Source organism: Camellia sinensis, chromosome 4 (assembly GCF_055761805.1).
Source record: "Camellia sinensis isolate YWXY chromosome 4, ASM5576180v1, whole genome shotgun sequence".
NCBI lineage: Eukaryota > Viridiplantae > Streptophyta > Magnoliopsida > Ericales > Theaceae > Camellia > Camellia sinensis.
This window is the reverse complement of record NC_138964.1, coordinates 139390153-139462241: the sequence shown is the minus strand read 5'-3', so window position 1 is coordinate 139462241 and position 72089 is coordinate 139390153. Positions and strand designations below refer to the sequence as shown.

Here is a 72089-nt window from a genome sequence, read left to right as displayed (position 1 = left end):
CTCTTTTGGGAAGTGGGTTATAATCCACTTCCCAGATTATAACCCACTTCCTCTCTCACAAAAAAGCTGTTTATAAGCAGCTTTTATAGCGATCCCGGTTGTCCCTTTACTGTTCTGTTGAATTCCGGACTCGGTTCCGTGGAGTTGGTAGTTGTATCTATCTTGTTGTCGTCCTTTAATTCCATTTGTTTGAGTTTTAGGATGTGTTGGGCATGTTTCGAACAGGTGGGTTGAACCTTGGTCTAAAATCTTGTTGCCAGGTTTTTGGTCGTTCCGCTCGAGCGGGACTTGTTGCGCTCGAGCGGAGATTGCACGCTCCTAGTATTTTGGTGCTCTGCAGAACTTCTGCAAGCATGTTTTTCACGCTCGAGCGGGTTTCTTTACGCTCGAACGGTGGCGCTCGAACGGGTAGTACTTTTTGGTGTAAGTTCTGGGAGGGGAAAATCTATGCTCGAGCGGACTGGTTTTCATGCTCGTGCGGATGTACTTTATTCTTGTGTCTTGGCGCTCAAGCGGGCCTTCTTGCGCTCGAGCGTACCTAGTTTTTTGTTCTTGACACTCGAGCGTTGTGTTCTCCACTCGAGCGGGAATGTCGTATATCAGTTGGCAGCTGGGCATTTTAAAATCACTTTTTACATTCTCTCTCTCTCTCTTACTTTCTAAAAAGATATTTTGAGAGCTCCTCTCTCTAGAAACTCCCTTCTCTCTAGGGTTTGATCTAGTTAGAGTGCTTCCCTTCCCTTCGGCCTTTGTAAGAGTTGGGTTGATCGTCGAGGGCTACGTTTTGATCCGAGAATATTGAGTTTTGGAGCACGTTGAGTTTCTTCATCTTCTTTCCTTGAGCTCCGAATTTGAGGTAGGGATTCCTACTCACTCTTATGGTCTTTGACATGGATTTTTGGCTGTTTTGATAAAATGTTGAAGTTGGGTAATTTTGGGACTTAGGGTTTCAAAATGTTAAAAGAGGATTTTGTTGTTTTGAGTCTAAAATGTGTATTGTGGGTTCAAAATAATGATATTGTTGTTGGTTGTTGATATTTAGACCATTTGGTCAATATTGGAAAATCGGGTGAAAAATCCTAATTTTGGGAAAATTGTGATTTTATGGAATTGAGTTGAAAATAATGAAATTTGCTCATTAGATAGTAGAATTGTGGAGTTGGATTTGTGTCACGACCCAAACCCGGCCCTATGGGTTTAGCACCGTAACTGGCCAGTAATCCGAGATTACCGAAGGCCTGCTGAACAGTAATACAGTAAAACAGAGTACAGGGCCTGGCGGAAGCCAAAACAGTAATTAAACAATGTCCAATGAGCTGCGACGGTCTGCATGCCAAAAAGATTTTTCATGCATTCATACATACACAAACAGTACAGTCTATACAGAATTTACAGTCACACAGTACCGGGACCTAATCCCTTGATAACAGTACGGTAAACATTCAGTCTATACAGAACAGTTAGACAGTATGAAAACAGGCGGGGGAAAACAAACAAAACACCCCCAAGCCATAGCATGGCAACTCGGAACCTCGCAGTGAGGCACAAAGGCTGGCTTGACAAAACTGGAGTTACCCTGACGCTCCTAGCTCCGATCTGGTGCCTGTACACCTACATATATATATGAGCAGTGAGCTAAAGCCCAGTGAATAACGTAAAGCGTAAAGGGGTTTAGAATGAATGTCCTTACAGTAATAAAAACAGTTCAATTCAATCAGTATTTCAGTTGTTCAGTACAGTAAACAGTCATATGTGGTACATCCATTAGTATAACAGTAACAGTAGGTCTTAAAAGACCGAACAGTAATGATGGCCATCAGTCAGTAAACAGTAGTGGTTCCACGAGGGAACCGACAGAGATCTCTGTAACAGTAACAGTAACAGTAAACAGTAGGTACTAAGGATGCCACAGTACAGTTCAGAAATAAAGGACATACATTCATTCAGTAATACCAGTTCAGTAAACAGTTCAGTTCAGTATTCAAAAGATATCAGTTGAACATATCTTTACACAATTGTTACTCACAGAGTTCTGGGCTACAGTATGCTAGAGCGTGTCTCCCCAGTTGCCAACCCTACACAGTTCACAGGTTGAACACACACTAAGCTACACAGTTGGGAAATATCATAACTTAATCCCTAATTTGCCTTGGTGTGTTCTACAACGATATCCTCATCTAAATGTCTTAAACTAGGCCTAAGAATGCCTAGGATGGGATGAGGATGCAAAAATACACTTAGAAAACATTTCGCAAAGTTTACTGAAACTAGGAGCCTCGCTCGAGCGGGACTTTCTCCGCTCGAGCGTAAGTCCAAAATCAAAGGCTTCGCTCGAGCGAGGAATCCTTCGCTCGAGCGGTCTGAAAAACAGTAAAAATACTAGATGCTGAGATTTTGCGCGCGATGGTCGCTCGATGGTCGCTCGAGCGGAGCCCTGGACAAAGGTGCTCGCTTGAGCGGGTAATCCTTCGCTCGAGCGAAGAAGCCAAATCTGGAATTTCCAGATCTGCCTCCCAAGCTCAAACCAAGCATTCTACCACTCCAAACTCGACCTCTTGGGCCCAAATTCTGGAAAACATAACTAAATTCAATGTATAACAAGTTTCAAAGCTCAATTTATGAATTCAAGCCCCAAAGGTGAGTCAATTAAAACCATATTCAAACCCATTTCCAAGAATATGAAGAACATGCAAACATGCATGGATTCAAACCAAGTTCAACCTTCAAAGTTTGTTTAGCTGGACTCATTTTTTTCAAGAACATGATGAATTCGTGGACTCAGGCCTAATTATGAACATGCATGTACAATTTCACCATGAATTCAACTCAAAACTCATCAATTCAAACATGCATGCATGAATTATGTTCTATCCTTCATGTATGAACTAAAACAAGACTTAACTCTACAATTGAAACATGAATCATGCAAGAATTAATTCTAAGACAACAACAAGAAGATGGATGTCCTACCTTAGTCTTGTAGAATTAGGAGTGAGGGAGCTCAAATATGCAAATACACTTCAATTTTCAAGCAATTTACAAGGTAGAACTCAATTTCTCTCCCTCTCCCTCTCTTGGTCGGTTAAGCACAAGAAATGAGCTGATGCAATGTTTGATCTAGGTGTATATTGAGGCTCAAGTATATTGTATTGAGTGGACCACTCATGTGACAAAATGGTAAATAAATCAAACTATGCAATTGACCAATATTAATCTAATTTAATCATACCTAATCAATTTTCAGATAATTATACCATAAAATTACATTAATTCTGAGGATCATGGAACATCAATCGGTTACTAATTCGGCCGCCGATATGGCCTTCAATTAGCAGTTTAAACATATAAGCATGAACAGATAATCATACAGTCAAACAGATAGAATGCAATTTAACTAACATATACTCAATCAATTCGGTTTCCAATTTCAGTCAATCAGTTCAGTAGTTTAATCAGTTCAATTATCAGTCATAATCAATTCAGTTTAACGGTAATCGATGGTTATCGGTAATCAATCAGTCATAAGTCGGTAAACAGTATGAGGGTTGTTACAATTTGTTAATCGCTCACTTTTGAAAACATTGATATTTTATCTGTTGGAGCTTTTATTATCTATTTAGAGATAATTGCTTGGGCTACCGGTGGAGTGTAGTTTTGATTGTTGTAGACAATGCATGATGATTAGGCAAACTAAAACTAATCAATTGGATATGTCATAGAGTATGACGGTTGATAGAATACATTAACGTTATGTATTGATTGATTGTGTATATGACCTTTGTGTATATATGTTGTGTGTGTGGGAGGAGATAGAGGATGTACTCCACGGTTTAGGGAAAGATAGGGGATGAACCTCTAAACCGGATGTTGTTTGGGAGGAGATAGGGGATGGACTCCACTGATACAACTCATATGCTTGTCAGATAATGTGTTGATATAGCTCATATGCTTATCTTTGAAAGTGGTGATATAGCTAATATGCATATCTATTGAAATGTGGATACAGCTTGTATGCTTATCTGTTGAGATGTTGATACAACTAGTATGTTTATCTAGTGTAAAAATGGGAAATGTCTAATATGAGTCACTGTCTCATATAAGTGATTGGCCAGGTTCTGAGCCGTTGATGTAAATTGTGAAGTTGATAAGAAATGGAAACTAAAATGAAACATGAATATAGTGGTCATGAAATGGAAATGTGTTATGAATTGATTTATGGAAATTGAATATTTATCAATTGCTAATGTCTTAGTTATTGCTCATACTGTGTTTAGCATATTTCTACTGGGCGTTGGCTCACCCTATATGGGACATTATTTTCAGGTACAGGTAGTATGCCACCTCCAAGGACATAGCTTGGATGATGATGAGAGTTGAAGACTCTTTTTGTTTATTTTGTTAGTGTTACATGTATATCAAGCCAATGGCTATTTTGTATAGAGTTAGTACTCTTCTTTTGTGTAACCAGGTGTTGACTTGGAAAGCTGTAACCCCATACCGCATTTCCTTTTGTTGTTAACATGTAATACTATTGTAAGAACTACTCTGATGAATATAAATGGTTGGTTTCTTTTATATCAATGCATGTCTAGTGATGGGTTTTATGTATTATTTTGAGGGCGTTACAGTTTTTAACCAAAAAGCTGATTATAACTATCTTTCCAAAATAGCCCTAAGTATAGTTGCACAAAATACCGTCTAATCCGCTAAAATCGCATCAATCCACATCAATCTGCACTGCTCTATCCACTAATTACGGTTTAGATTTTAAAATTTATAATCTACCTTCAAAACCGCTTCACATTGTTATAGTTAATACATATATATTTTTTAACTTATAATAAAATATCAAAGTAAAAATGAGTGTGAGAGCGATTTAATATGTGAAATTTATTATAAAATAATAGTTATGTATATGAAAAATATATGTAAAATTAGTTTATTGTATATATATATATAATATTATGCAAATTAATGCTATACATTGTGCAATGGTTTGATAATTTGTTAGAATACTCTTCAATCAACCAATCCGCCCAAAACAATTCAAATCACAGTTTGTCAATCTGCTAATATGATAATCTGCTATTCAGTATATAATTTTACTCTTAAACTGTCCAAATTGTACCGTGCACACCCCTAAATATAAGCATAAATCTTATATTTTAGTCAACCCACCTTAAACATTTTTTATTGTAATAAAATATTTAAATATTGTCATATAAAAATATTATAATAAATCATAATCAAACATCATTTGAAGTATAATTAAAGATCTGATATACCACTTCAGACATAACAAAAAACATAAGAAATTAACAAAGACCTTTTCGATTAATAATCAAAACAAGTGTTTGGGAAGTGAGTTTTTATGTAGGTTTTTTTAGTTGTAGGTTTTTATTGGATAAAAAATTTTTGGTGTTTGGAAAGATAGTTGGGTTTTTATGTGGTTGGATGTGATATTTGTGAGAGAAAAAGTGAAATGATTATGGGGTTGGATGTGATATTTTGTTTGGATGTGTTTTTTTTTTTATTTTGTAAAAAGTTTGTCTTTTAGTGGAAAAAATGAGAAAAAAATTTGGAACCTAGGTTCCCAAACACCACCAACCAAGTCATAATTTGTATATTATAGAATTTTCTGTTTCAGATTTTTTTTTTTTTTTTGATACAAGTGGAATTTATGATTTTTGATAAATTTGATTAACACAAGTAAGGATTTGATTTCGGGTTGAAAATACACGTTATTTTTTAAAAAACTTTAAAAGAATTTATTTTTATGAGTCTATTTTACATAGGATCACATGCAGTAACAAAAATTCTCATCTGCCATTAGCAAATTTATTTGTATTTGAATTTCAATTGTTAAAATTGTCTACCCATAAAGTATTAAGGCTCAAAATTAATTTTTTATTTTAAAAATAAATTTTCTTACATTGCACGGGTTACCTACTAATTTATCATAAAATAAAAGAAGTTGTCTCTTCTTCTTTTTTAAATTTAATTTAATTTAGGGGAACAACATACAATACAAGTGGTAGAAGAGAAAAAAATTATCCACATATGAAATGCAAATGTGTTTTTAGTAGAGTATAAATGAAAGACTGTCAAAATATAAATGTTATTTATATCTCATGTTTTGATTATTTTTTTTTCCCTTTTTTCATCTCTCTATAGCCCTTATAAATTGTAGTACATGATGGTTGTACTTTAATTATTGTTACCATGCGTGCTTGTGTAATATATGAATATTGATCAAATATCAAAATATTTTCTAATGAGAGGAAGGTGGAATATCTATCATATCACATAATCATATAGGTTCATGTGCTTATGTTAAAATTTTAATCATGTTAATTGATTCTTTTGTCTCCTTTTTATTTATTTTTTAATTTTTCCTCAGCAATGCTATAATTCTAGAACAAATAATCCGTAAAAGTCCCATAACACTATTTTTTAATATACAACATTAATTCAAAATTCATAGCTACTTTTTAGACATTTTTCTGGGCGGCATAGATTTTCTCTTTTTTTTTTTTTTTTTTAGTTGGGGAGGGGAGAAATAAATATTAGGTATAATTGTGGTATCTATCACATGACAGTATTATTATTTAATAAAGAATTAGAATATGACTATAATTGAATTAGTTAGAGATAATAAGAGTCATCATAAAAAATTAGAAGTACTTACGTGTAGGTCATAATAAGTGAATTTATTATCTATTAGGTTCAATAGGAAAAATTTGTCATGAAAAAAGTCACTAATTGTAACTTTCAGTGACAATTTATAAAAATCATGATAAAAAAAGTCACTAATTGTCAATCTTTAACGACATATATAAAAAATTGTCACAAAAAAATTATTTTAAGCGACAATTTTACCAAGATTTCTTTTCAATAGGACTCGATGGAAATTAAATCAAATTGTTAAGACCTATTAGGAGTTTACTCAAAAAAAAAAATTAATAGATGACACAGATAATATTATTATTACACTAAATGGGCCTCACATCCTGAGACTCAAAATTTGAGTAAGGTTTCGTTTGGTAGGAAAAAAAAAAACTTAATTTGCTTCTTTGTTTTTTTTTTTTTTAAAAAATTTTTAAATTAACTAATTTTCACACCAAAAAGTTTAAATTAGCCAAATTTACTTATGATTAAAAGTAAAAAATTTATAGGATATATTACACTATTCATCCTTTTAATTTGAGCAAAAATTTACTTTAGTCATCATAGTATTAATTTGAATAATTTAATCCTTATGCTTTTAATTTTGTGGCCCTCGGTATTGCATTGTTAACATTTTGTTTTTGAATTCCACTTTGATTCTTCTAGTTTTGTGCATGGCGCTTTTTCGTTCTAAATTCTAATGATAAGTGACAGATGAACTACATTGTAACAAAATTAAAAGTGTAAAGTCTAAATTATTGTTTAAAAAAAAAAAACTACAGAAACTAAAGTGATATTTTACTTAGGCCTATTTTGAAAAGATACACTTTTAGCCAAAAAATTTAAAAATTATTACAAAAAAAATTAACTATTTACTTTATTTTTGTTATACGTCATTTCCTAAATAAAAATATATTTAAAAAGTTAATTTCTAAAACAAATCTTAAACTACATAAATTAATGATATAATTTACAAAAAAAAAAATACTAAACAAACCACTGTCATTTGTTCAACTGTTTATTTATTTATTTTTGTCTTGATAAACCCTCATCATATAAACACTTGCCTCTCGTGTATATGTTATGATAGAGTGTTTCGCTTTAATCATTTATGTTTTTGAAGCAGGAGAGACAGTTAAGAAGTCAAACTCACCCCCATGATTACGCAAGTCACTTTTGACAATTTGATAAATGGAAATGGGACGCATTTGGATTCTGTTTGGTTTAGTTTTGAAATTATAATTTTAGTGTATAATTATGAGTAAAATTTCAAAAAGAAAATTTTTGGTTGATTATGTATTTTAAAAAGAGTTTTTAAATTTTGAAAATAGTTTTGAATTGTATTTTGAGTTTCGAGTTTTAAATTTTAAGTTGAATTTTAATTTTTTTTAGATTTATTTTTTAAAAATATTAAAAAATGTTTAATTTTTTTTATTTTGTAAATATTTTAATTTTAATATTTTAAATTCAAAACACAACTCCACACTTAAATCGTAACCAAACACATAATTCAAAACTCCACACTCAAATTGTAATTAAACACATAACTCAAAATTCAATTTAAAAACTATTTTCAAAATTCATAACTAAACACATAATTCGAAGCTTCACACTACTTTCAGAACTCCGCACTCAAATATAATCAAACACATAGCAAAAACAATTAAAATATTTAAAAACATATTTACAAAATATTAAAATATTTAAAATAAAACATATTTTTAATTTTTTAATATTTTAAATATTTAAAAAAATACAATACACAAATGTATGAAATATAGCGCACATTAAAATAAATAAATATTTAAAATATAAAATATTTACCCTAAAAAAATAAAATTAAGAAATTTGTTAAATATTTAAAAAAAAATAAATCTAAAAAATTTTAAAATACAACTCAAAACTCAAAATATAACTCAAAACTCATAACTAAACGAATTTTATCTTTTTAAAACTCAACTCAAAACTTAAAACTCAAAACACGACCCCATACTTAAATTATGATTTTAAAAAACAAAATTAAAAAAATTGATTTTTTTTTTAAATAGAGCTTTGTTTTGAATTTTGAATAGAATTTTGAACTGTGTGTTTTGATATGAATTTTGAAAATAATTTTTGAATTGAATTTTGAGTTATATGTTTAATTATAAGTTTTTTAAAAAAAGATTAAATGTAAATTTTTTGATTGAAATCATAATTCTAAAAGAGAATCAAATGCAACCTTTGATTCACCTTGAAGAAATCCAAATGAATTCGGTGTGGAATGTTTTTTGACTTTCAAGGAAATTTACAACAACACCCCCACCACCCCCCCCCCCAAAAAAAAATAGGAAAATAAAATTAAAATTTAAAAAGTAAATTTACATCTAATCTCTTTATGTTTTTAATTGTTGCAATCAATTCTTTATATTTCAAGTCAGGATCTAAATATTGTCAATTTTTTTCACTTCATATTTCAATGGATTGAGACTTGTCACCAAATTATTAATTTTAACATTTAATTTGAATGAAATAATTAAATTAAAGTGGTGTTTGGGAAGTGGCTATTTTTTTGCTTTTTTTTTTTTTTTAATTTTGATTATTTTAGTATGTTATTTGAGTTTTTGTGTTTGGAAAGATAAAATTCCCCTACAAACATAGTTGAAATTTTCAAACAAGGCTTAAAAAATAAGGGCAAAAATGTCATTTTGCTCCCTGTCTCCATTAGTCTGAAATGTCGCTTTAATCCTAAAATTGGCTAGGTTGGCTTTTTTATGTTTTTCGGTTTAAGGGCTATTTTCACCCTTAAATTTACTTCCCAAACACCCCCTAAAACTAAACTTAAATTGTATAGATTGAATTATTTAAATTGTAAAAATAAGAATCAAAATAAAATTTGAGTTAAATTATACGAATAAAATGTGTAAAGAGAGGGAATTATAGTGAGAGGCATTTCAAGTATAAAAAAATAATTAAAAAGAGGGGGGGGGGGGGGGGGGGGGGGTTTCACATCTAGAACAACATGACCCTCTAGTCTCTGGGCTTGCGTTTGAGGCTGTTAATCCAAATGTTAAATGGTTGGGCTTGGTCTTGGGCTTGAGAATCAAATAGCATCCACTTTGTGTAGGGAAGAGTGTCACCCTCTTAATGAGTTACAAATATTCTGACCTAAGTTGACGTTGGTATATGATAATTTAATTTAACACTTAAAATTAAATATATTAAGTAAAATTTAATTAAATTTATTTGATAGTTATAATTAGTATTACTTAAAATCGTAAGTGACTCTTAAAATGTAAATTAAAATTTAAAAATATTTTAAGTGATTGAAAACTTATTTAATACTGACTGAATTTATGAATTATTATGATAAGTGTTGACATCGACCATTATAACTTCATCACTACCACCACAGTCACACCACCACTACAATTATTACCCTCACCACTCTTGACCATCACTATCACCATTATCACTACTATTATCTCCATTATCATTGTTATTATTTTTTAAGCATCAATATTGTTTTACTACCCCCATCACAATCACTACTGCCGCTAACCCCACCTTTCCACCACAACTATGACAACCTTATTCTCTACAACCATTGCCGCTGTTACTACAACCATAACCGTCATTCCACCACTATAATTACCACCATCGTTGCTATCCTCTTTTTACCTCTACTGCATTCCATTCCACCATTACTACAACTACTATCTTTCTACTTCTACTACTTCTGCTCTTGCTATCACCACCACAACCATCACTATCTCACCAGTATAATATAAAAATTAAAAAATATAATTTGAAAATAATAAATTTTAAATTTGATTTCGTATACATCGAACAACTTTTTTTTTTTTTTTGATAACTCAGGTATCCCCACAGCCGAAGCATGAGACTAATCCTGAGGGCCCTGAAGTTAACGATTTTTTTGATAACTCAGGTATCCCCACAGCCGAAGTACGGGACTAATCCTGAGGGCCCTGAAGTTAACGATCGGGCAAACCTCCAGTGGCCCGCACAGTAACCCGTGGGGAGTGGGATTCGAACTTGGGACCTCCAGGAGGAGCAAACTTCGAACTTGGGACCTCCAGAAGGAGCAAACTCCCAGACCCCAAGTTTTCTTCCCTCACCCACTGGGCCACCCTTGCGGGTTGTATACATCGAACAACTTGTTTTAATTCAACTCTTAAATTGTAATCAAATAACTTTTTAACTTAAAAAATTCAACTTTCAGTTATCAATAATTAATTTTCAGCTTCCAATTTTATCAAACACCACCTAATTTTATTATTTAAGATTTAATCAATTTATTAAAAAGTTTTTTGCTTCTCTCTATTCGATAATTGAGTTGGACCAACTGGAGAGATACTGTTGGGGTTCAATGGACACATTTAAGTAATTTAAACAGTTCACATTTGTGTTAAAAAATGAATAATTTGTTTTTAAAATCATATTTCTTGTCATTTTTATAATGTGATTTAATTATGTGATTATCAATTAGGGTTGACCCAAAAAAATAAAAAAAATTCAAATTGGTCCAATTTAAATCAAATTGTACTATTTAGTTAGTTTTCTCAATGCATTGTTAGGTTATAATTTGTAAAATAAGTAAATCATATTTTACAATTCGGCCCATAATTTATAGTTTTATAATTTATTATTTATAGTAGACACTCAAATATCTTATTAGTATTTTATATATTCTTAGAAAATTTTAATTCTTTTCTTACAAGTGTTACTATATAATAATATAATTAATTCTAACAATCATTTGAATAATTTTATTTGTAAAATAATGATACATTATTTGATTTTCGGTGATGCTACATGCACCATTTAATATACACATTAGTGTATCAACTAATGTTATGTAATTATTATTGACCCCACATATTATACAAATTATAAATACCTAAAAATTTTAAAATTATGCCACATCATGTTAGTATATTAGTTAGTACATATAACATTATTTTTTGACTTTGAGCAAATAGTGATTATATTGTGAATAATGCCAACTTTTATGAAAACCGTTGTTTAAACTGAACCAATTTGCATTTTTTTTATTCAATTTAATTTGATTCTACAATTTTCATGATTTAATTTAATTTCAAATTTTATAATTCTTAGTTTTTTTTTTTTTTTTTTTTCAAAACCGAATCAAATCAAATTATGCTTACCTATCTAAAAGACAAAATGTTACTAGTGTTACTTTATAAATTGATAGTTTTAATTATTTTTTAAAAAAATTTACGAAAAGACGTACAAATAATGAAGAAAAGAGTCAAATTTGTTGTAGTGAATTTTTAATTATTTTAATCAATTATCAAAATAAGCCTAACTTATTTGACATTTGACTAAAATAATTTAAAAACTAAAATATTATTATAAATTATCATATTATTTTTTTTATTTTTTTATATATTTTTAATAAAAAAAATTAAAAAATTAACTAAAATCAACGATTTCTAAAAAGGGCAAGGTTTTCTACCAAATTCCTAGCCAGTTAATAAATAAACGCATTAGATGTTGAAATTGAACTCCCACCAAGTACATGTAACGTAAAAATGACAGATCACACCATCTTTAGACAATGACCAAAGAGGCTTTGTTGGACCACATCAGGCCACATCAGGCCTGTTTGGTTTGGGCTGTTTTTAATTTTTTTTTTAATTTTTTAAATTATGAATTTTGTGTTAAAGTGTTAACTTTACAATTATGAATTTTTAAATTAAACCTATATTATTTTATTTTTTATCTCACAAGTACTACATCTAACTATAAAAAAAATTTAACTATCTTTCTAAACACAAATATTTTAATCTATTAAAATAGTCAAAAATTAAATAACCTATTAATATGGTCAACTTTTCAAAAGAGTCTTTTATTTTTTTGCAAAAATAATATAATCATGTTTAATGTTCTGTATAAATAAAAACTGACAACACTACGGCACTGTAGTATTTATCTCAATTAAAAATACAAAAAAATACCAAAAAAAAATTAAACTAGCTGAGAGCTAGATCTGGGCTTGAGCCTAACCTATAAAAACATAGAGCGGTCCAACCCTAAGCCCATCTGGGCCCAACGTAGCCGGGCCTTATTTCCACCCCTATATTCCCGCAGTCAAAACTGTACTTCTCTCACACGTGCACCACACGCTCCAAACCCCGCGAGTGTGCAAACTCATCCTCACCAGACCACAGTTACAGTTGCAGCTTTTTCCCTCTCATCACTCCAACCACCGCTGCAACCTCTAAGTCAAAATTTCCAAATTGCCCCCAAATTTAGTGATAATAAACCAACCAAATAATTTGAATTCTATTCCTTTTAACTTCTCACCTAAATAAATCAAATTTATTAACTTCTCACCTAAATAAATCAAATTTAAATTATTAATTATTTATTTAATTTTCTTCAAATTCAACTCATTAAAAATTTGTTTGCCATTAATTCGGAAAGATAAGGAACTAGATTTAGCCCTTATTTGACATGATCTAAACAAATTAAAAAATTATTATCTTATTTAAATCACATTACCTCTTTAATATATCACTTCAAATTTAATTCATATTTTATAAAAAAAAAAATACATTTATTTAGATAATTCCAAATCAACTGCAAATAAAATTTTAAAACTGATAATAATTAATTATTGGACTCATTTATCACCCGTCCTTAACTTGAAGGCCCACAGTCCGAGACCATACCCCTCTCCCTCTTCTATCTTTCTCTCTCTAAAACTCTGAAGAATCTCTGCACAACGAACAAAAGAATTTACTGGATAAACACGTCAAAGCCTCTCTCTCTCTCTCTCTCTCTCGGTGCATAGTTGTTTCTCATGGCTGTGCTTGTCAATCACTATACTGCACCCCCACACTACATTTATTATTACATTTATGTCCCGTGTGTCTTCTTCGTCTCTCTCTCTTCTTCTCTCTACTACTACTCTACTCTCCTCTACTACTACTACTACTACTACTACTACGCACTCTTCAAACTCTCAACCACTTCGCTCCTAGGGTTAGGGTTTCTTCTTCCTCCTCCGCTCCGCCTTTCTCGCTCTCGTTGTGGAGTTCGAAGTGGTTCGATTCTTCAATTTGCAGGTTAGGTTTTGCGTTTTTTCAAATTTGTCGTTTCGCATTGTTTCTTGTTTTTTACCTATATTTTATTGTATGAATTTGTCTCTCTCTGGATTAATTTGAATTTTTGAAGATTCTCTCTCTCTCTCTCTCTCTCTCTAAAATTTCCTCCATTCTTTTTGAGCTCTGCGAAGTTATATTTGTAGAAATGCGTGAAGTTTACGTTTTTTTTCTGTATCTCAATTTTTTAATATTATGTTTATATAGTATGAATTTGTATTTGTTTGTTTGTTTATTTTAGATTAATTTGAATTGCAAGTTTCTCAATCTACAAACTCTCTCTTTCTCTCCATTCCCTGTATCTCAATTTTTTGTGTGTGGAGACTGTGAAGGTATGTTTGTAGAAATGGGTTAGAGTTAATGTTTGTATCTGTATATGAATTTTTTGATTATGTTTATATAGCATGAATGCGTGTTTGTGTATTTATGTTTGTATCTCAATTGGGTGTTTCTATTTCTAGAAACTGTTTCTCTCTCTCTAACTTCCTGGCCTCTCTGCTTCTTGCATTTTTTGGGGAGCTCTGTAGAAATGAGTAGAGTTTATGTTCGTATCCGTATGTTTCTGGTGAATGAGTTTGTGTTTTCTCTGTTGTACTCCTTTGTTACAGGTGAGAAGAAGAAAGCATATGCGTTTATGGAGGTACTGCATTGTACTTTACTTTCTTTGCTGATGACATTTTGCTTTTAGGTCCATTGGACAATGTTGATACTTGACAACTGTTTTTTGTTGCCAAAACAATGGGAAAGTTTTCATAATTTTTGCAAAATGTAAAAACAAAAAAATATGTTTAGTTGGTTTCGAATCAAGTCTCCCTCCCCTCCCCTCTTCTCATTGTTTTTTTCTTTAGAGGGCTGCAATAAAAAAATAAAAAAATAAAAAATGATAAACTAGAAACGTTACCAAATGCGGTTTTTTCGTTTTTATATGGTCAGTGACAAAAGGAAGAAAAATGTGCTTCTTTAAGGGGGAAAAACATGTCTTCATTGATTTTTTGGGGTATTTTCCTGTTAGTATTTTGTTTGTCGAATTAAAGTAGCATTTAAGTATGATCAACAAAGACTCCTACTTATTTTTGGTTAGATCTTTGCACTTTCTACTTCCACCATCTCTCCTAAGACTCATTGGTGTTAGGTTGGGCTTCAGCTTTGGCATTGGTTTTAGGCCTGTACAATCAACTTGTTTGTGTCATCTCCAAGCCTTTGAGCCACTTGTTAAGACCTTTGCACCCTCTTCTTTCACTATCTCTTCTAACAACTAATTGGTGGTTGGGAGGGCTTCAGTTTTGGTTTTACGGTTCTGTATGGTTGGTCGATTGGTCAGTGTCCTATCCGGGTCTTTGGAACCCTTATGTAGGTCTCTCCGCACAAGGGTTGGATCTCTTGGTCCCATATCCTTACATTGTTTTATGTTGTGTTTAGTTGGGGGATTTGAGAAGACTTGGAAAGGGAAAGGAAAAAGTAGGTGAAATGTGAATAAAATATACCAACATTTCACTTATTTTCATACACCTTTTCCCTTTTCTTTTTCAAATTTCTTCCAAATCCCCTAACCAAACATAGTATTAGGGCGATTGTTGAATTAATTGATTTTGTTTCCATTTTATGGAACTAGCCAAATAGGTTTGCTGCGAAATCTAAGCTAGAAAGATACTCTGCTTTTTGTACATGATTGAGTTCCTTTATGATTTTCTCCTTTGGTGATTTTGTTTCTTTTTTTTTTTTTTTTTTTTCAGGTTGGAGATGTAATTTCTTATTAGTGGGTCCTGAAATTTGAATTTGGTGGTGTTTGAAAGGGCCTTAATTTTGAAATGATGGATGGGCGGCGACATTCAGTCGATATCCCTATCTCGAAAACTTTGTTAGCACTTCGGAGAGTGAAGTCACTTAGGGATCCATCAACTAACTCCATGGGCAAATTTTCTACTTTTGTTGACAATTTGAATTGGGATATCAACTCCATTAATGCGATCAATCTAGGATTTGTAAACAGTTGTGAAGAAGATGGCATTGCTAATAAACATGCTTCGGGACCAAAAGATCTAGGCTTAAAGGGTCAAAAGGAGGAAAATGTTACTGATCTTGATCTGCTTAATGGCTTCAAAAAACGCAACTCTAAGTTAACTTCACGTGAGAATTCAGTTTGGGTTGGAAACACAAGGTCTGTTCCAACGAGGACCAAGCAGGTCGTAGCTTCCAAGCATTGTGGATCAAATTATGAAGTGGTTTGTGAAAACAAATCATTGAATGAAAGATATTGCAATGACTATACGGATAAAGGATTGGACTTGACATGCATCACACCTTCCAATGATTGTTTGGAAGGGGTAGGTTCATGTAATGAACCAACTGAAAGATCCTTACAGGCAGAAAGATTACATCATAATGCCTCAAATCGGAAAACCCGATACCGAAAGCAAATTAGATCATCTAGAGCAGTGGTGGGTGACATTGTGAGCCGTGTTGGCAGTCCGTGCTTGTCCATTACTGATGCTTTGGAAGGGTCAAGTTGTGGCACATCATTATTTGGAAACGGAGATGTTGATGTTGTAGACCACAATCACCGTGGATGCGGGATAAGCTGTTGGTCAGGAACCCCAAGATTTAGGGAATCAAATATTCCTTCTGATGTAGAAGGCCAGCCACTGCTATCAGGTGAAGTAGATGAGACACTTCTCTCTGGAAAAAGAAAGAATAGGAAACATAGAAATAATGAAATTGCTCTTTGTTTAGAGACTCCCCAGACTTTCAGTCAGAAATTCAGGCCAAAATCCTTCTGTGAATTGGTAGGCCAAAATGTAGTTGCAAGGTCTCTCCTAACTGCCATCCTAAATGCAAGGATAAGTTCCTTTTATCTTTTTCATGGGCCCCGTGGTACAGGTAAAACTTCTGCCTCAAGAATTTTTGCTGCTGCATTGAATTGTCTCTCAGTTGAGGAGAATAGGCCTTGTGGTCTGTGTCAAGAATGTTGTTTTTTCTTCTCTGGAAGGAGCAGGGATGTTAAGGAAGTAGATTCAGTGAGAATCAATCGCAAGGATAGGGTTAGATCTCTTGTTAAGAATGCTACCATCCCTCCAGTCTCCTCACGATTTAAGGTTTTCATCATTGATGAGTGCCACTTGTTGCGAGCGGAAACATGGGCAACTGTTTTGAATAACCTAGAAGACTTCTCTCGACATGTTGTCTTTGTAATGATTACTCCTAACCTTGATAAGCTGCCACGAAGTGCAGTGTCACGGTCCCAAAGGTACCATTTTCCCAAGATAAAAGTAGCTGATATTGCAAGCAGACTAGGAAAAATCTGTGGGAAAGAAGGACTTGAGTTCGAGCTGGTTGCTTTGGATTTCATTGCTACAAAATCTAATGGTTCACTTCGGGATGCAGAAATGATGCTTGAGCAACTGAGTTTGATTGGAAAAAGAATTACTATACCTTTGGTATATGAACTGGTGGGTTTGGTTTTTAGTGTCTGTCACTTAATGCTTATGGTGAATCTCTTCTCATCCAAAACTGTTTTCCCTTCTGTTTTTGCAGATTGGAATTGTTTCTGATGATGAGTTGCTGGATTTATTGGATCTAGCTTTGTCATCTGACAGTTCAAATACGGTTAGAAGGGCTAGGGAGCTAATGAGATCAAAGATAGACCCTATGCAACTGATATCACAGCTGGCTAATCTAATAATGGACATTCTTGCTGGAAAATGTCAGGAAGGTTCTTCTGAAGTTAGAAGAAAGTTTTTCAGTAGACACGCTTGTAAGTAAACATTCGTTTCATACAAATACCTTAGAGATTTGTAAATAAACATTATTCCAGCGTTTTTTTTTTTTTTTTTTTTTTTTTTTTTGCAATCATAATACTCATATGAGCTTAGTTTTTTTTTGTCTTGGCAACCTTGACTAATTTGGGAAAAGCTTGCCAACACTTCACAATTTTTAATTAGCTGAGTACACTCTACTATGGAGCACAGGTGGTTGAAACTAGTCAATGGCTCTCATTAGTCATTAACAAGCTTGATTGAGTCATTGTAATTGCCCACCCCAACTTTAGTCAATTTGTACCGGCTATGCACCATGACTGGTCATTACTTAACTGACTTTTGCATACATAGGTTCTTCTGGTTATTGTCAATACACTCGTGCTTGGTGAGGTTGAGGACAAAGACATCCATCTCTTGACAACTTAAAAATCCTACTGTATTTTGCTATCAAATGGTTGAATATTTGCTATTTGACCTCAAGCTATGAAATATGGTAATGTAGCATTTCCATTGTGCCCCAGCCTCCTAGGGGCTTAAAAGCCTGGTCCTCTTGTCCTGCACATTGCATTTTAGTGTTCAATTTTCATCATGTTGCATAGTTTCTCTTCCTTTTGCTTCTTTAATTAAAGTATTTAGTGTGAGGGTAGGGAACCGGTTGTGTAAATGGTTCTCTCAGTACCTATAATACAAATTTGATGTAAGAAAGTAGCATAACTTGATTACCATACATTTACCTATAGGGAATAATTTGTTAGATGTTGCTCACTATCTTATACAATGTTATGAAATTGTTTATTATAAATTTTAAATTGTGTATATGCCCAGATGAGGTTTCTCATTTAAAAAGAATTGTATTTGGCAGCCTTATATATATTGCAAATGTGCATATCTCAAGAATGGTTGTCTTTACTATAAACTACTCGTATGAGAAAGTTGCATTTAAACCATCGTATATGTTTAGGTGTTACTTGTAAAAAAAAAAATATAAAGATAGTTCAAGTGTGCTCCGATGTGTTACCCGATATCTTTTAAAATGCAAATCTTTTTCTTTTAGTTTCCACAATCTAGAACTCTATGCACACCTAGGTCCAACTTCTGTAACCACAAAATGCATCCTAAAAATCTGCATGTTACTCCTCCTCACCTTTAAAATAAGGGGCAAAATCCATTTTGCCACCTTGTAGTATGATCCTAGAGCACTTCACCTCCTGATGCTTATGAAAAAGTCCTCATTTTAGACTAAAGTGCCAATACTAACACTTTTAAAGGCAGATGTAAAATTACTTTAATACCCTTTTATTTTCTTTTTTTCTTTTATTATATTATCTTCATTTTCTCTATCCTTTGTTATACATATACATGTACATATGTATGTCTTTATGGATAGGAACCTGCTCTAACGAGGATGGTGAGGAACCCTTATTTACCCAATTCCAAATCAAAACCACCAAAATGATATGATAAAACTCATCTTAGAAGAAAAAATATGGTGGGTGTTTGGGAAGTGGCTATTATTTAGGCTTTTTGGTTTTTTTGGTTATTTTAGTAGGTTATTTTAGTTTTTGTGTTTGGGAAAATAGGATGGATTTTTATTTGTGTTGTATTGGAAAATGTGTTTGAAATGATGTGAGGCTGAAATGACAAATTTATCCCTAACCTCACTTTTTCCAAAATTGGTCTAAAGGGCTAAAATTGTCATTTCCTATCTGTGGGACTAGGCTGTCTGCCCACTGACAGTGTAGGCTGCCCACTGCCGGCTGCTCTTTTTTTAAAAAAAAAAAAAATATAAATAATCGATTTAAGTACTGTTGAGGCTATTTGGCTTTTTTCTTGAATGGGGCTAAAATAACCTCTCACTTCACTTCCCAAACACCGCCATGATATGATAACAAAGTTTTTTTTTATTTAATTGAGTATTCTTGAATAAGACCAAATCTATATTGGAGTCGAACCTAGTTAAAGAGACAAAACATAATGACACTTTGTTTGGGCAATAATAGAAGCAGAATTTTAATTCAAGAATGGCAAACCTCACTACACTTGAATGCAGCCAACCCCACATCATAGAATTCCCTCTCTTCTCCCAGTTTTGCAATAGGTTGCTAATACAATGCCCTCTCAGTTGACCCCTCCCACCACCACTGCCTGCCACCCAACATTACCACCACTAATTTTGAACAACCCACTGGCTTCTAGACTCCCTCTCCCACCCTTATGTCACCACCACTGATTTTCACCCATCTGTCTCTCTTCTTCTCCCCCTTCAAGCCCCGCTACAATGGACTACTACCTCACATCACCACCACCAACTCCACCCACGTCTTGTTTGTTTCACTCTATCTCTCGCACTCTATATCTTTTCATACGCCTGGCCCCACAACCAGCTCCACCACCAGAAGTTATCTTGCTTTCTCTCTCTCTCTCTCTCTGCTGTGGAATTTTCAGTAATTGATAAGTTGGGTCTTTGGGGTTGCTGTTTCTAGGAAATTTGGGGATTTGTGAAATGATATAGCTATGAGAAAATGGTCAGTGTGCTATGGTACTCATGGTTGTGGTTCATTAGTTGGTGCCTGGTGGTGACCTAATATGACAGACAAATATTAGAAGATGCTGATTTGGGTATTCAACAGGAAGAAAGGGAGTGAGTTGACTTGGTTAAAAGGGCGAGTGAATAACAAGTCACATATTGAAATATAAGCGCACACGCGCACACAAAAAAATGAAGGGTATGAATGTAATTTTCTCAAAGTTGTTATCCAACGTCACTTACGGGCTAGTTTTTGTTTTAGAACCCTGATGCCTTGATGGGGTACTACTAGAGTAATTTTCCCAAATGGTTTTGGTCAAAGACAGATTGTTTACTTCTATTTAAAAATGTTTACCATTTGATGTCAAATATCACCCACCCCCTTTTGCCATTCTTGGATTATGCTTGCTATAGTACCTATACTGCTGCTTTTATTTTCGAATTTTTACACTCTATTGAATTTAATTGAACACTATTCACAACAATTTTTAAAAACTCATCACTACAATTATAATGAATGCTCACTACTATAATTATTGTTGTTGCCGTGGTGATACCTCCACCACCTCTTTGATTGGAAGGACTCTATGACTGCTTTAAAACCATTGAAGGGAATTGGGGAAGAGAGAAGCAAGGGAAGGCATTACAATAAAACATCTTTGTTAGCTGTATGGCAACAAATGCAGGGGTTTCAAGTTTCTAGTTTCAATCTAATTATTCTCTCCTTTCAATTCTTTTCATTTATTTTCTACTTGTGATATGTATTTACAATTTTATTGGTTGCTTATGATATATCTTAGCCTAATCTTAATTTCTTTGCAGTTTTCTGTGCTACATTGTCTAAGGCGTTTCTATTTTGTTTGTCATAGCTGAAGCAAGTCTGCAGCAACTTAATCATGCATTGAAAATACTTTCTGAAACTGAGAAACAATTGAGGACATCTAAAAGTCAGACAACATGGCTTACTGTAGCTCTTTTACAGTTAAGTTCTGTGGGATGTTCTTTCTTGGATGCAAATGATTTCAGGTTATGTGAGAGAACAGTTCACCCAAGAGGTGAGAGTGATTGGAGAAATGCAAACTTATACAGCACAGTTGCTTGATTGATTGATTTAATAGGGTAAATAGTTTAGGGAAAGTAAGTGAGGTACAACTTATGCACAAGCTCTGTTTTTATATTGCAGATGGTGATTTTTGCAGTACCTCGTCTGCAAGTGAGAGTTTGAAGCATCTTATAACTTGTGCATGTCACAATAATGAATCACGTAAATTGGGGATTCAGGATGGCAAAGAAACACTGGAGTCCATATGGAAGAGAGCTATAGTGATATGCCAATCCAATTCACTCAAAAACTTCCTAAGGAAACAGGGGAAGCTGTCTTCCATTAGTTTTAGCCGAGGTAATCACATCTATGCTATGATTATCTTCCGCAATTTTTCTGAAGTAAAAGATTGATTAATAAATGAGCAAAAATGAGAAAACTAATAGAAAAAATATATGACCTGTGATTATTGGCATCAAATTGTTGTTATATTATTTGTTTGATATGTATTGGCATCACTTGGTAATTAACTGCAATCATGTCTAGTATTTTGTCATCCTTGTTCAAACAATTTAATAAGAATGCTTCTGAGCTTGCCTAAGGGGGATTAGTGTTGGGCTTGTTGGCTTGTTCTTGCTTGCATGGGGCAGGTGCCCTTGTATAGGACGGATGAACTATGGAGGCATCTTACTCCAAGACGGGTGATTCATTCTCCTAGGTCAGATCTTGAGAGATGTATCATGGAGGTTGCAATGGGTAGGAATGGTAAGCCCTTGGAGATTGCGAACTATGTTACATGGACATAGGTACATGTGTCGGGTGTGTGCATGTGTTGAAGTGTCAATTCTTTTAATTCCTATGTTCAATGACATCAGGACACACCTAAATTTCATATTTCTTAAATTGCCCTTTCATTTATTTAGGGTAAATAGTGTTTACAAATTAACATAGAGCTTTTTTATGTATAGAATGAGTCTTACGCAATTTTACCTTCCTGGCTTCAAATAAATGTGTTAAAATAGCTATTAAGGTTAGAACAAATTTATTTTGGATGCTGTGGCATTTGGTTATTAGTTGGCTGACTTGCTGTTGCATTTTTTTTAAGTTCTGTATCAACTATGTATGCCTTGGTTTGGCCAATAATGCAAATATATTGCATGCACCTGTCAAGGCTAATTCTTCTTCTTCTTTTTTTGTTTATCAATGTTCATTTTGGGCTTTTGTGCATCTGAAGTGAGTCATCTTATTTTCACAAGCTCTTGACCAATTCATAGACCATATCTCAGGTATGGCAGTGGTTGATTTGGAATTTCATCATCCTGACTATGTAAACAAGGCTGAGAAGTCATGGAAATTGATTGCAAATGCCCTTCAGTCTGTACTGGGTTGTAATGTGGAGATGAGGATCTATCTTGTGCACTGTGCTTCTGTGACAAAGTATGCCAAAATGAAGAAACTATCCTTCAGCTTGTTCAGTTGTTCCCGCAGAATGCGCCATGAATCACAGTCCACCACGGGACGTGGAAGTGACCCGTCAGATAATTCTGATGTCACCTGTGAAAAAGCCATTATAAGGGACAACTATGTCAAGACTTGTTCCTCCAATTGTGGGTCTCAAATCCCTCAGAACTGCTGTCAGAGAAAAGAAGCGGCAAGCACTATAAGGAACAATGAAGGAAATGCACTAAGCATTGGAATGACAATGTCCCATGGATTATTACCAGATCACATTCCAAGGCATTCTGTGGATGCTGATTCTTCCAGAGAAGAGAGAAGCAAATGCGAATGCCAGGCTATATTTGCTCAAGAGGCAGAGAAGCAGCCAAGCTGCTGTTTCTCTGGATTTCTGAAGCTTCATAAAAAGATGCAGTCATCGGACACTTTTCAGAGTACCTTTACAAGGTTCCAACCACAAAGCAACCTTGCATTGTCTATCCCCAGAAAGCATTCTACTGAAGCATATTTGGGTGCCAATGATCGTCAAGTTAACCGCTCCAGGGAAGAGGATGGGTATGTAATTTTGTATCCTCCTATTTCTCAATTATTTATTTTCTTTTCTTAAACATTCATGCTATGTCTGGAAATACATGTAGACTTTGTATGCTTGTGAAGAATTAAACCGATCCTGCTGTTTCCAACTTGCTACCACTAAGACTTTTCTTATTGGTATGCATTGTTTTGTGAACACCCTAGAATCATACTATTGTCGTGCCTTTTCTTATTGGCTGAAGTATTAGCTGATGCTTCAATTAGTAAATCAATATTAGTGAACATAATTGTTCTGTATATGTCAGCAAACCAAGGGAGGACATAAAGATGCTATGTTGGAGAACCCCCATGTTTCCCTTTAGGAAGGTAACATCACCACAACTTCATGTAAATATCTTGCATACTAGAGTGCATGGACACTTCAAAATAGGTGGTGTCCATGTTTGTGCTCGCCACTTATCTGACACTGACACACCATAGACACTCTTGTCCACGTGCTGGACACACCAAATGGTGTGTCATTTTTTTTCAATTATAATTCTTTTCTAGGACACATTAGGGACACTTCATAGACATGCGTTTTGTGTTTGGACATGCCCTAGGAGAAGTTTTTGTGGGGTTATTTTAATTATTTTAGAAAGTTAATTTGGGGTCAAAGTAAAATATATGAAAACAAAGAGGGGAGTAAGTTGAAAAAATAAAAATACACCCACATATACATTGATGTCTCTTATATCTCTATACCTTAAATTTTTTATCCATATACACAGTAAATAAAAATATATAATTTTTTTTTGCCATATGCTCGCCATGTCCATATTCTAATTTTTTTAGAATCCATGTTCATATACATAGTAAATAAAAATATATATAAAAAAAATTTGCCATATGATCCTTCCAAGACTACCAAAGAAGTTATTGTTCTTTCCGATTCCTACGGCCTTCTGGTGCTCTTAGCACAACCATTTGCATTTGTTTGGTGCAAATTATTGGAGCTGCTTACAACTTCTTTTTGTATTTTTGGAAATATGTGCTATTGTGTTTGGTGAGGGGTGCTTTTAACTTGTGCTCTTAGATTATCTAATTTTAGTTTGAGAAAAATTGCGCCAAACAGACCCATAATATAGTAGGGCATATTATGGTAACATTGTGTATAACTGTGGTATTTGCTGATTAGTTGCCTTAGGATACCCTTGAACATTTATAGCTTCATTTGAATGTTAAATCACAACAAAGTAGAAAATGCATTTTCTTGCAGGCTTGGCAATTGAAGCTTCAACAACAAAGAGCACAATTGGTGAAAGGGGGTTCTACCTTCTGTGGCTGCTGAGTAGTTGTGCAGTATACCAATAGAAACAAAACTCTATGATTATATAGCATAGGTACTTCATAAGGTTATATTATTATCTTGCAGATTAAACCTTGAACAATATGATCTGTTAGTCTTCTCATTTTTTGTGATGTCTCAACGTGTATAGCATTACAGTGATGAAACTGTGTGTCGTGAGACATGCTTATGCTTCAGAAACAAATTAATTGTTTTTGGATAAATATCTATTCTTATCCTACTCTGATTGAAAGTGACCTAGGTGGATAATTCTGGGCTTTTGCATTGCCAAACCTTGCGTTAGACTTTGCCGAGTGTTGGTGTCAAGCCTTTAGGGTTTGGGCCTTGCCAGCTGATTATACCAAGTTAGTTGGGCCTGGGCCTGGGCCTTGAAAACACCTTGTCAGGTCCTCACAGGCCTGAAGTTGATTTTTTTTTTCTTTTGTAAATATATATATATATATATATATTTATTGAGGGTCTGAAATATAGTATATAGGGCTGAGTAAAGAATCCGTGAAATCCGTAATCCGATCCAGTCTAGTCCAATCTAGTAGGTTTGGATTGGTTTTTTGAATCCGTGGTTCGGTTTCGGATTGAAAAATTAAAAATCCGTAGTTCACGGATTGGTTCCGGATTGAATCCCACGGTTCCGGATTGGAACCGATCCGGACCGTATACAAATAGTCTATATTTTTATTATATACCCTCCTGCATAGTATCTTCTCTTATTTTATATAAAACTTAAATCTAAACCTAAACTTGCATAGTATTTTCTTTTATTACTTTTGTTTGTTAGTTTTTAGTGTTAATTTGTAATGGTCTAAATACTTATGGTGGAACTAATTTCTTTATGATTGTTTAAATTCTAGAACAATTTGTCGCTATTATGAAAAGACATATTGCTATTGTGAAACTAATATGGTGCTATATTTATATTTTTATGAAAATAAAGTGTTATATTATATATTTTTGTTATTTAATTATATAAATCCGTGGTCCTAAACCGATCCAATCCGTATTTAAATGGATTGGTTCGGGTTGGTTCCACGATTTAAACGGATTGGATTGGTTCTAATTTTTCGGGATCCGTAGATAACGGATTGGTTCTGATTTTACTTCAATCCGGTCCAATCCGGACCATGTTCACCCTTAATAGTATATATCTAAATTACTGTCAAGGGGATGGGAGAGGGCACTTGCTAAGTCGTGGGAGGTGAACTCGGAACAGGTGGCAAATAGAATAGATAGGCGCTAGTTGAGCAGTTACACTCAACGGCACCTCTGCCGAGGTTTGAACTCTCAACCTCTTACATGAGAGTGAAATGTCATTGGGTTACAAGGTCATTGGGTTACAAGGCCATTGGCTGAAGTTGATTTCTTAATGCACATTTACAGAAAGAAAAGGTACAATATAAAATCGAACACAACCTCCTCAACATGAGGTAGTTAAGGAATACAAAAACCAATTGCGTAACCGGACACAACCTTTTCATACGAGGTTGTTCATGCGAGGTTGTGTTTAGTTCTGTAATTGATTTCTATACAAATGGAAGAATTGTTACAGAAAAGACTTGTCATTAATTAATCGTATCATAAACAAGATCCATATGGATTTTTGTTCATTTTTTATTTATTTCAATTGTAAATGTAAGCAACAAATACTATTACTCGTCAATTTTAACATTCCATCAGTATGTCTTGTAGATGGAGATAGATCATATCATTACTTTCCTTCCAAGAACACACTCGACATTTTCATTGTGGGGTTAGTACATACATTTTGCAGTCATGAGAAGCCACGTCAGCAGAGAGTTGTCCCTTGACTGATTTTTTGGTTGAATGCTGTCCAATTCCCAAAAACAAAGAAAAAGAAAAAGAAAAAAAATAGACGAGTAAATGATAAAAAAATAATGGAAACGACAAGGGTTAATTACTAATTCTCATTCTTTTAATTTTTTCACTTTGGTCCCTAAGTATTATCTATTATGTTTCAATATTGATATTAGTGTGGTTCAAAATCTATAACGAAATGAGTTATTTTTGGAATTTTCATGAAACCTTAGCAAAGTCAAAAGAACTAAATACATGTGCCCATAGTATGAATTTTGTTTTTGTTTTTGTTTTTTAAGTTTCAAAAATATTTCTCTTATAATTGATTTTGAACGGTGTTAATGTCAAGAACTAAAAAATAACATAGCATATTTTTGGGAATAAAATAAAAAAATAAAAGATCAGAGACTAGAGTATTAACTGATCACATACTTTTGAGAAGTATTAGTACAATTAACCTCCATGTTTTAAAATAGTAGTAATCTAAGTTATTAATATTAATTACCTCCCATAAATCTCGTGCATTAACAATGGTTGTTCGAGTAAGGCCAATATCAAACCAGTGAGCAGTGATGGTAGCTGTCGAAGGTCCTCTGTTCCATAGGATCACTGCCACTTTCTTATGATTAAGGGGACCCGCCCAAACCTGCAATTTTGTGTTTTGGGTATTACGAGTTTAATTATAAAAATAATGATAAATTACCCGAGCAATCTTTAAAGCTCTCATTTGGTAGCACTTATAAGTCAATTTTTAATTTGAATTTTTTAATTTATTTATTTAGATAGTGAGATTTTTTTTAAGATAGAATTTGTAGGGTTTTTATTTGTTGTCGTTTGTTTTTGTTTATTTAAGTTAAATAGGTATGGACAAAATAATCCCCCCCCCAAAAAAATAAAATAATAATTATAACTTGAGGGTGTGTTTGTTTGGACAGACTGGATAAAAAGGGATTGTAATCCATCAGACTGTTAGTCCCGGGATACATTATCCCCGGACTATTTGGTTGGATTGGATTTGTATTTTGTTTAGTCATGGGATTATATGTCTGGATTAGACTATTTTTAGTGAATCCAATATTTGGTTAGACGGACTGGATAAGGATAAATGTTCAAAAGACTATTTTACCCTTGTAATTTATAATTTTTATTTAATATATAATTTTAAATTTCTAATCTATAATTTATAATTTAACAACACTAAAAAAATTTAATTTATAAGGCCATAATTTTTAATTTATTATTTTCAATTAAATTAAATTTATAATTTATATTTTTTATTTAATATATAATTTTAAATTAACGACAATAAAAAATAATTTTATTTAATATATAAATTAAATTTTCAACAACACTTGGTGGTGTTTGGGAACTTAGGTTCCAAATTTTTTTCTCATTTTTTTCACTAAAAGACAAACTTTTTACAAAACCAAAAAAAACACATCCAAACAAAATATCACATCCAACCCCATAATCATTTCACTTTTTCTCTCACAAACATCACATCCAACCACATAAAAACCCAACTATCTTCCCAAACACTAAAAAAATTTTATCCAATAAAAACCTACAACTAAAAAAACCTACATAAAAACTCACTTCCCAAACACCATCTAAAAATATTTAATTTATAAGGCCATAATTTATAATTTATTATTTTAAAATAAATTTAATTTATAATTTATATTTTTTATTTATTATATAATTTTAAATTAACAACACTAAAAAAATTTAATTTATAAGGCCATAATTTTTAATTTATTATTTTTAATTAAATTAAATTTATAATTTATAATTTAAATTTTTTATGTAATATATAATTTTAAATTAACAACACTAAAAAAATAATTTATAAATGTTCAAAAGACTATTTTACCATTTTCTAAATGTTTGCTAAGTAATAGCATAGGGGTAAAATGGACATTTCAGACCCTAATCCCATAGAAATAATCCCCCCCTCCAATGGAATAGGATAGTCCCACAAATATGAGACTAATAGTCCGGGAGACTATTAGTCCAGAGCAAAAAAATTGAAACAAACAATAGATTATTAGTCCGGTGAGACTAATAGTCCAATCCCACACCCTAATCCTTCAAAACAAACACACCCTGAGAGTATTTTAGATATTTACATAACAAAAAAAGTTTGGTGACTAACCTATTTAACCAAAAGCCCCACCAAACAAATTGTTTCAAATTATTTTAAAACTATTACGCGCATACTATAAAATGTTATAATTACAAAAGTTGACTTGTAACTGATATCAAAGGAGCGAAAGTATTTCACTGATTTTACTTTAGTCTCTAACATTTAGCTTTTATCAATGGCATTATTAAATTTAACACATTAATAATTTAATTTAGTCTTCTACTCTACTGTCGTTTAAAAAACATATGAAAGATGATTACGGTAGCCTCATATTAGGTATTTAAAAGACAATAAGAGGAATTTATTTTAAAAAACAAATGAAAAATGATTATGGTAGCCTCATATTAGGTATTTGAAAGACAATAAAAGGAATTTATTTCAATTTCTACTAAAATGAACCACGAGACATTTGAAATGCATATTATTTACAAAGAAAAAATAAAAAATAAAAAATATAAAAATATAGAAATTTCTTTGATTTGTAATACTTGATCATTCTATAAAAGAGCCTATCGAATGGTCATTCCATTCAATTTCATCTTGTCCAGTGAACCAAATTTATTAATTTCTTTCAATGAATGGTGTGATCTTGATGTAAGTATTTTGTTTATATGTTTTTTTGATGACACTTGGGGCAAGGTAAAGAATTAATTTTTGAAATTTAAGAATATAATTGATACAAATTAAATTAAAGATAAAGGATCAAAATGATATCAATGGTATACTTTAAATGCTATTTGTGTAATTTATCCTAAAAATAAAGAAAAATAAAAGAAAAGGGAAGACAATTAAGAGTTGGATGTTACCTCCAAATCGCCATCTTTCTTTACCTTTTTACCTTGAACTCCAAGCTTATCTGCATACAATGTTTATTTTTATTTTTAAAAGATGTATTATTTATATTAGACAACTGTTTTATATATATATATATATATATATATCTTTTTTATCATTTTGTATCACTGTGATATTTGACAAGATTTTATTTATTTTAATTAATTACTTACTAACTATTTCTAAAGGAGGGAACTGATTATAAATATTCATGTAGACAGTGAGACAAAATAAATGAAATGATACAAAACGTTAAGAAAAAAATAAAAATAAAAACATTATTTATCTATTGGGTAAATTATTGTTGGCTACATATTTTGTAAAAGCCAGTTACAGTTCGACACGTGGCATAGTAAGGGTAATAAAGGAAGGTTATTCAAGCCTTTAATCCTGATCGTACACGTGACAATAAACATTGGTCCTCACATGATCCGAGTAACACTAGATCAAATAAACGGGATGCAAGATGACGTGTCTTCAAACGGTTACTCATATTCAAATCTAAGTACAAGAGGGAAGCTCAACTGCCAGTAATGGCGTAATGGAGCTACTTGTAAGGAAGCATGACCAGCGATCATGGAGGAGCAGTTCGACAGTTCGAAGTGCAGTTCGAAGGTCATCACTGACGAGTATAAATAGCAGGGTAGCCCCCAGAAAGAGGGACGGACTCAGACCATACAAACCAGTCATTTACTTCATATATTTTCTTTCCAGTCATTTACATTTCCAGTCCTTAAATACCTGTTCTTTAAATACCTGCACTTTAAATACTCGCACTGCACTTCGATTCATAGGAGTAGCTTCAAGTAGATTCAAGTAGATTGCTGTTGTAAACCTCTCCGAGGTTGAGTTCGGACCGTTGTAAGTGTTCATTTTTATGAAATACTTCAATTGTTCTTCATATTACTGTTATTTCTCTTAATTTCTCCTAAGTCAAGCCACCAGTAAAAGTCCTCTTCATTGAGGCTGAAAAGAACTAAAACACAATCGTCTGATAATTGGTTGGCAATTATAATTTCTGTAAGGACTGATTGATCCTTGCTGGCACGCTCACATTCACAAAAATACCCTTCGAAAAGCCAAAAAGCCAACATATATTTTTGGCACGCCCAGTGGGACTTAATTAAAAATGGCTAGAAGAAGACGACAAGGAGAAAATGAACGCTTCGAAGAAGGCGTGGAAGGAGAGGTAGAAATACCAAATCCAGAGGATAATGTGGTAACACATCCTGTGGAAACTCCTATATTGTCAGAACCCATGGTCGAGCAGACCAGTACTTCTGGACAAGAACCATATGTTCATATTATTGGACAAAACCAAGGAATTGGACCGTCCACTATGCCAACAAATCCATGGGATGGTTTAGTGAATGCCATGGGACAACAACTAATGAACACAATGGAAAGGTGGGCAACATCCTTTTTGGATCGAATGAATAACCACCAACCAACAAACACAAGACAAACGGAGGAAGTTGTAAATGTCCCCCAACAAAGATTGGCTAGAGAAAAACAGCCTATGCAAGTTAATGGTCAAACTAGTACCCAAAACTTTGAAAGACCATCACCTCAGTCTTGGTATGAACCCATTTCAAGGCCTATAGCAGGCCAAAATACCTCAGCACTTAATAATGAAGCCACACAAGTTGGTGGATCTGGCCAAGTACAAGAAATTGGTGTAAGAATGGTTACAAATCCTATGTTCGAAGCCATACCTGGCACAAGAGGGTACACCAATCCCTTATTCGAATTTACACCCGGGGGGTTGGAGGGTTTTCCTACAAATGGTAGAGACACGACACCTGTCCCAGCACCTGTTGCAGGTCCTTTCGCAGGTCATGCTCAAAGAGGTTACCCATACCCTCAACAGCAACCTGCACCGCAAGGACAACCAGCCCCAAATTTACCACCTTATGGACCAAGAGGACCACAAGCACAAGTTTATCCACCAAATCCTGTGTTTGCTCCTCCAGTAGTGGTTCAGCAGGCACAAAATATGGTCCCTAGAGACCAGATTGTTGATATTGTTAGGGAGATATGTGGACCAATGGCTCGGGGGGTCCAGACTCCTATATACAGAAAACCATACCCAGAATGGGTAGATAGGGTACATGAATACCCAAGGGGATTCAGGATACCAGATTTTACCCTTTTTTATGGGACTGGAAATCAATCAACGATAGAACATATTGCTAGATTTGCTGCTCAATGCGGTGAATTCACTAACCATGATTATATGAAATTGAGATTATTTCCAAATTCCCTAACGGGAGGAGCATTTGTATGGTACATCAACCTTACACCTGGCTCCATTCAAAATTGGCAACAAATGGAAGAGGCATTTCATGCCCAATTCTTCCAATCAGAACCAGAAGTATCTATGGCAGATTTGGCTAGGTTGAGTCAAAGGCCTGAAGAAAAGGCTACTCAGTTTATTGCCAGATTTAAAAGGGCTCGAAATAAATGTAGAGTCATCCTGCCAGAGCCAGAATTCGTCAGATTGGCTCAAAATGGTTTAGAATTCAGGCTTCGAAAGAAGTTTGATTCAACTGAATTCAGAGATTTGGTCGAACTGACCTATAAGGTGTCTCGATATGAAACATTATTAGAAGAGGAACAAGATCGAAATAATGCATCATATAAGACATATTATAGAGATCCTAATTATGAAATAGATGCAGCAGAGATTGTAGGCAAAGAACCTGTAATCTGTGAAGCATTAATTCGTAAGGATACAACTATAGACCAGCAGTTTAAAAAGAAAGACTTTCACAGAAAATACTCTTTCGATTTAACAAAAGCAGATGACATCTTTGATCATTTGCTCGCGGCTAATTTCCTTAAGTTGCCTAAAGGAGTAAAACTACCATCTCCGGATGAACTGAAAGGAAAAGTATACTGTAAATGGCATAATTCTTGGTCTCACTCGACTAAAAACTGCATTGTTTTTCGAGACAGGATCCAAGAACAGATTCGGAAAGGAAGTTTGAAGTTCTCAGCTAAAACAGAAAAAGCCATGGGAATTGACAGTGATCCCTTTCCAGAAGTTGGAGAGGCAGCAGCCAATGTCATTACATCAGATTTCCAGAACTTGTCCTTGACAGAATTGGAGGAAGTCAATGTGCAGATGCATGTTGCTAATCAAACCAACGTCAAGAAGAATACTAGAAGACTACCAGTTATTGAACAAGGTTCCTCACACCAGATGGAATGTTCTGATGAAGAGTCACTGGATGATGATTCTTTAGAAGCAGCAGTGATGCAGAGAATGTGCCCCAGGTGCAGACTCAGTTACAAGTGGTTGAAGGGGCTTCCAACTGATGGGAAGCAATACTACAGGGATGTTCAGAGACGTCCTAAATCAACCAATGCTTACAACAAAAGGCCGTATCCGGCTAGTGATAGGCAGAGACCACCAGTGGTTGAGCCTGTGGTAAACAGAATGCATGACAAAGGCAAGGAACTCTTGCATGAATCCAGACCACATAACTATTATAGAATGCAGAGTAGCCATTCTGAAAGAAAGCTGGAGAGGAGTTCAGTCCATGGAATCAAAGCCAGAGATTGGCTCCCTAGATCAGTTTCACGCAGGTCAGAAAATGGTCACCCTTATCGAAGGTCTGAACCAGATTCAAAACATGAGGACAAAACCAAGCACTTACCTTCACGGCCAGTTTCGAAGATGGCTTCGAAGGTGGAAAAAGGCAGGTCAGCTTCTGAATCAGTAAGCTCATGGGTACCTGGGGTCCCGGATTGGTTTGTAATGCAAAACAAACCTAGGGAGGTACGGGCTTATGGAGATACTGTAAACCAAGGCAGGATGATCAAGCCTCCTATGGTGGCTCCGAACAACTGGGTACTGCTTAAACACCCAAAGACGAGGGAACCCGACATGATCCCAGTCATCTCAAGATCACAGAGGAGAAAAATTCAGCGCAGGTACACCCAGTACCAAAAGGATCTGAAGGAAGGTGGAGAAAATTCTTCATCAGTCAAAACGGAAGGGAGGAAGAACCTAAAATCAGACCATGCTCCAAAGCCAGTTCCACAGAGCACAGTGGTTTGCAGCCGAGAACAGTTGGCCAAGGTTCATTCTGAACTGAAAACCAGAGAAAAGGCCAGTTTGGTAGGGTTGGAGAAAGCTCTGATGGAAACAGATAGTGAGACTGAAGAAGAGATTAGCGTGAGTCAGAAGAAAGAAGTTGTGGAGGAAGAGATGTTTGAAGCCTTCATGGCTGAGCAAACGTTTCTGACTAAAGAGCCAGTTGAAAAAAATCCTTCGAAGGGATCAGTTAGTGATGAAATACCAGAATGCATCATGCAGGATGTTTCTGAGGGAGTCAACCAAAGTAACCAAGAGGGGAAACAAGTACAGCCAGCCATCCAGTTTGGCTCGTTTCCCCCAGTATCAGTAAACATGGTGCACATATTGCCACAAGAATTTCAAGCTGGAGATGAGAATCAAGAGGGGCAGGAAGCTGACCCAGTTCAGATCTCCAGTGAAGATTCACAAGCAAGTATGGTGCAAGATAACTTCGAAATGGTCATCCCGATGGAAGATGGATATGAGAGTGAAGAGGTGGTAAGCATCAATCTATCATATCCATTTGAGTACCCCTCGGATTCGATGACACAGCACGTCAGGCCCTTGTACATCAAAGCTTTCTTTGATGGGGTACAGCTGAACCGAGTCCTAGTAGACAATGGGGCAGCAGTGAACCTTCTCCCGAAATCTTCTTTGAAGAAACTAGGGAAAAAGAATCCCAGGTTGATACCAACCAGCACAACCATTGCTGGATTTGCTGGAGATAAACAAATGGCTCAGGGGATTCTACCCATTAATTTAAGTGTGGGAACCAGGGATTGTATGACAGCATTTTTCGTAATCGACAGTAATGCTAAATACAATGCTTTGCTTGGAAGGGACTGGATCCACACTAACAAGTGTGTGCCTTCTTCTTTACATCAGAAAATCATGATGGCCTTGGGCAATGGAGAGACAGAGGAGATCGACGCAGATCCTCAACCCTTCATAGCCTGTGCAGACTTTGCGGAGGCTAAATTGTATATTGAGGGAGTGACACCTCTCAGTATACTGTTGAAAGATGACAATTCAGCCGAAGTGACGGCTGATGAAGAGGTGACACACCTGAAGCACTTAGTCCAAAAAAGTGCTGGTGAAGAGGTTGTCCTTAGAGATGACAATGATGCCTGGTTATAGGCAAAGAGAGGAATCACCAGAAGCCAAGTCCTTGGCTTTGATCAAGTTTTCAGCATTGGACATAAAAGCAATAGTCCAGAAAGTTCAGGAGCAAGAGAGAGAGGCCATGATAATTGGCTGCAAACAGCAGCAGCAACAGGCTAGAGTCTTGACTCTTGGTAAGTACTGTGCCTTGGACATTGAAACAAAAGTCCAAGAAATACAGGAAGAGGAAGCCTTGTGGACAGATTTTGTCTATGAGGAGGAGGGCAGAGATATTGAACTGAAGAACTTAGGGGCAGAACCAAGCTCGAAGATCACTTCAAAGGCAGCAGAAACTAGAGGAAGTTCTCATGCACAAGATCCTTTAGAAGAAGTAAATCTAGGGGAAGGTTCTGTGCAACAGCCCACTTATGTAAGTGCTTGTTTGAATGATCTGGACAGAAACCAGCTTTTGGTTGTTCTGAAGAAATACAAAGATTGCTTTGCATGGTCTTATAATGAACTACCAGGATTGGACAGGTCATTAGTGGAACATAGGCTCCCTATGAAGCCTAATTTCAGGCCCTATAAGCAGAGACCAAGAAGGATGAGTCCAGAAGTAATTCAGAAGGTCAAGGAAGAGATCCTTAGACTCCTCAAGGCAGGTTTTATTAGAACAGCCAGGTATGTTGAGTGGCTATCTAATATTGTGCCTGTAGTCAAGAAGAATGGCAAAATGAGGGTATGTATCGATTTCAGAAATTTAAATCTAGCAACTCCCAAAGATGAGTACCCTATGCCTATAGTGGACTTGCTGGTAGATAGTTCAGCAGGTCACCAAGTCTTGTCAATGATGGATGGGCATTCCGGCTACAACCAAATATGCATTGCAGAGGAAGATATCCACAAGACAGCGTTCAGATGTCCTGGGAATATTGGCACCTTTGAGTGGGTTAAAATGCCATTTGGTCTAAAGAATGCTGGAGCTACATACCAAAGAGCCATGAACACTATCTTTCATGATCTTATTGGAGGATATCTGGAATGTTATATTGATGATATTGTAGTTAAATCCCAATCCATGAAAGAGCACCTGTTTCACTTAGAAGCAGCTTTTGAAAGGATGAGGAAGTTCAAGTTAAAGCTCAATCCTCTTAAATGTGCTTTTGGGGTATCATCTGGAAATTTCTTGGGCTATGTTGTTCACAAGAAAGGAATACAGATTGATCAGAATAAAGCCAAAGCAATCATCGAAGCCAAACCCCCATCAAGTAAGAAAGAATTACAAAGGTTCCTTGGGCAGGTTAACTTTCTTCGAAGGTTCATTTCTAACACTGCAGGGAAAACTAAAATATTTTCTTCCTTGTTAAGGCTGAAAGATGAAGAGGAATTTGTGTGGACAGCAGAGCATCAGATTGCTTTCGAAGGTATCAAGGCCTATTTGGCTAAACCTCCAGTGCTGATGCCACCAAAGGGGAACAAGCCCTTGAAGTTATACATAGCTGCAGCAGAGGATTCATTGGGAGCTTTCTTAGCCCAAGATAATGAAGAAGGCAAGGAGCAAGCTATTTATTACCTTAGTAGGTTTTTAAGTTCGTGTGAATGTAAATACTCAGCTGTTGAAAAGCTGTGTCTTGCTTTGTATTTTGCTGCAATAAAATTAAGATATTATCTTTTGCCTACAACTGTCTTGGTAATTGCAACCACAGATTTGGTTAAATATATGTTATCTAGACCAATGTTGAGGGGAAGAATTGGCAAATGGATACTTGCCTTATCAGAATTTCATCTAGAATATGTCCCTCAAAGGGCAGTAAAAGGGCAGGTTTTAGCCAATTTCTTGGCAGACCATCCATCTCAAACTGAGAACCAGGAGATCATGGAACTTGGTATGACCAGTGTTGAGCCATGGCAAATGTGGTTCGATGGGTCGAAAGCAAATGGGTTAATTGGAATTGGTATTGTAATCAAGTCTCCACAGGGGACAGAAACTACCCATGGTTTTAGAGTGGATGAAGCTACCTGTTCCAATAACCAGGCTGAATATGAAGCCTTAATTGTGGGACTAGAGATTCTTATTGGATTACAAGTACATGCAGTTGACATATTTGGGGATTCTCAATTGGTGATTAACCAAGTGAAAGGAATTTTCAAGTGTCAAAGCATAAGTATCTTGCCATATTATGTTGTTGCATTACATTTGCTTTCTCAGTTTCAAATAGCAAATGTAACCCATGTTCCAAGATTCTTGAACAATAGAGCCAATGATGTGGCTCAAAAGGCTTCGAACTTCAAGAGAAGGGATAATACCCAAAGGGACATAAGCCAAACAACATATCAGAGATTAATTCAACCTTTGAATAAAAGGAATGTGATCTTGGAAGTCAATCATAATGACTTACAAGAACAAGATTGGAGGCATCCAATAATGCAGTACTTGGCTGGTCCATCTTCGAAGGCCAGTAGAAAAGTTAAATTGCAGTCTATGCAATATATGATATATGGTAATGCTCTCTACAAAAGGGGGGGAGATGGCTTATTGTTGGAATGTCTAGGCCCTAAAGAAGCATTAACAGCCATGGCTGAGGTTCATGAAGGCATCTGTGGTGCTCATCAACCTGGTGTAAAAATGAGATGGTTGCTTCGAAGGCATTCCTATTATTGGCCAACCATTCTTAAAGACTGCATAGAATATGCAAAGGGGTGTCAGGCATGTCAAAAGCATGGCACAATAAGGCACGTGCCCATAACTGACCTACATGCAGTAGTAAAGCCTTGGCCATTCAGAGGGTGGGCCATGGATATGATGGGAAAAATACACCCACCTTCTTCGAAACATCATTGTTTCATTCTAGTGGCTACTGACTACTTCACTAAATGGGTCGAAGCTAAGCCATACAAGGCTGTAGACCAAACAGAGGTTATTGGTTTTATTAAAGATTTGATCCATAGATTTGGAATCCCGCAAACCATAACAGTTGATAATGGAACTGTGTTTGATGGGAAGATGGTGAAGGCTTTTGCGGCAGAATTTGGAATTAGCCTTGTTAATTCCACACCCTATTATGCACAAGCTAATGGTCAAGCTGAGTCATCCAATAAGTCCTTGAAAAAAGGAATACAAAAGGTTGTGGATGACAATCCCAGGGATTGGCATAACCTATTGTTGGATGTTCTGTGGGCATATAGAACCTCACCGAGGTCAAGCACAGGGGTCACTCCTTATGCCTTGGTGTATGGACATGACGCAGTCTTACCAGTGGAGATTAATGTCAAATCTTTGAGAGTAAGATGTCAAGATCAATTGAATCCTGAACAATACCATCAAAGTATGTGCTTAGAATTAGAAGGCATAGATGAAGCCAGAATTTTGGCATTAAATAGCATTCTTTTCCAAAAGAAGAAAGCAGCCGAGAATTATAATAAGAAAGTCAAACACATTGGCTTTGATGAAGGTGATTTGGTATGGAAGACAATACTCCCAATTGGGATTAAAAGCCATAAGTTTGGCAAATGGTCACCTAATTGGGAAGGTCCATATCAAATTCATAGGGTTCTGCCTTTCGGAGCATACCATTTAAGAAATTTGAATGGTTATGTACATCCCAAAAAGATTAATGGCAGATATCTAAAACCTTATTTTCCAACCGTTTGGGAGACACAAGGGATAGAGTAAACACCATATGCAAAAACACAAAGCTTGTTCAAATTATATTCAAAATAGTGTGCTTTCATAAAGAATCAAGTACATTATGCCACAAGTTGGCCCAAAAATCATTACAATGCTTTAATTGTTTTTGTACAATAGCTTTCCTATTACTAAGGGAAGGAAATAATTGAATAGCTGCAGCCATGTTTTCTTTTCGATCAGCCAGTCCTTGATTGGTGATGTGCAATTTCTTATCAGTTCGAACCAAGGCTTGGTTTACTGCAGCTAACTCCTCTTCGAGCTGAGCTTTCTTCTCCAGAAGTTGGACTCGAAAGTGGGAGGCAGAAGAGTGTTGTTCTTTCAGAGTTGATACTTCAGTATGCACCTGAGAAACAAAACTCTGGTCCTTAACCAGCTTATCATCCGCAGCTTTAGCAGCATGGCAAATGTTGAGATAGAAATCAATAGTAGCTGCAGCCTGAGATAGATGACTTGAAACACTCATGGCAGACTGCTCAGCAATGTTACAGCATTGAAGGAACCCGTTCCTGATGATAGGCCTTTGTAGAGCCTCGAAGGGGATCCTCGAAAAGGAAGTCAACAGTTGCAAGCATGTGTCCAAATCTACTAAAGGTACAAAAGGCTTGTTGCTGGAGGAAGGAGAACTCTCGAAGATTTCCAAAAGGGAGTTAGCCAAGGCTAATGGCTCAGCTTCAGTAGTAGAAGTAGGAGAGGTAGAAGGAATGTCAAAAAGACTAGCTAGTCTTTCTTCAAAAATGTCTACCTCATCCCTTGACATGAAGGGCATAGAGAGTGTTGTGGTGGAAGACACAAAGGGCTGCATAGGGATGGGAGAAACAGATGGAGCATCTTTGGCAGCCTCTATTGTCTTGGCCACCAGCAAATCAAGTGAGGAAGGGCTGGAAGTAGGCATTGGTGATGAGTCATGAATTGGAAAATTATCGGCATCCCCTGAAGGAGAATCAACTGCCATGCGAGATGAAGTAGCAGTAGGATGAAGAGTGAGGATCGAAGAAACAAACTGAGGCAGATCAAGAGTCAAGAAAGGGAGGTATGGCTCTAAGCCAAGGAAAAGAGATGCAGGGATACTCGGCCTCGGTAAAGACGTATCGAATATAGGCTTAGGAAGTGGGAGCGTGATTTGAATGGTTTTCACGCGTTGCATCTGATCAACTTCGACTGAAATTGGGGAAGTTTCCGTTGGGAAGATTAATGCAGTGGTCGTTGCTGTAAAAAGAAGAAAATGTGAGGTAATGTCAAGTCTTAGTCTTGAAAAGTCGACAAGAAAAGAATAAAGGCATGCAGAAACTTACTTGTCCCAAGGAATTGTTGCTGCTGCCTCTCCTCAGCTCTTTCAAGAACAACTATGGCTTTGGGATATTCTTGTTCTACAACCTCATGGATGGGATCTTCAAACGAGCTGGTAGCTAGAACAGTGATCTTCCTCCTCTTTTCTATTACTTGAGCAATTGTCTCGGAATCAGAATCTTCGGTAAAATCGGAAGGAGAAACGGTAATTTTTCTTCTCCTTTTCCTTTGAGTTGGAATCATTCGCTCCTCCATTGTCTTCTCGACCTTTTTAGGTTGGGGTCCAGACTCTTCAAAAGTGAGCTTCTCCTCTTCTTCCCTAGCGGCTATCCCCTCTTGAGCCAATTGAGGGTCTCTTTTGTTTCTTTTCAAGGGAGACTCCTGTTCTTGATCATTTTCTTCTTCCTCCATCTCTGGAAGTTCAGTTTTTTCCCTTTCTAGCTCAAAGAGTCTCTTCTTCTTTTGTTGTTGACCACCTTCATAAAAGAAGGATTAGAGATAAGATAGCAAGCATTATATGAAGAGGTTAGAGAAAAGGAGAAAGGGGTACATACTTCGAGTGACCCTGGGAGGAATTGAAGCAGCAGAAGTAAACTGAGTTGTAGCAGTTACTGTAATTGGAATAGTGGAAGAAATGACAGTCTCAGCTTCTTTGGGCTTGGGCACATCCAGCACCTCCAATAGGTTTTGAGAGGAGATGGCCAAATAAACTTCCATGTTGCTCACCCACCAATTTTGATATCTCTTCAATGCAGTACCATGAGGGGAGAAAGGGATGAACTCAAAACTGGCCAAATCATCCATAAACTTGAAGGTTGCCTCTTCTAATCTCGATTTTCGAACCTTCAAATCCCTCTTAGTAAGACTCAGATTGGTGTTGCTGCAAAGAGGTATTGGAACTCCTTGTGTGAGGCCAAATTGTCTAGCAAATTGAGCAGGACAATAAGGCTCAGCTATGCATTTATAGGCTCTGGGGTTGGTGGTCCCAATAAACAGTTCCCTAGGGATCAGTAGGGAAGCCCACATATCTTTATGAATAGGCAAAGCACAGAGCCTATCACTAAGGAAGTGATTTAACCAGGTTGGACCTATGCTAGCTTCGAAGGGACGGAAACGATGATCAGGAAGAGCAGCTGGTAGTTGATGAAAGAAGGAGAAATAAAAGGCAAAAGTAGCTGGATAAAGTGAAGCATTGGCCAGTTTTATGCCATGAGTGAGGGAGTGTAGCCCAAAAAATTTAAGACATTTGGATTGTAGTTCAGAAAAATAGGCAAAGAGCCAAAGCTGAAGAATCCAAAATGGTCCCCCTTGATTGGCATCTAGGGGTTTCTCACAAAAGAGGGAACAAACTCTATATACATGACCCAGAATGTATGGGGCTAAGGCTATTCTTTTCTGCAAAACCAAGGCTTTGGCAAGAGGAGCAAATTCGAGCATGATTCTTTGGGAGGAGGTGCAGAAAAGAAATTTGCAAAGCCAATATAATAAAAAGGAAAAGAATTCCCTATCAGTTACTGGACCCATTCTTTTGTTCTCGACTCTAACAAAATCACTGTAAGATACATTAAGAGAGGGGAGGGAGAAAGGGACTACTAAGTCAGGAAAATCTGGTGTGATGGGGGTACCAATGGGGGATACTCCTAATAGGTGGCAAATATCAAGAACAGTGGGAGCCATCATCCCACACCTAAACTGAAAGAAATTGAAAATAGGGTTCCAGAAACATAAAGCAGCGGGGATTAGAAAAGGGTCTTCTGGGATAGTTACCCTAGATAGTCGAAGAGCATCAAGAAGGCAGAGTTCTTGAAGGTCCAATGTCCTAGCAGGGACAACTCGGTCGTACCATTCTTGCCACTCTGGTCTCATCGTGGGCCAGCATCGGTGAGGACGATTGACTTTCCAGCCTTGCCAGTCGAGACCACCTTCATACAGAAGGCATTGATTCTCCAAGCGAGGATATAGGGCGGGAAGCTCGGAAGGGATCTCCTTGAAAATAGGTCCTAGCACGTACTCTCGCTGCACATGGCGACGAGGGATAAAGAAACGCCCATCGATAGCACTTTTCTCATCACCCTTGTATTTCTCACATTCAGCATCAATAAGCCGCTTCAAAGCCACAGATGAGCTTACGCGCTCTATGGTCGGAACTTTTGATGGGGAAGAAGCCATTGATCGTGGGTTTTCGGAAAATATAGAAGGGAGTAGAGAGAAATGGAAATCCAAAGGGGATTTGAATGTGTAAGCAATTCCGGGGCACAGAGTGAAAAGGTTTTAAATAACTTTTGTGTGCGGGGATACATCTCGTAAGTCATTAAGTACTAAAACGTGCGAAAACAAGGAATCTCTTTCAACATCGATAATTTCTGGAGGGAAAAGCACATTGATGCCAGCTTCGAAGCCACATTTTTGCGCTAAAATTTCAAACAAAAACGGCTTCGAAATGCAGGAGCCGACTTCGAAGCATACTGCATGCTTAAAAATGTCTGAATATTCAAAGTATTGGTCTACTTCAAAAAATCTAAAGACCTGTTCGAAGTGATAACATTCGAAGCAAGCCCTAGAACTCTTTAAGGAAAAAAGGGCATTGTTCGGAACATCCAAACCAGTTATTGGTTTGAGCAAGAAGGAATTACCATAGTTTGCCCTTCGAAGCCAAAAGAGATCAGTTTCAAATTGATTGGCTATATCAACTATGACCATATATTGGTTACAGTTAATATAAAGTCATTAAAATCAAAGTACTAAAATGATATCTGCCAGAATTGTCAATTTTACTCCATGAATTGGAAGAAGACATGATTGGTTCTTTTAGTACTTCATTAAACAGTTGATTCGAAGTATGAAATTGTTCAATTCAAAGTTATGAGTTAGCTTTTAGAGATAAAAGGAAACAGAGTCAAACAGTGTTAAGTACAGAAAGACTTTGTTTATTACATTAAGTAACTCTATCTCGGTACAAATTCAAGCTCATAAAAATAAGGAATAGAATAAATAACAAGGTCATGAAATTTTGTCCAGCAATGGTCAATAAATTTCTGTTCTTTCTTTATTATTTCTTCTATTTCTTCTAAAGTCGATTGCATAAGCTGATGAGCCCTTACTTCATAATAGAGTTCTTCAGCCTTTGCTTCGAAGGCCTCTTCCCTCGATTTTTGTTCCAAGTCATCCATAACCAAACCATCCCAGTACGTAGAATCTTTATTCCTGAAGTCATCGAGCTCTTCGATGAGATTCTCTGCTTCATATTGGGCATGAATTCGGAGAGATAAAAGTTCATCCAGATTTTGGATGGTGATCTTAGAATTCTGATGCCAGTAGAGGAGCACTGGGAGTTGGTCCAAAAACAAATGGAGCTCTGCTTGAGCAAGAGGGTTGAGGACATGACCCCTAGTGAGGATATCACAAGCCCATTGGAAATTCTTAAGAGGAATATCATCCTCAAGAACATTGAAGGGCAGGTGGGAGAAAGCCGCAAGCAAAAGTTGAGCTTGCTTTCGCTCGGCTGGAGAAGGGGGTGACGGAGGTTGGTAAGGTGGAAAGACTTTGTCCATTGGAAGGGCAAGTCTTAGTTTTTCTGTCCAGGAAAGGATGGGAGGAGGAGAAGGAGAAGATGATTCTGCTTCAGAAGACGAAGGGGAAGGAGCAGGTGTTTCTATCTCAGAGGATGCAGATGCAGAAGAAGGTGTGGATGCTTCTATTATGGGAGATGGCACGGGAACAGAAGGAGCAAAAGCATTAATATAGTCAAGCCAATCAGAAGAACAAATCTTCGCCTTTTTGGCTAAAAATGAAGGGGTATACCCTTGTGCTTCTTCTGAACGTTGGGCAGGATGCATTATCTTCGTAGGCATGGAAGAAGTATACCAAGCCACAAGCAGATTCTCCTCCAAGCTACGTCGAAGGTCAATGGGCGCGTAAGGGTAGACCACTGAGCTTCGAGCGTAGGAGGGAAACTCCAAAGGGTCAGTAAACTCAACAAAATGATGATTGATTCGCTCCCTTAGATCATAAGTCTCAGGAGAGGACCAGATTGTCCAGCCAGAAGCTCCAGAGGATGAAGAGGTCACAATTTCATCCCATGCAGAGGTCTGTGAAGAAGAGTTTCCTAGATCCATATTTTCAACTTGTCGAAGCAAAGGCTCGAGGGTAGTTCGGTCAGAATACAAAGGGAGCTTAGGGGAAGAATTCTTTGTATCTGTAAGTTTGTAAACCAAGGGATTAAAAGCAATGTGTTCATAGTCCAGAGGTTTATAATCTACAAAAGCCTCCATTACCTGAATATAGAAGGGCGGGTAAAGGTGGCTAATGAATGCGTGGAGGTTCTTTCGAGGGGGAACAACATCACTCAAAGGCTCTTCATATGCTTGATCAATAGAAAGGGAAGTTGATGCAGCCATAACCTGTTCGAATACTAAGGTATTGGGATGTTCGACGAGTTAATGTAGATGATCTCCAAATGGATGACGGTTGTATTTCCAGAATATGGACTTCATACACGTTCTGGAAGCGCGGGAAAATTGCAATCCACTAATATCACCAAGTATTGGGTATATTAGTGCGGGGGGTAATGTTGGCTACATATTTTGTAAAAGCCAGTTACAGTTCGACACGTGGCATAGTAAGGGTAATAAAGGAAGGTTATTCAAGCCTTTAATCCTGATCGTACACGTGACAATAAACATTGGTCCTCACATGATCCGAGTAACACTAGATCAAATAAACGGGATGCAAGATGACGTGTCTTCAAACGGTTACTCATATTCAAATCTAAGTACAAGAGGGAAGCTCAACTGCCAGTAATGGCGTAATGGAGCTACTTGTAAGGAAGCATGACCAGCGATCATGGAGGAGCAGTTCGACAGTTCGAAGTGCAGTTCGAAGGTCATCACTGACGAGTATAAATAGCAGGGTAGCCCCCAGAAAGAGGGACGGACTCAGACCATACAAACCAGTCATTTACTTCATATATTTTCTTTCCAGTCATTTACATTTCCAGTCCTTAAATACCTGTTCTTTAAATACCTGCACTTTAAATACTCGCACTGCACTTCGATTCATAGGAGTAGCTTCAAGTAGATTCAAGTAGATTGCTGTTGTAAACCTCTCCGAGGCTGAGTTCGGACCGTTGTAAGTGTTCATTTTTATGAAATACTTCAATTGTTCTTCATATTACTGTTATTTCTCTTAATTTCTCCTAAGTCAAGCCACCAGTAAAAGTCCTCTTCATTGAGGCTGAAAAGAACTAAAACACAATCGTCTGATAATTGGTTGGCAATTATAATTTCTGTAAGGACTGATTGATCCTTGCTGGCACGCTCACATTCACAAAAATACCCTTCGAAAAGCCAAAAAGCCAACAATTATATTTTGCACTTTACATTAAATCTCACTTTGGCCCTTTCATTTTCAATTGTAATGGTCAACCCTCTGCACGTTTGGTCAAATTTTACTTTGGTCCTTCCGTTAGTTTGGTGTTAAATCTGTTAATAGAAATTAGAGTAAATTACACTTTGCACCCTTACACTTTACATCAAATCTCATTTTAGTCCCGCATTTTTCATTTATAACAATTAAGCCATTGCACCTTTAGTCTAGGAATGGCAATGGGGGGCAATGGGGTGGATATTAATTCCCCATCCCCATTCCCCTATAATAAATTTTCCCCATTCCCCATTCCCCATTTCCCATGGGTACCACCTTCCCCATTTTTTAATGGGTATAGATTTTCCCCAACCCACTTTAATCTCCATTTTTATTTTTTATATTTAATGTTAACAACCACTTTTTTTTTTTTTTTTTTTTTTTTTTTTTTTTTTTTTTTTTAAGATTCACAACAAAAACTAAATATACCTTCAATCTTTTTTCTTTCTTTTTAAATATATTTAATGTTAACAAATTTTTTTTTTATTTTTTATTTTTTTTTATTTTTTTTTTAAGGTTCACAACAAAAGTTAAATATACCTTCAATCTTTTTTCTTTCTTTTTTAATATATTTAATGTTAACAATTTTTATTTATTTATTTATTTATTTATTTAAGGTTCACAACAAAAGTTAAATATACCTTCAATCTTTTTTCTTTCTTTTTTAATATATTTAATGTTAACAACCTTCTTGTTTTTCTTTTGTCTTTTTTTTATAAAGGTTTTAGCTAAATATACCTTCAATCTTTTTTCTTTCTTTTTTAATATATTTAATGTTAACAACTTATTTTTTTATTTTATTTTTTATTTTTTTAAGGTTCACAACTAAATATACATTCAATCTTATTTTATTTTATTTGGTTCAACAACAAAATCAAATACACATTAATTAATTAATTAAAAAGTTTGTTTTATAATAATCAAATATATAATTTTGAGAAAATCAAAAAGTTTGTTTGAAGAAAGTGTTATAAGACTCATATTAAATTGCATCAGGGCATAAACAAGGAATTGTTAGCCACGGACAATTTAGACATTAAACCATCTTTCTCTTAGCAAATTTGAACAATTCATTTTAATTTATCCAAAATCTAATTATACCTTAACAAATCTGAACCACTCATTTTAAGATATCTATGCATTACCACACCCAATCCATCCTCCATCTTCTTCCTTTAGTCCCCCACGAATTTTGTTGTTTGTTACTTTTAAAAAACAAAAAATGTTTTTTCAATTAAATTTTTACTAATTTCACAACACCATCACCACTATTCTTACTTTCACTGTCACACTACCATCACCATAGCCACTACCATCATCACTGCCGCCATCACCCCACCACTATGTAACAATTTCTACTTTCACCTTCGTTCCATCACCACCACCACCAAATATAAAAAAATATATTTTGAATTTTTTTTATAAAAAATATTTTTCATTAAAAAATATTTTCTATCTAAATAAATGAAGCATAACATTGGGAAACAAGCTGATTTCAGTTAAATCTGTTCATAACTAAGAAAAATTCTTTTAATTTAAAAAAAATTATTTAGTATGACTTTGTATCCTCTTTCTGTTTTTCTAGCAAATAAATCATGTACCCATCATTTCTAACCAATCACAACTCATGCTTATTTTGATTCTCTACAATTTTCTTATTTTCAAATACATTCATATATATATATATATATATATATATATGTTGTATAAATTGTGTGATAACATAAAACAAATAGATTCATACTCGTTAATTGAAATTTCAGAACAAACAAACCATTCTGAAAATTACAATACACAACAAAATAAAATAACATAGAAAAGCAAACCGAAACCTACACTAGACAATGTCCTTAATTTTTTTTAAATAAATTTAAAAAATTCTAGATATGCATAAAATTTGACAAGAATAATGTGACAATGTTAATTAATGTGTATTTGATTTTATTGTTGAGCCAAATAAAATAAAATAAGATTGAATGTATAGCTTTGGTTGTGAATCTAAAAAAAAAAAAAAAAAATGGTTGTGAACCTTAAAAAAAAATTTAAAAAAAAGAAAAAAAAAATTAAATATATATTTAGCTTTGGTTGTGAATCTTAAAAAAAAAAAAAAATGGTTGTGAACCTTAAAAAAAATTAAAAAAAGGAAAAAAATTAAATGTATATTTAGGTTTTGTTGTGAATCTTAAAAATTAAAAAAAAAGATGGTTGTGAACCTTAAAAATAAAATAAAAAAAGATTGGAGGTATATTTAGCTTTGGTTGTGGATCTTAAAAAAAAAAAATAAAAAAAAAATAAATTGGTTGTGAACCTGAAAAAATAAATAAATAAAAAAAAGAAAAAAGATTAAATGTATATTTAGTTTTAGTTGTGAATCTTGAAAAAAAAAAAAAAAAAAAAAAAAAAAAAAAAAAAAAATATGGGGAAATTAGTGGGTGCCCATCCCCAACCCATCCCCTGTGGATATTTAAAGAATATCACCTACCCTACCCAATGGATAAGAAAAAGAGGGGAAAACCCATGTATTTGAGTTGGGTCTCCATGGATACCCATAGGGTAGGTTATCCATTGCCATCTCTACTTTAGTCAAATTATAAAAATGTAAATTTCTTCTCTTTTCTACTTATTTATTATTTCATAATATTTTTTTCTTTGCTATATGAAGGTGTGGTGGAAAATAGGTGGAAGCAGGGGTGTTCATGGTTTAATTTGGTCCGTTTTTATGGACAATTTAACACCAAACCGAATTTATCGGTTCGCTAATTTAGAAAATCAGAATAAACCAAACCGAATTTAATTTATCGGTTTGCTAATTTATAAAATCAAAAAAAACCGTTGGTGTTTTAAAACCAAACGAAACCATCAGTATCAATTGGGCTCGGTTTGGTGCGGTAAATTCAGTTGGGCCTTCAATTTGAGGTTAAAATCACTAGCACACAATACTTTCCAGCAAAGCGAGCGATGATAGAGCTCAATAGAGTTAGAGTTGGAGCTGTGATGCCAACTCTACTGACGTGATAATATATAAAAATAAATAAATAAATAAATAATTGCAACATCACAAGTTAAAACATCAAATTATAAAATAGGACCTACCTCTAGAGTTCCTCATTTAAAGGTCTCAAATTTTTTTTAAATATAAATACATAAATGATTTAGAACTCTAAATTCATCACTACTGAGGTGAAAATTGAAAAAATAAAAAAAATAAGACACAACATACACTGTGGCAGTGGATGGGACCCACTATCACATCATTAGTGGTGGCTCTAATTAGAACTCTCAAACATTTTTCATATAAATATGTTAAACAAAACAAAAATAAAAATCATTGAGCAAAACCAAACCCACAATTAAATTAATATAAATCTATTCAACAAAATTAAATTCCACAAGCAGTCACTAGAATATGTAATAAAAAGTTATTAATTTAAGATTTGGGGTGCCTGCTGTTCACCCAGCATAGCAGGTGCTGCTGTGCGGCCTTATGGGCTTATTTTAGAGTCCGTTTTGATAATTTAAACTGTTCACATTTTAGAATATATCGAGTAGAACATATCTGTAAACAATTAAGTTAATCGGATATCGTTAACCCTTTCATCTACTCACATTTATATCTTCAAAAATAAATGACATTGTGATTTAAAGTATTAAAATGAATACAAATGTGAATAAATGAAAGGGTTAACGATATCTGATTAACTTAATTTTTTACAAGTATGTTTTAATTAATGTATTCTAAAATATGAACGATTCGAATTATCAAAACAGATCCCAAAATAAACCCATATGCTGTGCTACCCCAACTCCATTAATTTATAGATTTGATTAGTGTGTAGACTACATGTGTGCATTGTGAACTCTAAGAAAGTAGAAAAATTCAATTGGTTTCGGTTTTATTTGGATTGAAAAGTCGTAAAACCAAAAGTGTACTGAAAATATTTTGTTTTGAATTTTCAAAACCAAACTGGCCATCAGTTGTTTAAAAACTGACCAAAACTGACCATTTTGACTGGTTTGGTCGGTTTTTCTTTCACCTTAGGTGGAAGGTTGTGAGAAAAAAAAATGGAAAAGTAGCAAGAAAGAGTTGGTTAATGTGATGGAATTAGAAAATACAGTAAAAATTAAAGAAGAAGAACAAGAAAAAAAAAAAAAAAAAATGAAGAAAATCACTAACTCATATGAGGGTTATGTGACAATTTTTGTTAAGTAGTTTAACACTAAACTAACGAAACGACCACATTACAACTTGATCAAAAATGTAATTAATTGATTGTTACAATTGAAAATAAGGGACTAAAGTGAGATTTTATGTAAAGTGTAGAGGTGCAAAGTGTAATTTATCCTAATTTCCATTAACAGATTTAACACCAGACTAATGGAAGGTCCAAAGTGAAACTTGACCGAAAGTGTGGGGAGTTGAATGTTACAATTGAAAATGAAGTGACCAAAATGAGATTTGGTGTAAAGTGCAATGGTGCAAAGTACAATTTACCCTTATGTATTAGGGAATGTGTTAATTTGAAAGTTGTAAAAACATATCCAACCAGCTCTTTAAAAGAGGTGTTGATTATTGTAACTAATTTCATCCTATTTTATACTCGTGCCAATGGATTGACTAGCTACTTCTAGGTTAGTTAAGTATTGAAAGACTCTTTAATCAATTTATATGAATAAATAAATAAAATAAAGAGTTATGTTAAAAAGTAATTTTTTTGTACTTTAATTAATAAAAAATAAAAAATAGAAGTAGAGTTGCTCTAATTGTACCTTGATTCACGGCAATAACTTCATTGTTGCTAAGCAATCCCAAGGTCACATTGTCTATTGCTCGAATATCACACCCAATCAACAGAGGAGCCTATCACTCTCAAAATATTGAACTTCACATTATTATGATATCTAATCTAGTGAAAAGTTGAACATCTTAAAATAAAATAATTAAAATTTGAACAATAAATTTAAAACTAGTTAGATATTAATAAATATCTCATGCGTATTATTTACTATTATGATTGACATAAAAGGTCTATGGAAAAAAAACTATGGTAAGTATCTCAAAAGAATTATATATATATTTTTACACAATGTGGGTCTCACATAGAATTTTTGATAATTTTTTTTTGGAATCTCTAGCATTTCTGTTTTGAAAAATGCTTAAAAAAATAGTTACAAAGTACATTTATTTCAGTAAAAATACATTAAATTTATTAAGAAGTATCTCTTATTTTTAAAAAATTTCATCTTTTGTGTGTGCGCTCGTGCATTTTTCAAGAGCACTTATTAAATGATTACCCTCAAAACTATATCAAAATTAAAAGGACTAAATGATAATTATTCTTAATTTTAGCATATATAATATAATATAATATAATATGTGTGTGTCTATAGAAAATCCTACCATCAATACATAAAATTCATTTGTTAAAAAAAAAAAAAAACACAAGAATAATGTGACATCAGCATTGTTGTAAATATAAGTCATGTTATGGATGTTTTGTTTTAGAGTGAAAGATCATTATTAGATGAAAATTTTATATAAATTTTCTATTTGTATAATATGTACAGGAAAACTCTATCCATACGTAATGTGTGTCTATATCTAATATCTATATATTATAATATTTTTAAGATGAATAAAATTAGCGAAGCATATGATATATATATACCTTTGCTAATGCCCATATGCTGAAATGTGAACGATATTCTGCTATCGTCATGCCTCCGTTTCCAACTTCTAACATGTCTGGATCTGTAGGTAAATAAAATAACATAATTTCATACATAATGACATGATTTCGTATGGTTCTTTCATTTTTTATCAAAATAATCATTATTATTTTAATAATTTAAAAAATGCCATGTTTTCTGTATAATCTTTACATTTGTAAATTATTTTTCAAAAAATAAAAATATCAAAACAATTATCTAAAAAATTATGTTACCATTCCATCCACCAGGCCCAGCATATGATGCCCATTTGTCATTTTGATCTGCACGAGAGGTCATACTAGCAATGAAAGAAATTAAAAAAAAAAAACTTGCATTAGATAATTGATCAAAACTATCCATTTAGTATGATTGAATTTTCATTACCAACTTGGCAATTATGATAGTTAGACTCCCTTTGTTATCAGTTTATAAGGTGACTTTTATATTTATTTTTGTTTTCAGTGACATTTTCTCTAAAAATCTGTCAAATTTTTTATTTTTAAGTCAGTTTTGACTTCACCATCATTAAAATTTTAAAAATTATTAAAGATTTAAATAAGTCAAATTTTATCCAAAAGAATTTACAAAAATTGTCTTATTTTTTCATTTCTAACCTTTTTCAAAATTTTAAAAATATATAGAATTATTTAGTCTAGACGAATCTAAAAAGTGACATATTTTGATTCAAAGTTGAAACAAAATTCTTAAAAATGTGTATGTTTGGTTTGGTTTTGGGAGAGTACTTTTTAAAAATTATTTTGGGGAGAGAGTTTAGAAATTTTTTTGATTTGTTTGGTTGTATATTTTGAATGTAGTTTTAGAGTTTGGGAGTTTGGAATGATTTAATATTTTGTTATAATTAAGTAGATGTGTGTGAGAGAAAAAGTGATTGATTGATAGGTAAGAGAGAGGAAGTGATTTTGAAAATTATTTTGAAAAATTTACAAATCAAACAAATTTTTTAAATTTTTTTTCCCAAAATCACACTACAAATCCAAACCAAACATATTTGTGTTTGGTTTGTAATAAATTAGCTACATTTTGGATAAAGAAGCCAAAAAAAAAAAAAAAAAAAAAGGTTACTTATTTGTTTTTGATTAAAAAAATTAACCAAGATCCACTCAACTTTTTTCAATAATTTTTATTTTAAATTTACTAAATGCATTTGCTTTTTTAACAACTTTATTCTAAAAAAATAAAAAAATAAGTGAGAAGCAATTGTCAAACCAACTGTAAAGACAAAAATAAGACTTGAAAATAACATAAAGTTGCAGCCACAGAAAAACCAACTACTATGAAAGTTTTATAGGAGAATTTATTCACAAATCACAAAAAATCTCAGTATATACTATTTATATCATTTGGATGTGAACTATTGAACGGAATGTAAATCTGAATAATTTATTTTTGTTCATGAATTTATATCCAAATGACACAAATAATATATATTAAAATTTTCTATAGTGTGCAAATAAAACTATCCAAATTATATATATAAGTCACATTTTAATGTTACTCACCTATTCCAGTTATCAGAAATGTCACCAGTTGTTCTCCAACTATTGCCAATAGCTGGTGCCCAAGTTGCTGGATCTTCTCGTCCCCTAGTTATGACATGTTCATAAATAAATAAAAAATTTAGATTGCTTTATTTATGCTAGCTACTCTATGTAGATGTACAACCATTTCAATGACAAATATTCAAAGCTACTAGTCCTAGCTAATTAGGTAACTAATCAACATAAGGTTCAACCAACCCAATGACTTTGTTTTGGTAAAAACTACTTAGGTAAATTACACTGCACTGACATTTTCTGAAATTTGAAAAGAAATATATTGATTCTTATAATTTTAATATAATTACATTATATCTTTTTTAATAAGTTTAAATAGACCGAAACTAATACAGATATTGCGAAAATACAAAAATAAACAATGTCAAGTATATATTTTCATGTTAAACAGATGACAATAATATTTTTTTCATCCATATAACTAACAAGCTATTGATAAAAATGGGACTAAGTGTTATATAAATTAAAAGTACAATGGAGCTCAATGTAATTATGTCAAAGTTGTGGGAATTACTATATTTTCTCCAAACTTTAAGGGAGATATTAGTGTATTTTATCCAAAGTATTTTATATATTTTTGGCATTTTTAGTATGATAAAAAATATTTTTTTTATGAATAACGAAGAATGAATTTATTTGAACAGAATTTTTTTTTCACTTTTAAAGGTAGAAAACGTTTTCAAACAAATTTTACTAATACCACACCATCATACCACCACTGCTGCTAATATTACCACCACGACCCACTACCCCCACTACACCACACCAACACCACCATTATCACAATCAATTATTGGAATTTGCACTCATCAACTTTGTCAAAACAAAAGTGATCAGATTTTTTCCACACAACAAGAAGATATGATATTATTATTAACATCAATTGGAAAATAACATTTTTAACTCACCATTCACATAGAGAAAAGAAGATGGACCTTCCAGATTTTAGTAAAGCATTACTCATCTTAGGATACCTATATCACCAAAGGAAAAAACATGAGTTGTAATGAATATTTATTTCTTTTATGGTGTTAAGTTGTAGAAGAAGATCAAAAAGACGACAATGAGACAGTACCTCTCCTTAGGACTTGTGCCATCGTCATTACAGTTGTCATACTTCAAATAATCAATTCCCTATATATGAAAAAAAAAAAAAAAATTATAAATGAAGATTGGACTAACAAATAATTTAATAAAAATTACTATCAATCATGAGATAAAACATATAAATTAAACAACTTCACTCGACTCTAAGAACATCTCCAAAGGTAGTAGGCATTTTACCTATCTAATATTACTATAAAGTATATATTTTATTTTTCCTATCAACTATTTCATGTTTTTACTCCAACCATGCTCTTTATTTTAGCTATTTATCCAAATGCTATTAATTTTATAGAATGCCACGTCAACAACAAAGATGGAGGGAAATGATCCTAATGACTGAATACATTTTGCCTAGCGTTGAAGGCTAGCTACATGTAGCTAGTGAATATGAGTTGAGCCAAAATGCCTAATCATATGCCTAGTGCATTGGAATTGAAAAAAGTGAATCACACTAGGCATTTTAACTAACAAGTATTATATGCCTAGTGCATTGGAGATGCTCTAAAGGATGGACTTAGAGGGGCATTGACAGCTATGACCCCACTCTAATTTTTTAAAATTTCCTTTTTATATTAGTATTAATTACTAAATATTTCCAAATTATCCAAGCTCGTTCTCTCTATATTTTATTGAAAAAAAACTTATAAGTAGGCATCCTTTTTAAGTTTTTCTTCTAAAAAAAATTAAGCGGTCCCTCAATATTTATGAAACATGGGGTGTAAGAAAAAACAAAAGAACAAAGAAAAAAGAAGAATGAAGCCCAATTGTAATCATTAATTAATGGGTGTTTGAGAGGAATTAAATTGGCTACATATACATACATATCCTTTGGCATAAAGGCACAAAGTGACTGTTCTCAAACTTGAACTTATAACCTCAAAATTAGTAGGTCAAGATTTTGGGTAATTCTATTTTCACACACTTACCTACCTCTGTGCACACACTTAATGATTTATTTTTTTATTACAGTTTTGTCCTAAAATAAAATTACTAAAGTGTCCTTATCTTCTCCATCAAAACCCTAATTTCTTCATCTCCTCTCTTCGTTCGAAGCTCAAAGGTAGGTAACCACTAAACTCGTGATTAAAACATGATGTTAAATTACAAAATTAGACAAAATATGATAACTAGTGTTGTGGGAATTAACAAGTTTCTTGATCACATTTATTGAGAAAAGACTTTAATGTCGATTATATCATAGATGTCTTTGGACTGTTCTTAGATCATAGATTTCGATAATTTTTTTCTTTTTTATTTTCAAATCTCTACCTAAATCCGTAATCTTAACACTGCCCAGGTCAAAATGACATAAAAGAGTATTGAGCACAAGTCAAAATGTCTCACTTTAGTACATTTGCTATCTATTGTAACTCATTGTAAATACAAAATATATATATATATATATTATATTTCTTTCACTTTTAACCCCATGTTTGAATCATGGGTTCATCCCTATATAATGTAACAATTATATTCAAATGTAACAATTGTAATAAGTAAACATACCCAGGAGGCAAAAGTTTTTGCATCTTGTTCTTCATGTCCTAGAGATCCAGGCATGGTTTTACTGCATGTTTGAGTTCTACAAAAGAAAATGAGAAATAAAATAGTGCAAGTTAATATGTCTGCAAATTCAAATTATATTCCAACTAGACTACATTTTCTATTGAGACAATCACATTTTTAATTTTCTTCAAGTATTTTCAAAGAATAATTATTTAGAAAAAAAAAAAAAACAATCAGGGTTAATTACACTAACTATCCTCAAAATATGCAATCTGCTACACTTTAGTCCTTGGCGTCAACACCGTTCAAATAAGTAACGAAAGGAGGGATATTTCAGAATTTTACACGAAGTTTCAACAAAATCAAAAAGACCAAATACATATGTGGTCCTCAAAATATACATTTTGTTGCAATTTAGTTCCCAAAGTATGCGATTTATTGAATTTTAGTTCATAATCTTTTCATTTTTTTTTTTTTTTGTATTTTTTTCATAGAGTTTCGAAAATACCTCTCCTCATGTTATTGATTTTGAACGACACTAATGTGAGCCACTAAAGTGTAACAAATAGCACATTTTAGGAATCTAAATGAAAAAAAATAAATAAAAAATTTGAGAACTAAAATTTTAATTCACCTATATATATAGAGAGAAAGAGAGAGAGGGAATACCCAGCATCAGAATATATTCCCAGCTTCAAGCCTTTGCTATGAACATAATCTGCGAGAGCTTTAATTCCATGGGGAAATGTTGAAGCTTTTGGAACCAAATTCCCCTAATACCATTTTTACAATTTCCAATTAAAAAAAAAAAGGTAACACAACATCTATTATAAAATATAGGAACAAGTTTGTCTCTAATTGGATTTCCTGAAGTTGTTGTTGGGCTTCGTGACCCAACATGAACCCATCTTGATTCAAAATATCATCTTATAAGATTTTATTTGTATAAAAATTTAAATTGATTGAATAAATGTAATTACATGATTAAATTATATTTATTTTCAAAATAATAGATGACAAATACGATTTGATGATAGAATAATCCATATTTAGAAGATAAATGTGACCTCATCATGTAATTATGGTTATTCAATTAATCTGAATTTTTGTATTTATTGATTGCAATCATAGAAGATGAACGATTTAATTATTGAGAGGCAGAGTACAAAACACAAAACAAAAACAAAGAGATTATCACTAATGAAAAAGAAATATAGAGAGTACCTCAGAATCCCTATTGAGCTCACCCCAACAATCATCTACAACCAAGATAAATAAACAATTAATTAATTAATTAAAATAGAAATAACCTTATTTCCAGCCTCTTGCATTGTAATTCTAAACTATAATCTTACCTAAATTTATATATTTGTATCCCAAATCAGCCAGCCCCGTTGACACCATTGCATCGGCTATTTTAAAAAAGGGAGAATAACAACACCAATTTCGAATTAAAATTTTATATAAACATTTTTTTTTGGGGGTTTTATCAGATATTTGTTGGTTAATAACTCAATAGTTCTCTATAAAAAATTTCAATAACAAAAATTTAATTGAAGTTACCTGTTTGCTTAATTAGTTTCTCTTCAATGTTACATTGGAAGTGGTTCCAGCTATTCCATCTGTTCACATAGCACATTATTGTCACAATAAATAAAATAAAATAAAATAAAAATTGATTAGTCTAATAAAATAATCATAAGAATATTATTAATAATAAAATCTGCATAAAAAGATGGAAAAATTAGTAAAACATCTATCTCTAACTTTGGATAGTAGGACAGGTCTAATATGTTTTTTAATTAGTTAAGGTTTCTTGATGAAATTTCTCTATGAAAATGTTGAAGGACTACAACTATTATAAAAATATTATATGACATTTATCTATAAAATCTTAATACCAAAGTTCTTAAAAAAAATTCCACTAAAAAGATTTGCAAACTCCTTTAGATAGTTTAAAATGTATGATTTTTTAACAAGTGTTACTCCTTGAAAAGGACATGTACACAAAAATTGACAATAATTTAAATAAAAAGTCAAATCAAAATCAGACTTAAAATTTATGATTAACATTGAAATGAAGTGCTATTCGAATTATCAAACTTAGGGATTGTCCTTGGTCGAATTTTGGAGGGGTTTGTAATAATTCGTTCCCGCCCCGTATCATATTGAGGGCAAATCGGTGGTTGACAGTGGCGGGTTGAGTCCAGGGCAGAAGATGGATTAATTTGTAAGTTGAAAAATGAAAATATCAATAAAAATTATAGAAAATATAATATATTATGGATAATAATTTATATTTAATGAAAATTATAAGATATAAAATAAAAAAAAAATATTAGGGTAAAGCACCAATAAATCTCAAAATGTGATCTGGTGAACTGTTTAATCCTCATTTTTTTTTTCTCATGAACACAAGTCTCATTAAAGCGGAAATTACACAAAATAGTACTCATTTACACATTTGAGTTTAATTTTTAGGGATAAAAGTGGGTTTCTCAAATGTGAAATTACACATTTAGGCAATTTGCACTATTAAGGTTTTGAATTTTTCCTCCTTCTGGAACAAATATCACATTACGAACAAAAATATACTCCAATGTAACACTCCAATAACGTAACACTCTAATGTAAAACACTAAAAAATTCTTTATTGTACTTTTTCTAAACGTAACAAAAAACTTCTTAGTGTATTTTTTCCAAACGTAACATTTCAATACAACACACACAAAAATTTTGGCATACTTTTTCCAAACGTAAAACTACACATTTGTCTAAACTACACATTTGTCTAATTTTTGCACTCCTTTTGGAATGGTTTGAAGAATCCCACATACTTTTTTTAGAGTGTTATATTAGAGTGTTACATTTGGAAAAAAATACACCAAGAAGTTTTTTTGTGTGTTACATTAGAGTATTACACTAAGAAGTTTTTTTGGAGTGTTACGTTTGAATGTTACGTTTGAATGTTACATTAGAGTGTTATAGTTTGAAATTATATATTTGCCTAAAACTTACTAAGAAGTTTTTGTACTCCTTTTGAGATGTTTGAAGAACCCTATATCCTTTTAGAATATTTGAAAAATCTCATATTTCATGTAAGAATTTATGTATTATTGATTGATGTTTATTGATATCTATTACAATGATTCATGATTCCTATATATAGAAGAGGGTGAGTGTGTAGTAGGTAAGGAGTAGGTGAAGTGGAGGTGGTAGTGGTGTAGTGGGTTAGGTTTAGTGGAGTAGGTGAGGTGGTAGTGGTGTAGTGGGTTAGGTTTAGTGGAGTAGGTTTAAGTGGGTGAAGTAGGTGGAGAGTAGGTGGATTTTAACAGCCCCCCGCAAACTCAAGGGGGATAGGAACTAACCAACTTGAGTTTGGAGAGAGTAACAAAACAAGAAAATACATAAAAATAAAAGAGAATAAGAGACACTGTATGGTCGTGTCAGACCATTGGTGAAGACACTGGATGGTGGTGTCATAACGTTGTAGAGGACACTGTATGGGGTGTCATAACCATGTAGAGGACACTGTATGGTGGTGTCATAACGGTGTAGAGGACACTGGATGGCAGTGTCAGACCGATGTAGAAGACAGTTTATGGGGTCATGTCGGACCGTTGTAGCAGACACTGTGTGGTCGTGTCAGACCGATGTAGAAGACAGTTTATGGGGTCATGTCGGACCGATGTAGAAGACAGTTTACGGGGTCATGGCGGACCGTTGTAGCAGACAATGTTGTGACAGTTTACAGAGTCTTGCTGGACCCTTGTAGAAACTAACCGGAATCAATGTCGGGACAGTTTACAGAGTCTTGTCGGACCCATAAAGGAGCTAACCGGAATCAATGTCGGGACAGTTTACAGAGTCTTGTCGGACCCATAAAGGAGCTAACCAGAATCAATGTCGAGACAGTTTACAGAGTCTTGTCGGACCCATGAAGGAGCTAACCGGAATCAATGTCGGGACAGTTTACAGAGTCTTGTCGGACCCCTAAAAAGTCGCACCCTCAAAAGGTGTGCCCAATCTTTCAAAAGGCGTGCCATCAAAAGGCGTGCCCAATCCATAAAAAGACGTGCCATCAAAATGCGTGCCCAATCCATAAAAAGACGTGCCATCAAAAGTTGCGCCCTCAAAAGGCGCGCCCACTTCATCAAAAGTCGTGCCCGACAGAAAGCGTCGAGCCATCAAAAGGTGAGCCGGAGACGCGGCGAGGCACGTGAGCGACAGAGTGGCGTGTCGGCCGCGTCGTCAGTGTCGATATAAACCAATGCGGAGGCTGTGCTTGAGGCAGAAGCGAAGACAAAAAAACCTGGGAAAAAACTTCTGAAAAACTCTTCATTTTCTGAGAGAGATATTCGTTTTTCTGAGAGATTGCCTCTAAGAGCTGCAAATCTTGAAACACTCCCCTTCCGAACATTATCAGTCTGAAATTGCTATTTCGCTGAAACATTCAGCAACCCAAAAAACATGGCCTCTTCTTCCCGTTCAGCTACCCAGAATATGGCCTCTTCATCCCGTGGTCTACTCACTCTCTTTCCCGACCTCAACGAGTCAACAAGAGAGATAACTGGTGCGGAGGCCCGTGAACCTCAACCAAACACCTCTGGTTTTGCTCTGTTGAACTTTCCGATGCGGTCGGTGGAGCAAAGAATGGCAGTGCAGTCGGATGTGGAGGCCAATCAGTATACATTGAAGTCATGTGTGGAAACCATGACTGCGGTTACAAATTTGTCGAACCGGCTGCAGAGTAGGACAAATGAGGTGCAGCAGTTAAACGCCCAACTAGCTCTGCTCCAACGCATGTATAAGGATGCGCGAGCAGAGTTAAGTGTGCTAAAGGCGGAAAATAAGGAGCTGAAGCGGAAGGCCACCGTGATGTTCCGATTTGGAGGTCCACCGTATGCTGTAGTGGAGGAGCAGGGAGGAGGCAACTTGCTTGGTGGTCTAGGAAGCACGGAGGCAACACCGGCAATGACCACCCAGGACGGAGGCAAGAAGAAAAGACCGGCGGCTGAGTAGAGAAGAAAAATCCCACTGTGGGTGTGGTAGTTTTGTTTTTGTTTGTGTGGGTTTTCTTTTTCTTTTTTTTTTTTTTTTTTTTTTTTTTTTTTTGGATGTAAAAGTGTGATCGGGGTTGATCCCCTGATATGAATAAAATGACAAGGTTGTGGAATGTTGTTGGTGTTATTTTGTGGTGTTGTTTTGTTTAATAAGAAAAATAAAATAAAAGAAAATAATGGATAAAGAAAATAGAGAAAAATATTTGTGGATGGAATAAATTAAGAGAAAGGAGAGATATGATTAAAGTGGGTTTGAAAGTGGAAAAAGATGAGAGAGAGGGAGATAGAGTGGGTGCATGATGATGATGTTGGGTCCATGGAGAGAGAGAGAGAGGGATGTCCAAGAAGCTTGTGCTGTTGATAGTTACACATTACCCAAGCTGTATGTGAAGATGCATGTTACTGTCTTACACTTCTGCGGGCTTGGTATTCTTTGTGGGGCACTTGCAACACGTGACATTGAAAATTGTATTCGAAAATGATGACATCTCCAACATGAAACGTCTTGGAAGCAGCCCAGGCCTTGTAATCAATATTCCCAATGATGGTTCAACCAGCGGAGTCCCCAACCTTGTACACTGCTGCCATTGAAACCTTCAAGCCAGCAAACATGGCTACCAACAACAGAGCCACAGCTCTACACCCCACACCCAAATCCATGGCTAAGAGAGAGAGAGCAAATCGGGAAAAAAAACAGCAGTGACGAGCAGAAAAGCAGTGCCAGAAACGCCAACGACGACGACGAGTAAGAGTACAACCACGGATATGTGAGAGGCAAGGTGAACGGCGATAGAGGCTAGACGATGATGCGGGTGCCGCCGCCGACATAGCGGAGGAGGGGTGTAAGAAAATGTTGAAGAAGTCAAGGTATGTGTAGAAAATAAGCGGAATAGGTTGAGGTCCGGCGGGCGGCCAAGGCGAGGTTGCCGCCCGCCGGTGAAGCGAGAAATACTAAGGTCTTAACCTTGCTCTGATACCATGTAAGAATTTATGTATTATTGATTGATGTTTATTGATATCTATTACAATGATTCATGATTCCTATATATAGAAGAGGGTGAGTGTGTAGTAGGTAAGGAGTAGGTGAAGTGGAGGTGGTAGTGGTGTAGTGGGTTAGGTTTAGTGGAGTAGGTGAGGTGGTAGTGGTGTAGTGGGTTAGGTTTAGTGGAGTAGGTTTAAGTGGGTGAAGTAGGTGGAGAGTAGGTGGATTTTAACATTTCAAGTCATTTTTGTACTCCTTTTGAAATGTTTTCCAAATAAAAAAGATTTTCATAAAAAAATTATCCCAAATTTGATTCCCAAAGATTGTGTATCTTACCTTTTTAGCACCAATATATATATATATATAGAAATAAGGGTATAATTATAAATCTAATTTCTAAACAATATATTAAATCTACCTTTTCAAAATCAATGAGACTAATTAGTTTATAAAAAAATCTATGAGACTAAATGGATTACTATTCCTCAAGATGGGATTTATAAGTAAATTTTCCTAAATAGTAAGTATAATATTTTAGTATTTTAATTTGATTATGGTGAAAAAAAATTAAATTACATAGTATATATAAATATATATAATAAATACAATTAGGGTGGAGGAAGTAAAACCTATCCCTGCTACACTTCTTCAATGGGACAGGAAAAACCCAGGTGCGACAGAGCGAAACTGGAGAAAATGAATATCCCTTCAAACTATACAAAAGTGAAAAGTGTAATTTAATCAAAATTATATTTTCAACCGGGAATGGCTCCCTTCCATTCCATACTATTTTCTTTCATATTCCTTCATATTTTATTTTTGGGCTCTATTTTAGGCTCACATTAATAATTTAAACCGTTTATCTCGTAATCCCAACAATTTAGAAGAGTTATGCAGAAAATTCATTTCATCAGATGTTAGGCCAGAGAGCCACAAATTGATGCAAACAAACACACACTAGAGAGAAACACACAGATTTTACGAGGTTCGGCAATTGTTTACTCCACGGGCAGTGGAATTCTGCATATTTGGAGAGATTACAATTCACTCGTGTTTTCTCCCCACTCTCTTCTTCTTCAATTCAATGTTTGCATACCAAATACAATTCATTACATATCTATTTATAGGTTTCCTCTGAGGATGAGATGCGCAAGTGGTGACGTCAAAACACCGCGTTTCGAACGCGTTCGGGAAGCTTCAAGGTGCCTCCATTGTTGACCTTCAAGAGCTTCAATTCAAAATGGTTTTCTTCCGCTGCTTCTGGATCATCTAGGAGCTTCCATCTTGATCCTTCTAGTCTTCTTCAAGCAGAGAAGCCAATCTTCTCTTTTCTTCTTTTTTCTTTATAGAAAAGTTGAAGCTAACTTCCTCACAATTCTCCACCTTGGGGAAAGTTCTCCATCCAAAGTATATAGTGAGAAATCAACGTTGCCATGCACCCGAAGGTGCTTACATTTGCTCCAAATGGATTAAGTTCATACACTATATGAACTTAACTTCAGTTCTGTTCTTCTTCTATTGGTTTTCTTCTGCTAGGAGAGATGCACTGTGCTTTTGACCCTAACCCTATCTTGGGGATTCTCTATACCAAGAGTCTTCTTGTGTGTAACCGAAAAATCATTAGACCGATCATACCACTGTCGTGGTGATTGCTTCATTCTGTAGAGAGATTTCTTCTTCCAAATGAAATTTTCCTTTCCAACTACTCAAAACCTTTCAGGTTGAGATAGGAAAATTTTTTCTTTCAAATCACCATTCTTATTGGTGAATTTCCATTTGCAACCGATTTTCTTCTTTTTGTTTGGTAATTGTATCAAACCCCAAGTCTTGTTCTTGTGCAGATTCTGTACTTCTTCTTCAGCTAGCTTTTCTTGCTCGGGGTTCTTCTTGGTTGCTTCAGTTGTTGAGATTATCATTCCCAACTGCTGGAAATGCATAAGATACCATATTCACATATCTTGCTGGTTTTCTGGTCTTTCTATTCGACTTCCTCGTAGCAATAGACTCTGATTGCTACGATATTGCCGTGACTGGTTCTTCTTCAATTTGTTCTTTTAAGTCTACTAGTGCATCAAACTCCACTTGTTGCGTTCCAATGGCTTTGTTCTGTTCACTAGAGTCTTCAGGCTTAAGTTGCTTAAGCATTTCAGACTCACTAAATGTGACATGTCAACTAGCTATGACCTTCTTCAATTCAAGGCACCAAAGCATGTACCCTTTTACTTCACGACTAAAGCCCAAGAATACTTATTTCTTGGCTCTAGGATCAAGTTTACTTTCCTGCACATGATAGTAAGTCGGACTACCAAATGTATGCAATTGATCATAGTCGTTAGTATGACTGCCGAACCATACCTTCAAAGATGTTCTTCCTTCATTTGCAGCAGTCGGCAGACGGTTGATAAGGTGGCTTGCATATGTCACAGCTTCATTCAATTGCTTGCCTAAACTGGATTGAGCAAGCATACAACGCACCTTTTCTAATGGAGTATTGTTCATCTGTTATGCCATTCCATTCTGTTGTGGACTTTGCCTTTCAGTGATATGATATACTATACTTTCTTTTTGACTGAGTTCCTTCAACGGATCAGTAATGTTCGCTCCACAATTGTCTGATCTTAAGGTCTTCAATTTTCTGCCAGTCTGGTTTTCCATCATCTTCTTCCATATTGTGAAGATGTTCACAACTTCATTCTGATTCTTCATAGTGTACACCCAAACACGATGAGAATATTCTTCAATAGATGTGACAAACTAGTGCTTACCTTCTTTTGATGTAACTCTGGAAGGCCCCTATACATTAGTATGCACATTGTCCATCTTTTCTTCCGTACAATGTACTGTTGTCTTGAACTTGACTTTATTCTTCGTGCAATTTGTGTCAACTTTATCAACTTCTTCATTTTTTCTACTGTTGGTGGCCACTTCACCTACAACTGTACTCCCTTGCACGAAGAACAAATTCTTCTTCTTGTTTCCTTTCATGATAACTCGAGTGCCCAATACTATTATGAGATCTCTACTTTCCAAGGTAGTGTTGAAACCTTTGGATGCTAAAGCGCCCAGCGAGATGAGATTCTTCTTCAATTTTGGTATATACCGCACTTCTTTCAGAACTCAAACTGTTCCATCATGCATCTTCAAGTGGATGCTTCCTCTTCCCATTGTCTTACAAGTGTCGTCGTTACCCATAAGAATTGTTTCACTATCTAACTTCTCAAAGGCAGAAAACCAGTCTCGGTTAGGACACATGTGGAAACTACATCCAGAATCCATAATCCATTTATCAAAATGACACAAAAACAATAAAGAAATACAAACACAATCTGAATCTTCATTCTCTTGAGCAAGGCTGACTATAGATGTCTCATTGTCATTATTTTTTGGACAATCAGCTTTTTAGTGTCCTTTCTTTCGACAAAGGGCACATTCATCTATAGTGGGTATTCTTCTAGTTGACAGTTCCTTAGACATAGAGCGGGATTTGCTCTTACTGCTTCTGTTTGACCCTCTCCCAAATTGCTTCTTCTCCTCCTCCTCCGATCTTTCCTGTACAACTAAGGCTTCACCTGATGTCTTGATAATGGGCCTTCTTATCCTTTTTTTGGTACTCATTGTTAACCAATGTGTTAGACACATCTTCAAACTTAATTTCTTCTTTCCCATAGAGCAATGTGGTAATCAAGTACTGATATTCATCGGGTAAGGAATTTAGCAGCAATAAAGCCTTATCTTCATCTTCAACATTCAGATTGAGTAGATCGGCAGAGTCTTGTTAAAGTCATTCAAGTATTCGGACATCAAAATTCCTTCTTTATACTGAAACCAGAAGAATTTCTTCTTCAAGTATAACCGATTCTCTATGCTTTTCGTCATGTGTTTGTCATCCAACTTCTTCCAGAGATCTTTGACATTCGTCTCCTTCATGACAGAATACTTCTGATCCTTTGCAAGACATAATCGGATGGTACCACAAGCTAGCTGGTTGATCTTGTTCCAATCTTTGTCAGACATTTTTGCAGGTTTGTCCTCCAAAGCGATATCCAATTCCTATTGGATGAACACGTCCAAGACTTCGCATTGCCACATGCTAAAGTTGTTTGTTCCATCGAACTTCTCAACCTTGAACTTGGCACTGGAGATTGAACTCTTTCTTCCTTGGTTACTTGTTGGAGCTATTTTTTCAGCCATTCTTTTTCAAAATTCTAAAACCACCAAAAGAGCCCTTCTTCGGGACGGCTAAAATAGTTTGGAATACTAACACCCTTGACAACCTCGTGAAATTTAGATTCGAATCTTAAGACAGATAGCGCGGTTGCATCTAGAACGGTCGATTTAGCTGGGGGCTACTCTCCCTACGTCAAAAATCGGCCCAAAGGTGCTCCCAAAACTGACCAAAACCTTTCAGGAATATTTCGTTATTCAAGAGAATATTCCGTCAACATATTCCGCTACAAATGGGGAATATTCTGTTGCTGACTAGGCAGCTGACATGGCGGATAACATGGCAGTCAAAGATGATGTGGCACTAACGTAGCAGGTGACGTGTCTTCGGTCAACGACAACATAGCTCGGTCAACGCTGACGGGGTGTGCTGATGTGGCAGTCAGCGATGACGTGATGATGACGCCACGGTCAAACACATGCAACACATGTCCTTTCGGCATAGAGCGGTGGTGCGACGGTTGTTCGACTTGGCTTCAGTCCACGCGCGTGTGGTGCGTGTCACGTTTGGGTTGACGCTTCTTCTTCCTTCAGCGAGCATAAGTGCATGTGGCTAAGAGTGGGCCCACGCGCCAATCATTAGAAGACGCGTAGGGGTGCGTGCTAGGGTCGTACGAACTTGTTCTTTATACCGTCGAACTCCTCTCGACGAGACGGACCTCCTGGTGTATTCATAAGTTGATTTCAACAATTTCAAAATTTGGAGAGATTACAATTCATTTGTGCTTCCTCACCACTTTCTTCTTCTTCTTCTTCTTTTTCTTCAATTCAATGTTTGCATGCCAAATACAATTCATTACCTATCTATTTATAGGTTTTCTCTGAGGATGAGATGCGCAAGAGGTGACGCCAAAACATCGTGTTTCAGACGCGTTTGGGAAGTTTCAAGGCGCCTCCATTGTTGACCTTCAGGAGCTTCAATTCAAGATGGTTTTCTTCAACTAGTTCTAGATCATTCAGGAGCTTTCATTGTGATCCTTCTAGTCTTCTTCAAGCAGAGAAGCCAATCTTCTCTTTTCTTCTTGTTTTTTGATGGAGAAGTTAACTTCCTCACATCAGATATCACTAGATATATAGATAAATTGTATCTTATTTTTTTAAAATAGATAGTAATTGTGAGTTTAAATTTAAACCTTTCATTATATAAAACAAAAAACTATTTATTTATGTATTCATTAATATTCGATGAAATTGATTTTTTGCACAAATATTTTTTATTATGAAATTTACAAGATGAACGATTTAAATTATTATTATAAACTTAAAATAAATTTTAAAAAATAAAATATAAAAGATAAAAGTATGGAGGGAGCATACCCTTTTCAACTATGAGTTCGAATTTTCGGCCGCCCTTATCTGTAACCCTTCCTGCAGCGCCCCAAAACGACGTCATTTTGGGGCAAATTTTGAAGAAAAAATGAAAAAAACAAAAAAATAGAAGAGAACTCAAAAAGGGGGAAGAAGAAAGAAAGCAGCGGTGGGTAATCCACACCACCGTAACCCCTATAGTTGGCAACCTTCGGCCTCCTTCACCTACGACGCCACCACCTCCCTACCATCACTGCTGCAACCCACCTTTCCTTCCTCTCCTCTCTCTCTCTCTCTCTCTCTCTCAAGCAAATAATCAATAGAACTGTGCCCAATTCATTACTATATCAGATGCTATGAAAAAACAAATCTACATCTCTTATCTCTGATTGCTTCCATCAACATAACAAACCAAAAGAACAGATAAACATATAGAAAACCCATGTCTAAACAATCAAAACCTAGATATCAAACTCAAAACCCATCAAATTCACATCAATTCAAGTACAAAACAGAGTGAAACCAATCAAAACCTTTGAAAAACATACACCTACAGAGATCACAACTGCCAACAAGAACAAATCAACCACGATCCACCCAATTCAGAAACAGGGAATCCAGAATTAAACCGATTTGATTCGATTCAACCCAAAATCGAATCCAAAAAGATTTAGCATTAGAAAGCTGATAGCTTTAAGACAATGGAAAAGTGACAAATTAAGATTGATTAAAAGAAAATAATTTAAAATAATTTTGTGGGTCTTTGGTGTACCTTAGAGCTCAAGTCAATTGTATGGAGGCTGCCGAGTAATTCAGAGAATATCCGAGTGAGTATTTATAGAGAGAGAAAGTGAAACTTTTAAGAGAGAGAGAGAGAGAGAGAGAGAGAGAGAGAGTCTTATTCTCAAATCATGGGCTAAAAAATATGATGAACAATCAAAGTTCATCACCAAAAAATCAAAACCTTGAATTCTCTCTCTCAAGTCTCTCTCTCTCTCTCTCTCTCGATTGCCATAGCACCGCCGTCTCAAACCCATTCCACCTCCTTCATCTTCATTCTCTTCTTTTTCTTCTTTCGATCGAGATGGTGGCGAGATCAAGATCGCGAGAGAGAGAGAGAGAGAGAGAGAGAGAGAGAAGAGGATGGGAAAGTGGGCGGCGACAATGGTGGGAAGGTGGTGGTGCCATAGGTGAAGAAGGCCGAAGGTTGCCGGCTATAGGGGTCGCGGTGGTTGGGTTCACGGTGGTGTGGGTCACCCATCGCTGCTTTCTTTCTTCTTCCCCCTTTCTGAGTTCTATTCTGTTTTTTTTTTTCTTGAAAATTTGTTCCAAAACGACGTCGTTTTGGGGTGCTGCATGCAAGATGGGTTGCAGAAAAGGGCGGCCGACGATCCGGACTCTTCAATTATGCCACATATACATACTATTTGTCAAGTTTTTAGCGAACCCTCACGTGTGGGATTCACAAAACATCCACACACATACATAAGAGGGTTTGATAAAAAATAAAATAAAAATAATTGATAGAAAAATTTGTACTCAATTTATTTATTTTTAATATTTTTTTTTTGAGTATTGTAAAACACTTTTTTTTTCACATATATTTCACAAGCAGAGAAATTTATTGCAGAACCCAATCACAGAACACTCAAACCTTTGATTCTGTGATCCGTTTCAGTTTTTTATTTTTTTTTCGAAGAACGAAGTAATTAAAACTCACACTGTGAAATGTTGGAATTCCTACATACTCTTGTGAGTGATCGATCATGAAATGTTGTATCTGTGATCATTTTTATACAGATAAAAATGATATATATATAAATGAGTGAGAGAGAGAGAGAGAGAGGGAGAGAGAGTACCCCATCTGAGGTGTAAGGCCGAGTCCATTGTCCATAAGTGTTCTCCGAGTCACTTCCATGGAATTTGAGGAAGTGCTCTGTAGCCTCGCCGCCACCGGAGTAGATCCAGTGGACAATAACACCGCCGCCAATAACGCCGTCAACCACCCCTGCCGGTGGGGGCAGCCTCTCGTTGATGGAAAACCACCACCACTCATATTTCCACAAATCAACAACAATTATACACACAACTTACTCCAATTATACACACATACATTTATCTATATATATATATAGAGAGAGAGAGAGAGAGTTATGATGATGATGAAATGATCATAGTTCTCGCCGGAGGTAGAACAGTAGGTTCATAATTCTGTTGGGTTGTGAATAGATTTATTCGAAACAACAATGTTAGAGGGTTATAATTTTCAAGGTTATAATGGTTTAAAATTGTCAAAATTATCATTTTGACAATTTTAAACCATTATAATCACAAAATTGTGCCCTCAAACAACTCTCTATCCGAAATTACTCAATTTTTGTGATGATTAGGGGTGGGTCACTTTAGCAATGGGGACCATATGCACGCAAAGATATTTTATTTGTGGCACCCATCTCGATCTTGTCGCTTCGCATGTGTGTTTCCTCCATTGAGATTATCGCCTATACCTCTTTTTGTTTCAATCGTTGGTTTGTGTATAGTTTATAAGTTGTATTTTTTATTTTATTTTATTATAAAAATATGTAAAAAAAAAAATAGAGAGTTGATATAATTTGAATAAATTAATAAAATTGATTTTTTTGATTTTTGTATTTTTTATTTTTATTTTTAGTAAATATTTTTAAATTTTTAAATATTTTTTTACTTTTTGAAATGTACCTTATTTAGATATATCTAAAAAGTAAAAAATTTATGAAAAAATATTTTAAAAAATTAATAAATATATAAAAATAAAAAATATATTGAATTCTCACATTTTTTTTATATTTTTGGTATTTTGTGAATTTTTAAAAGATTTTTTCATAATTTTTTTTTATTTTTTAAGTATATTTATGTTAAGCATGTCTAAAAATTTTAAAAATTATTTAAAATATTAAAAATTTTGGAAAAAATAAAAAAATATGTAAAATAAGAAAATAAAATTTTCTAAAAAATATTTTTGAAAAACTCTAACTAAACAAATTGTTATATTGTAATGTACTGGGGCTAATAGTTTAATTTTAATGTGCTCGGGCTAATAGTTTACAATTTGAAGGATAATATTATCCTTTTATTTGTTTATCTGTGTACCAATTTATGTACTGATAGTCGGATCCAACTACAGTACAGAAAAATAATTTTCTTCACCATACATAAATTGTAATGATATATCCCTCTAAATGTGATGCTCTAAAGCATTATTAATGAGTTGACAAGTTTTTTAAATAAATTAAAAAAAAAAAAAAACACAAGCAGTGGATTCTGCCAATTGCCACATCACCAGTGATACTTTTAGAGCACCACTTTTCGTTAGGACTGAGCAAGGAATCCGTGAAGTCCGTAATCCGATTCAGTCCAGTCCAATCCAGTAGGTTTAGATTGGTTTTTTGAATCCGTGGTTCGGTTCCGGATTGAAAAATTAAAAATCCGTAGTTCACGGATTAGTTCCGGATTGAATCCCATGGTTTCAGATTGGAACTGATCCGGACCGTATACAAATAGTCTATATTTTTATTATACACCCTCCTGCATAGTATCTTCTCTTATTTCATATAAAACTTAAATCCAAACCTAAATTTGCATAGTATCTTCTTTTATTACTTTTGTTTGCTAGCTTTTGTGCTGTGTTTGGTTGGAGGATTTAGAGAGGGATTTGGAAAGGGAATGAGAAAAGGTGTGTGAAACTATGTGAAATTTAGGTATATTTTATTCTCATTTCACCTACCTTTTCCATTTCCCTTTCCAAATCCCTGCTCAAATTCCCCAACCAAACACAACATTAGTGTTAATTTGTAATGGTCTAAATACTTATTGTGGAACTAGTTTCTTTATGGTTGCTTAAATTCTAGAACAGTTTTGTCGCTATTATGAAAAAATATATTGCTATTGCGAAACTAATATGGTGCTATATTTATATTTTTATGAAAATAAAGTGTTATATATATTTATTTGTTATTTAATTATATAAATCCGTGGTCCTAAACCGATCCAATCCGTATTTAAATGGATTGGTTCGGATTGATTTCACGATTTAAACGGATTGGATTGGTTCCAATTTTTTAGGATCCGTAGATAACGAATTGGTCCTAATTTTCCTCTAATTCAATCCAATCCAGACCATACTCACCCCTACTTTTAGTGGTCTCAAGCATTATTAATGTAATTTCACTCTCAAGGCACTTTATCCACCGGAAATCGCCGGTTTTGCCAGGGTGACTTTTATTTTTATTTTTATTTTTATTTTTATTTTTTAAGAATAAGGAGTCACCTTTTATGTATTGGGTTTTATATCAAATTGTTTCAAAATACAGGGAAAAATAAAAAAATAAAAAAAAATTACGCTAATCTTTTTAAGGATTTAAACAACAGAATTTTTTTTGGATCAGATATAAAAAATAGATTGACTTTTATAAAATTTGACATAATTGTATTAGACTTCTTTCAAAATTTAATTTACATAATATTTAGTTTATTTATTTATAACATTTTGTTAGTTATATGAATAAAAAAATTGACGATATTTTTTAATATTGAAATATTATTTTATCCTTTTTCATTCTTGTGTTTACATATAATCAGCATTAATTACAATTGTTTTAACTTTCCTAAATGAGAGATCGGTGTAATTATATTAATCATGAGATTTATTATATTCAATAGTAAATAAACTCACAACAAATGATAAATAGAGTCACATTAAGTTTTAAGTCGTCCTATTAAAAGGTGAGCATAATTCGATTTGGTTTATTTAAGAGTAAACTAATGACTAAACGATCAAACTACTCACGGATTTATGAAATTTGAAATCAAATAATAAAAAACTAATAACCAAATCAGACTGAACCAGTAAAATGAAGTTTGATTCTGTTTGGAATCACATTTTTCACAATATAATCACAAAATATTACTCACAATTTATTTGAATACATGTCGGCGTTTTGCAAACAAAAGTATTTAGATGATTGTTTAGAACTAATTCAACTATTATACAAAATCACACTTTAAACATATAGAATTAACAATTTATGTACAAAAACGTAATACTAATCAGTGTTGGACAATCTTCACTGTATTTAAAAAGATTAAATTCTGTTGTGTACAAAACAACAACAAGAATAAAAGAAATAGAGAAAAGGAGAGAATTTGTTTGATTACAAAAATCAAACTCGAAATAAAAATAAATAAATAAAACCACAGATTTTATTTTGTTACAAAAATAAAAATAAAATCTGATTAAATAAACAAATAAAAACAGAATAAAATTAAACAACTTACTTGGTTAATTCATTTGAATAACTTTTCTGATCAAGTCCAGTGTTTAACACTATGTCCTTAAGACAGATTCGTCCTCTCCACGGTGCTTTCAGAATTTGGACGTCTATCTCCCAGGATGAAATGATCTTACCACAAACAATAGCAGCACTACAAATTGTTTGCCTTACGAACACACTAAGTGTTTACACTCTTTCTTTCGGGAATAAAATGCAGCAAGATGAAGAATATAATTTGCAGAGGATGGAGTACGAAAAATTGGAGTAAAATCCAAATGGGAGGCTAGTCTATTTATAGATGTAAAGGTGGCTTTTGGTTTTGAATTGAACAGGTATGAAACCTGTTAGATTCAAATTTAAACAGATTTGAATCTGTTTATTCAAACAGATAGAAACGGGAAGGGCTATGTTTGGATGAGCAATAAATCCAAAACAGTTTAATTCTGTTTGAAAACGGGAAGGGCTCTGTTTGGATGA

General features: G+C 34.5%; 3 protein-coding genes across 14 annotated transcripts; 1 reads left to right on the top strand and 2 right to left on the bottom strand.

Annotated features, from left to right (window-relative positions):
- The first annotated feature begins 13317 nt into the window (after nt 1-13317).
- Nucleotides 13318-24660, top strand: LOC114290168 (AAA-type ATPase family protein). 10 transcript variants are annotated; one of them, XM_028234044.2, is made up of 9 exons: nt 13318-13760; nt 14405-14436; nt 15530-17242; nt 17328-17547; nt 20948-21133; nt 21262-21477; nt 22407-23130; nt 23415-23475; nt 24368-24660. In XM_028234044.2, the coding sequence occupies exons 3-9, from the start codon at nt 15605-15607 to the stop codon at nt 24437-24439; spliced, it is 3117 nt and encodes a 1038-aa protein (XP_028089845.2). In that variant the 5' UTR covers nt 13318-13760; nt 14405-14436; nt 15530-15604; the 3' UTR covers nt 24440-24660. The 10 variants fall into 10 exon arrangements, with proteins under 10 accessions (XP_028089845.2, XP_028089844.2, XP_028089842.2 ...); XM_028234043.2 differs by having other exon boundaries at nt 22395-23130; nt 23418-23475; XM_028234041.2 differs by having other exon boundaries at nt 22395-23130.
- A 1334-nt stretch (nt 24661-25994) lies between these two features.
- LOC114290167 (alpha-galactosidase) lies at nt 25995-68549 on the bottom strand. 3 transcript variants are annotated; one of them, XM_082866311.1, is made up of 16 exons: nt 68163-68529; nt 66313-66363; nt 56290-56348; nt 56082-56138; nt 55951-55985; nt 55396-55499; nt 54727-54802; nt 53189-53247; nt 53022-53087; nt 52060-52143; nt 50773-50837; nt 50497-50579; nt 49598-49688; nt 29222-29271; nt 26775-26915; nt 25995-26281 (listed from the first exon to the last, which is right to left on the bottom strand). In XM_082866311.1, exons 4-16 carry the CDS (start codon nt 56128-56130, stop codon nt 26195-26197), a joined length of 990 nt encoding a protein of 329 aa, XP_082722437.1. In that variant the 5' UTR covers nt 56131-56138; nt 56290-56348; nt 66313-66363; nt 68163-68529; the 3' UTR covers nt 25995-26194. The 3 variants fall into 3 exon arrangements, with proteins under 3 accessions (XP_082722437.1, XP_028089840.2, XP_028089841.2); XM_028234039.2 differs by lacking the exon at nt 66313-66363 and having other exon boundaries at nt 68163-68549; XM_028234040.2 differs by lacking the exons at nt 56082-56138; nt 66313-66363 and having other exon boundaries at nt 68163-68544.
- Nucleotides 38146-39964, bottom strand: LOC145789541 (uncharacterized). Its single transcript, XM_082866310.1, has 2 exons — nt 39415-39964; nt 38146-39328 (listed from the first exon to the last, which is right to left on the bottom strand). The coding sequence occupies exons 1-2, from the start codon at nt 39818-39820 to the stop codon at nt 38163-38165; spliced, it is 1572 nt and encodes a 523-aa protein (XP_082722436.1). The 5' UTR covers nt 39821-39964; the 3' UTR covers nt 38146-38162.
- Nucleotides 68550-72089: the final 3540 nt, after the last annotated feature.

Coding starts and splice junctions, on each gene's coding strand:
- LOC114290167 (XM_028234039.2), bottom strand. CDS start 68,359: ATGAGTGGTGGTGGTTTTCCATCAACGAGAGGCTGCCCCCACCGGCAG. Junction 53,088..53,188: donor GGCACAAGTCCTAAGGAGAG/GTACTGTCTCAT, acceptor TTGGTGATATAG/GTATCCTAAGATGAGTAATG. Junction 52,144..53,021: donor TTCTTTTCTCTATGTGAATG/GTGAGTTAAAAA, acceptor TGTCATAACTAG/GGGACGAGAAGATCCAGCAA.
- LOC145789541 (XM_082866310.1), bottom strand. CDS start 39,820: ATGGAGGAAGAAGAAAATGATCAAGAACAGGAGTCTCCCTTGAAAAGA. Junction 39,329..39,414: donor GCAACAATTCCTTGGGACAA/GTAAGTTTCTGC, acceptor TTCTTTTTACAG/CAACGACCACTGCATTAATC.
- LOC114290168 (XM_028234041.2), top strand. CDS start 15,605: ATGATGGATGGGCGGCGACATTCAGTCGATATCCCTATCTCGAAAACT. Junction 17,243..17,327: donor TACCTTTGGTATATGAACTG/GTGGGTTTGGTT, acceptor CTGTTTTTGCAG/ATTGGAATTGTTTCTGATGA. Junction 17,548..20,947: donor GTTTTTCAGTAGACACGCTT/GTAAGTAAACAT, acceptor TGTTTGTCATAG/CTGAAGCAAGTCTGCAGCAA.